General features: G+C 37.3%; 5 protein-coding genes and 2 long non-coding RNA genes across 12 annotated transcripts; 3 read left to right on the forward strand and 4 right to left on the reverse strand.

Moving 5' to 3' along the window:
- Positions 1-431: 431 nt before the first annotated feature.
- LOC130987930 (uncharacterized) lies at positions 432-2,740 on the reverse strand. Of its 2 annotated transcripts, XR_009089880.1 has the most exons (3): positions 2,292-2,677; positions 1,294-1,377; positions 432-692 (listed from the first exon to the last, which is right to left on the reverse strand). It is a non-coding gene; the product is annotated as an uncharacterized LOC130987930 (long non-coding RNA). The 2 variants fall into 2 exon arrangements; XR_009089879.1 differs by lacking the exon at positions 1,294-1,377 and having other exon boundaries at positions 2,292-2,740.
- A 9,262-nt stretch (positions 2,741-12,002) lies between these two features.
- On the reverse strand, positions 12,003-14,311 carry LOC130987931 (uncharacterized). 2 transcript variants are annotated; one of them, XR_009089882.1, is made up of 3 exons: positions 13,863-14,311; positions 12,865-12,948; positions 12,003-12,263 (listed from the first exon to the last, which is right to left on the reverse strand). It is a non-coding gene; the product is annotated as an uncharacterized LOC130987931 (long non-coding RNA). The 2 variants fall into 2 exon arrangements; XR_009089881.1 differs by lacking the exon at positions 12,865-12,948.
- Positions 14,312-22,738: 8,427 nt separating this feature from the next.
- LOC130990054 (uncharacterized) lies at positions 22,739-27,526 on the forward strand. Its single transcript, XM_057914252.1, has 4 exons — positions 22,739-23,553; positions 24,153-24,758; positions 24,873-25,160; positions 26,503-27,526. Exons 1-4 carry the CDS (start codon positions 22,769-22,771, stop codon positions 27,524-27,526), a joined length of 2,703 nt encoding a protein of 900 aa, XP_057770235.1. The 5' UTR covers positions 22,739-22,768.
- A 5,117-nt stretch (positions 27,527-32,643) lies between these two features.
- On the forward strand, positions 32,644-35,610 carry LOC130987932 (uncharacterized). Its single transcript, XM_057911640.1, has 4 exons — positions 32,644-32,987; positions 33,134-33,216; positions 35,141-35,196; positions 35,283-35,610. The coding sequence occupies exons 1-4, from the start codon at positions 32,816-32,818 to the stop codon at positions 35,359-35,361; spliced, it is 390 nt and encodes a 129-aa protein (XP_057767623.1). The 5' UTR covers positions 32,644-32,815; the 3' UTR covers positions 35,362-35,610.
- A 1,162-nt stretch (positions 35,611-36,772) lies between these two features.
- On the forward strand, positions 36,773-49,959 carry LOC130987933 (regulator of nonsense transcripts UPF2-like). Its single transcript, XM_057911641.1, has 17 exons — positions 36,773-36,941; positions 37,235-37,322; positions 39,132-39,334; positions 41,094-41,438; positions 41,943-42,047; positions 42,151-42,278; positions 42,457-42,633; positions 42,718-42,799; positions 43,169-43,456; positions 43,565-43,762; positions 43,862-43,963; positions 44,322-44,573; positions 44,654-44,872; positions 45,102-45,272; positions 46,199-46,384; positions 47,806-48,267; positions 49,050-49,959. The coding sequence occupies exons 1-17, from the start codon at positions 36,870-36,872 to the stop codon at positions 49,545-49,547; spliced, it is 3,576 nt and encodes a 1,191-aa protein (XP_057767624.1). The 5' UTR covers positions 36,773-36,869; the 3' UTR covers positions 49,548-49,959.
- Positions 49,960-50,759: 800 nt separating this feature from the next.
- On the reverse strand, positions 50,760-53,429 carry LOC130987934 (uncharacterized). Its single transcript, XM_057911642.1, has 4 exons — positions 53,059-53,429; positions 51,878-52,023; positions 51,198-51,316; positions 50,760-51,124 (listed from the first exon to the last, which is right to left on the reverse strand). Exons 1-4 carry the CDS (start codon positions 53,271-53,273, stop codon positions 51,023-51,025), a joined length of 582 nt encoding a protein of 193 aa, XP_057767625.1. The 5' UTR covers positions 53,274-53,429; the 3' UTR covers positions 50,760-51,022.
- A 1,314-nt stretch (positions 53,430-54,743) lies between these two features.
- LOC130987935 (putative late blight resistance protein homolog R1B-12) lies at positions 54,744-59,997 on the reverse strand. Of its 4 annotated transcripts, none has more exons than XM_057911644.1 (3): positions 57,058-59,997; positions 56,720-56,749; positions 54,744-54,997 (listed from the first exon to the last, which is right to left on the reverse strand). In XM_057911644.1, exons 1-2 carry the CDS (start codon positions 59,790-59,792, stop codon positions 56,737-56,739), a joined length of 2,748 nt encoding a protein of 915 aa, XP_057767627.1. In that variant the 5' UTR covers positions 59,793-59,997; the 3' UTR covers positions 54,744-54,997; positions 56,720-56,736. The 4 variants fall into 4 exon arrangements, with proteins under 4 accessions (XP_057767627.1, XP_057767629.1, XP_057767628.1 ...); XM_057911646.1 differs by lacking the exon at positions 54,744-54,997 and adding an exon at positions 55,529-55,548; XM_057911645.1 differs by lacking the exon at positions 54,744-54,997 and adding an exon at positions 55,529-55,551.
- Positions 59,998-64,329: the final 4,332 nt, after the last annotated feature.

A 64,329-nucleotide genomic window follows, 5' to 3' on the forward strand; every position in this document is an offset into this window, starting at 1 on the left:
GATAACCTTGAAGGATGTGCTGCATGTCCCGGACATCCGCAAGAATCTCATCTCGGGGTCTATACTAGTTAATAAGGGTTTTAGACTTGTATTTAAATCCGAGAAAGTTGTTGTAACCAAGTTTGGAAAGTACCTTGGTAGGGGTTTTCTCACCAATGGGCTTTTCAAGCTTAATGTTCAGCCGGTCAAGCGTGTAACTGGCAAGCCTATCAATGAAAATGCTACTACTTCCTCTTACTTGGTTGAGTGTTGTGATTTATGGCATTGTAGATTAGGACATGTTAATCTAAATGCGATAATGTCACAGCCCGCCCTAACTAAGGATAGTTAAGCCGAGTGATCTACGACTAGGGATGGGGTTAAAGAAGAAGGGGAAGAAAAGGGGCGTCATTTATAGCCGTAACACTTACTCATCTTAATAAAACTCGTCATTTTTATTCATGAATACTCAATTGAAAATAGTCTATGAAAGACAGCATAAAACTTAATTAATAGCATTAATCAAGTTATACATCATATGAAACCATTCTCTTAAGACTCAAAGTATGACATAACATACTATAACATCAACAACATCTTGCAGCGGAAAGTAGCTAGACATATGTATGAAGACATATTCTAGACAGGTTAACTATTTATTAACAACCCTGGAGACTCCGCTCATTGCAGCACCATCATCACATCAGCTCAACCTGCACATTTAGAAAACATATGCAGGGCTAAGTACAAAAGCACTCAGTGGGCACGTATGCCTAGGTATAAAAATACATGCTTCAAAACTGTAAATTGTCATGCCATCATAAACAGTACAGCAAGGGAGTTTTTCGCTAAAAAGGCCCAAGCTTACTAAGTTCATTTGTGATTCTTAAAGTTCGACTGCAGTCTAAGTTCTCTTGTAATCTATCATATCTGGAACTGTGTGCCGGAGAGGTGGCCACCTCTCACGGTCACTTGACCGGCCAACCCGCTAGATGACTCACGGTCACTGGTGTACACTAGCCCTGGCAGGATAGCTATCAACTGCTCAGGACCCGAATTCGATTGCATCATTGGCAAAGCCAAAGCAGATAGATATCATACTAAAATTTAAACATTTTATGGCAAGACAATACTTGAAATAACTTTAACTCAAAGATTTTGTCATGAAATAACTTGCTCAAAGGTAGCATTAAACTCGTTTGATAGATATATAAAACTGAAATTAACAGTTAAATCATCTCATGCATTCATTCGTATAAGAGGCCTACGACAAGCAGGGGATCTCTATATACGTATAGTAAAAGTAATGCCCACCTGATTGCAGTGTTTTGCTACTTAAGACAATGATTCTCTTTCCTTAGCGCGATAGGTTACTCAGACGCTTTTGTTTATTTGAACCTTTGATAACACGAAAACATGTGTTCGAGTGAATAATAGAAAAGATAACAACAAATGCAGTGAATCACTATTCACTCATTTCTCTAACTACCCATATTTCCTTTAACGACTATATCTAACTCATATGCAATCGTTCTTCCTTTATCAAAATATTTCATGTACCTTTGAGGATGTAGGAAATTCCATTTTATATTATTCATTTATTTATCTATTATAAATAAAGAATAATTCTATAAACATAAAACGTTTTCCTTTTCCCCATTTAATAATGCCAATCACCAATATATATATATACACTTCAATAGCTCATTTATAATCTAAAAGTGATATTTTATCAACAATAAAACTTTAAAATCCTTAATAGGAATTATTTTGAATTATTTCCATCTCAACAAAACTGTATAGATTCAACTTCAACTAATAAACTGCTTTTACTCCGAACTCGTATGAAGTCGAATTTTATATCAATAGAAACCTCTTTGAGTCTAGTTTAATTGAAAAAAAAGTATGTTGAAAAACTCCAAGTAGTTTAAGAGATATAGCGATTTTCCCATCGCCTACCAGATTCGGCAGTTTCTGCCAACTGAAAGTCCAGATTTTTGAAAAAAAAGCAAACGTTACCGGAATAACCTCAAATTTTATATGAAGATAGCTAACACATATATATTCATACAATAAAAATTTGAGAGCTAAATATCAACATATGGTTACTGAAATAATTAACCTAATCATCTGCCTCACGACAGTTTCAACAGATACGGGCAGTAGACTTCTCAAATTTTAAAAGGGTGGTAAACGAAGTTCAAATAACATGAAACTTTGTACAAATATTTACCACACTCCCATATATACCCCAGAAATTTCCCATAATATAATAGAAACGGGAATGCATCGAAATAAGGGCGTCAACTTACCCTTGTCCAAGTGAGCACTAATGGAAGTTGTTCGTCGGGGGTTTTCCGGTCGTCGTTCCGCGATGGTGTTTAGCCGCGAAGGTCTACGACTTAGTTTTCCTCGTGCGAGGTAGATCAGGCTACACAACGGTGGTTTCTCGATCCTTTTTCGTCGTAAGGATAGTGAGAAACGAAGGCCGTAAGTTGGCCGGTGGCTAAGTCGGGAATTCGACGTTGGCCGCCGAAGGATATTGCGGCCTTTGGTCAGGAAAATATAGAGAAGGCTTCGGCCTTTCGATTGTTGGGTTTGGTAGCCTGAAGATGGAGGAACGAGTACACGTTCTCGGTTCAGAGCCTAGTGGCCGGTCGGCGAAGAAACAGCCCGGCGAAAGGAGCTCACTTGAGCTCTTTCAAACAGAAAGGAGTATTTTCTGCTTTGGTGTTGTTCTGGGGTTTTGGGGTTTTTGGGTGATTCTAATGCTGCTGCGAAGGGCTCAATTTATAGGCAATGGAGCTGTGGTAGGTGGCAGCATAAGTGGAAATTTGAGCTGCCTCTTTTTGACAAACAATTGCTGATTGTTGCTTTTTGACTAACATGAATATGTTTTTGAATTGGGAGGGGGATATGCTCCTAGCATGACCATATATGAAAATACCATTCCAGAAAACAAAGTGGAACATATTTTATTAGTGTTTGCATTCTCCTTTTTTCTCATGAAGTGGCCTTCAATTTACGTTTAATGCCCCATTTGTTGGTTAATCTAGCCAACCTTTTTTTCTAGAACTTGCTACATTCAATTGTAGCTGATGGGAGTTGTTCTTGCAGGCAGCAGCTGTTGCACACACTCTATTCTGCAAGGTCTCAAACGTGTAGCTAAACCAATAATTTAATTATTGGTTTGATTCATGATTGAATATTAAATCGCAGCTCTGTATCTCTTATACAGACTTTTGCTGAAATAATATTATCTGAATAAAATAGTCACAATAAATAATTAAAAGAATTTTATAACTAATGCACATGTTTAATCTAATATATATTTAAAAGAGCGGGGCATTACATACTACCCCCCCTTAAAATAAATTTCGTCCCGAAATTTGCATACCTGGTATTCTAGCTTGTGATACTAGTCATTCGTTTCATTCATCTCTTTTGTAGCCTTTTCCATCCTGTGATGGTTCCACTACATGACGAGAACAATATTATTGCCTCGTAACACTTGAACCTTGCAATCTAGTCACTAAACTGATTTCTCTTAAGCCCTGAGCTTGGACTATCTCATCTTTCTTAATCACATACTTTCTTAACTGCGAGACGTAATATTCAGTGTATACATCCACAATCCTCCACTAACCATTAGTGCACTATTCCTGACTTTCGTGAATCCTTTCGTTTTTCTTATTCTTGAGGCGAGACACATTTTCTCACCAATATCCATTTTCATTTCGTGCTTTCATAATCCTTTCTTGCAATTCACACTTAACTATTGATGCAACTACACAGCTTGATATTGTCTCCGGATGGTGAACAATTACTAAACCGAATAAGGCAATCACCAATCAGTACTTTATATTTAGTGGTGAAACATCTTATCTCAATTTCCAATTGATAGTACCATCATGATTCTTCACTAATTCGAATCGTCTCTGTTGTCTTACATTGAAATCTCTTTGCTCGAAAAAGCACTTCAAATTCTTGTCAGCTATAAGGACCTCACACTTAACTCCGTAGAGATAGTATCTCCAAATTTCCAACACGTGCACAACCACAACGAGTTCTAAGTCATAAGTCAAGTAATTCAACTTTGGGGCTAATGAGACATAGTGCTCAAGTTCTCTGAAGTTTAAAACAAATACTTGCTTCCTTTGAACATTCCTATTGATGGAGCTTTTGATACTATAGCCGAAACAATCACTCTTCTAGTGTGCGGTTGTTGGCTCTGAGGCTGGGTTAGATCTTAAGTCCTATTCTAAAGTTCTTTTTCTATTCTCGAATTTTCTGTTGTTTTCTTCATTCCATTTTCTTTCCTTCACCACATCTTGAGGTGGTGTATATCCAGATTGTGTCGGAGTCTTCCCATTCTCCCTTGGTAGCAGTGATTCGATGGTGAGAGTCTTGCTCGTTGGTTGTTCCTATGTAATATTTCTTTGGCTTGGTAGGGGAATTGAATATCTCATGACGCCATTCGTTTGCGAACTCCTTCACGCGTTTCTCATAAGTGTCCACCACATTTGGAGCACGTCCTGACATTTTGTTGAAAATCCTATCATACTAGTTATCTGCCCTGGTTCTCCACTTGGGATTCCAGAAGTTGCTTTGTTTCTACCGACTATCGGTCAAAAGATAGGTTGATGCTTAGTGTATCTTTCTATCTGTGAGAATATCACCTTCTAGTACTTCGAGAATTGACAGCAAACTAAGTCATTCTAGTCATTACTGTGCTTATCGTGGTAAAATAAGATCTTATTGTGACAACTACATAGTGCGAGTCTATACATTGGGATGACGCCCTACTCAGGATCAAAATCCTAATTGACAATCACCGAGATCTTAGTTATATGGGCTGACCAGACCCAGCACGATGAATCACTCAGTCAAATGGGAGCTTCGCCCCCAATCATGTCAACTTCTTATCTCTTATAAAGCTCTAAGTCAACTTCTAACTTAAAGCACTTACTAATAAGTACTTCATCATAAGTTACTGATACCATGAAAGTCCATTCTATGTTGTTCTAGCCAAGCTATCACGACTAACATCATAATCATAAGCAACATAAGTTCTTATGTGAAAAACTTAATCTCACCGCTATTGAAATAGCTCAAGTGAATCCTTAGTCTTAAAGCATTGCCTCTATGTTGTAACATCTCTATGTTAAACATTTCTATCTTACCAGTCTTTACTTAAATCGATCAAGCGGTGCTATCACGATTAACATTCTCAAAGCATTCTTGGGTGGTACTCAAACGGTTTGTAAGAGGACCCATTATTCTAATCGTATAGGCAGCTAGCCTAAAACGACAACATAAAGCTTTTTCATTTATTCATACATACATACTTCTGTTTCTTTTGAAACCTTAACATATATGGACATTTAATGTCCCTTTCATGAAAACTTTGCTTATGCCGGAAAGATTCAAGGAATCTAACTCGACCATACATACATACATACATTGATTCGTTAAGGGCTCGGGTTGTCCCAAACACGAAATACATTCATTGAGTCGTTATGGGTTCGGGTAGTCCCAAACACGACAAAAAGCATTCACATAGCATCGTAAACATAAGGCGCACATTTTCTTGAAAAACTTTCATAACATCTGAAATACATATATGTATATTTTTGAAACTATTATCGTACCTTTGTTGCGGCAGTGTGACGGCGAGCTGAGGGTTACTGACATTCTTAGAAGTCTAGAGATACTATTCTAGACTCGACATCAAAAACTTATGATTATCAGAGACATGAAAGGAAACTTATGCTCTATCTCATATTCTATCTCCTTACTCAACTCTATATAAACTCTCCACTCATCTCAAATCCTTAAGTTCAAGGATAGGTTTCAAGAAAATCATGGTTCCAAGTCTCGATTTGTCTCTCATATAAGGCTCGTCTAATCTCATTCAAACACATAGACAACACAATCACCTAAGGCCCATAAGAAAAAAAAAAACACAATCAAACATTATCAAAACATGCTTTGTTTTTACACTGACTCAACTTCAAAATCTAACCTGTTCTGACTCCGACACCTCCTGGACTCGAGACTCATACCAAAAGAAAGGTCTTCGAGTCTAGTTTCATATATAAAAAAAAGTAGAGTCAAAAACTCCAAGTATTGTAGGAGATATGACTGTTTTACTACAGTCTACCATATTCGGCAGTTTTGAGCAATCTAAAACTTGGATTTTTGAAAAATAGTAAACGTTGTCAAACTGGGCTCAACTTTGGTAGATATATAGATAACCCAATAAGGTTAATATCATAAAAATTTTGAAATCTAGATCACACAGGAAGCCACTGAAATGAATGACTCTTTCTCCTGTTCTCTGAAATTCTCGGTAGTAATGTGCAGTTTAGGTTTTGTATTTTATAAAAATTAGTAAACGAAGTCCAAATGACTTGAAATTTTACCGGTGTGCTTAAGACTCATGTAGGGATTTGCTATAAAATTTTCAAAGCTATTAGACATCTAAAAACCATCGATCACAGTAGGTCAGTAGGCCTACGAAATTCACCAAAATCTCATCTCAAACTCTTAAATGCTCAACCCAACATCCTTCAATGAAAACCAATCAAAGCTCATTTTAAACACATATAGCACTTGAAAACATTCAAGCACATTATAATACTCATCATACTCAATCTTGACTCTCTTCTTACATCATAACCTCAAATCTTAAGTAAAACATTTCAACGAACGCATCATTAAAATTCTCTTCTCATTTTCGTGCTCAAAATTACTCAAATACTCAAACATGATCTCATTCATCATATAAATCATTATACACATATAGATTCCCTTTTATCATGTAAACTAAACTCTAATGAAACTTCATGTATCATCATAAAACTCTTAATAAAACATGACAAACTTTCACATAATGGTCATAAAGCAATTAGACCTCATTTTATCAATCATCGACTTCTCAAAATATGAAAACTCAAAAACTCATACAAACTAAACTAAGTCAAAAATTTCTTAGCCAACAAAAGACTTACTCAAACATAATTATACACTAATATCATGCTCAAATACATATATCTTAAGCCAAAATCACTTAAATAACACATAGGCAAAAAGTCCTGATTTTTATTAAAGTAAACTCTTTGAAATTTAATAAACACACATGATACCTTAATCCATTCATAGATCCATCAATCTTAGCCAATTAATCTCACATATAACCCATCAATTTACAAATTAGAGCATAGATACACATATCCCTAATTTTATTAAACTAACTCATATCAAAATCATCAATTGACATCATATACTCAATTTACTCCCTCCTTAGAATAATGTCTACGTTCCACATAGGCATTAAGTGCAAGGTTCTTGTTTTCATCTTTAGTGGTCCTAACTCAAATTCTAATTTAGAAATCATGTGAGAAACTGTAGTAGCTCTTCCTACAGAAGTGATTACTCTCAACTTGGGACTAGCTCGTTTTGGTTCGAGTTTGAAGGTAACATGCTTCAAACACTTAAAGAATGCAAGGCTCCTGTATTAAACAGGATTCTAACTGGTGCATCCAATATCTTGCCCATACTACCTTAAAGTCCTGCCTTAAACCAGCACTTAAAACTCAAACATCTCTTCATCAGTATCCATCTTCTGATGAGCGAACGTGATAGCTCACAGAGTTCTCAATTATACTCTACAATCGATTTCTTTCCTTGAATCAAACTTCGATAATAAGTCTCTCGCTGCTTACTGTACTCCTCGGTACATATTTCTCAAGAGTAGCCTTGAATTGTTCTCAGGTGTAGTTTACCAGTTGCTCGGGTGTTAAAGTCCTCTGACGTGCCTCTCACTAGTGTTATACATCAAGAGAATCTACTAGGATAACTCAAAAGTTGTAAGAGTTCAACCCTAGAATGACATCAAAACAAATTGTTTCAAGAGACTCAAATGAATGACCAGAGGGTAGAATGAAGTAACTACCAGGTCGAACAAAAATGACCTAGAGTAAGAACTCATCTGGCTTTTCAACCGAAAGTTGAAACACATGGGTTTATAAACCCAAAACACGTCTACTGAGATTTGGATCATGCGGACTGGCCAGGTCCAACATAATCACTCCCCAGTCACACGGGATATACTATCCCGAACTTGGAAATTATGTGTCTTCTAAACCCTCATAATACTATACATAACAAAACTTAAGTTGATACCAGCAAGCTAAAAGCTTAAACTCAGGGTCCTATGTTCTAGACTCTTGCTTCGAAAGTTCAATATTTTTCGACTCTCCTCTCATGTTGCGGTGGTGGTGGCGGAGTATTATCCCGCCTATCCTTCACATCACACTCTTGATGATATCTTTGAGGCATTTTTGAAATCACAAAAGGAAAACTCAACTCGACCAACGCTCTAAGCATCCTCGAAACTCAAGTTCAATTTACTAACTCAACTTTAAGGAAACCTTCACGGTCACCTTAACATTCATCTGTAAGGCAATAAGCACTCACGAAATGCTAACAAAAAGACCACTCTGGTCAACCTAATATATCCATCAGTAGAATGCCTCTTTTTAGAGGACTTACATAAAGGGGTTATATAAACCCTACAAAAACCATAGTATCTATCGTAATGTCCCTTCTAAACCGACACCATTAATGGTGCTATGTCTCGGTTTAGACTTCCTACGGTAATTGTTACCAGTTAACTCATCTAGTTGCTACTTTAGCACACTAGGAACATCCATCTATTTAACATCAGTAGGGTACTATATTCGCATGCTTATCTATCAGCATGTCAAAAGCTCAAGTATCAATATCTCCTAAGTAAGTTATATACATCGCAATATAATTGAAACTAATCAAAAACAAGGGTGTACTGCTCATACTCTCAAGATCATCCTTAGCTCTAGCCTACATCGGCTTCTCTTCTCATTCTCATCAACTCTAGCCCTCCTTGGCTACTTCTTATCCTTTCAACCCTAGCCTTCCTTGGCTCTTTCTCATCCTTTCATAGTCTATGAACATGTGTTTGAAAATCTGCTAGGGTATCTCTGTACCACATACTGTACGCCTCGTCCTCGTATCCGATCTTCCCTGAGTTCACAACAGTCCACTTTCGTGCAGTGCCAACAGTCCTGGTCAACCTATAAGGAGAACTTAAAGGTGACTCTAGGAACTAACTCTACTTGGCTCCAGCAACAGAAATAAACAAAACATAACTTAGCAAAACTCCTACTAAGTAGTACTGTTATCTTAAAACTCAAGCTCAAAACATCTAAATTCTCATCTCGTCCCATCTTTACTCAGTAGGGAATCTCTCTAAACAATGATATTAGATCCCTTAATCTAAATCATCGTGACTCAGTAAGACAACTCAACAATTTTCTCTCAAAGCCATCTCCAAAGACTATGGCTCATGATACCTCCTCAAGTACCATTAAGGTTGCGTGAGCAAAACTCGCGTCACAAACAACTCAACATATCGTACAATATCTCATTGCAACATGCTAATAACTCATCATTAATCATGCTATTATACTCAAGCTCATAACTCAAACTCATAACTCAAACCAACAAGTACTTAAAGCAATTGCTAATTCTCTCAAGCTTTAGCTCTAAGTTCTCATTTCATCCTTCTACTTAGAAAAAAAATCTCTCTTAACAATGACATTAGATTCCTTCATCTAAATCATCGTGACTTATCACAATTGCTCAAACAATTCTCATCACAAAACATCTCAAATACATCACATCATAACTCATAATTATGCATCCTCAATCATATAACATCATATGATATAAACGCTCTCATGATTCATCATGTAACGTCAACATATGCTTTTACAACATAATAACTCATTATTAATCATGTTGTCATCCTCAAACTCAAACTATGCACCTTCAAAGTGTAACATCATAACTCATCATATAACCTCAACATCATGCTCTTCAAAATTTAATGTCAAATAAACTTTAAAATTTTACATACCTCGTTGAGTCTGGTGTGATGGTGCGCTGAGCTCACGGTTGTTAATAACTATTAGTCTAGTGACTCATTCTAGACTAAACTCAAGACTTATAATTCAGAGCTTGTAATCCAACAATCGCAAGACGAGATAAGCTTGCAACGTGGGAGTTTTTGAACTTGTAAACTGAACTTAAAACTTTCGTAACTTAAACACCTTTGCTGGAGATGTCGACCGGTCCTGCGAACTCCACCGAGGCTGCCAACGCCGCTGCTGCCGCCGCCTCCGCCGCGGCCGCTGCCGCATCAACCGTGGCACCTGCCGCTGCTGCCTCCACCTTTAGTGGTGGACATTTTGGTGGTCCAACACCGCTGCCTTTCTTGTTTGGTGCTAACCAAATGACTCTTGGAGGAGATAGTTCCGTGCAATGAACGGTTGGCCCAACTCCGTTTGGGTCAACGTTTGGTTCCACTTCGAGTGGTTCCATGGGGTCCATGTTTGGACAGAACGTTGGGGCCTTCAGGACCAACATGATGGGCTATGGCCACATGGCGGGGTCGGTGCCAACACAACCCCCAAGGGCGAATGCAACTGCCGCCAAGCCGCCTAAGTTTTGTGGTTCCGACTACAAAAGTTGGCGTCAAAAGATGTTCTTCTACCTCACGACGTTGGGGTATGCGGGATACTTGACGGACAACGAGCCGCCCACACCGGCGGAGAACAAGACGAGCTTCACCGTTCGTGCAGCCTATGATGCGTGGCATAATGGCGATTTTCTTTGTAAAAATTTCCTTCTAGGTGGTCTAGGGGATAGTTTGTACAAAGTATATGTTGATGTAAAGACCTCCAAAGTGTTGTGGGAGGCACTAGACAAAAAGTATAAGCTAAATGATGCTAGCACTAAGAATACTTGTGTAACCAGGTACATGGAGTACAAGATGGTGGACTCGAGGCCCGTCATCGACCAAGTGCAAGAATTCCAACTCATCTTGCACGACGTACTCGCCGAGGGACATGTGGTCTCCGACTCATTCACCGTGGTGGCGGTGATTGACAAATTGCCCCCAAGTTGGAAGGACTTCAAGACCTACCTCAAACACAAACGAAAGGGGATGACGTTTGAGGACTTGATCGTGAGGCTTCGCATCGAATGCGAGGAAAGGAGGCTCGATAGCAAGGGGAAGGACCAAGTTGAGGCCAAAGCTAACTTGTTGGAGCGTGGTGGCCCATCCAACTCCAACAAACGTGGGCGTCCTAATCCCAAGGACAAAGGCAAAGGCAAAGGCAAAGCTAAAGCTCCTGCCCGCAAGTTCGAAGGTGATTGCTACAACTGTGGCAAACCGAACCACTTGGCGAAAGACTGTCGCAAGCCCAAGAAGAAGAAGGCGAAGCAAGATGCCAACGTTGTCGAGAAGGACTTCGATGATTGGAACGAGGATGACTTAGCGGCGGTGATCACCGAGGAGGTCAACCTCGTTGAGAACCAAGGTGCTTGGTTCATTGACACGGGCGCAACCGTGCACGTGTGCTCCGACAAGAGGCGCTTCTCTACCTACAAAGCTGTTGATGGGAGGAAGCTAAGCATGGGTAACCAAGCGTCGTCGGAAGTTGCCGGAATGGGTGATGTGGTGCTCAAGCTTTCATCCGGCACGGAGATAACCTTGAAGGATGTGCTGCATGTCCCGGACATCCGCAAGAATCTCATCTCGGGGTCTATACTAGTTAATAAGGGTTTTAGACTTGTATTTAAATCCGAGAAAGTTGTTGTAACCAAGTTTGGAAAGTACCTTGGTAGGGGTTTTCTCACCAATGGGCTTTTCAAGCTTAATGTTCAGCCGGTCAAGCGTGTAACTGGCAAGCCTATCAATGAAAATGCTACTACTTCCTCTTACTTGGTTGAGTGTTGTGATTTATGGCATTGTAGATTAGGACATGTTAATCTAAATGCGATAATGTCACAGCCCGCCCTAACTAAGGATAGTTAAGCCGAGTGATCTACGACTAGGGATGGGGTTAAAGAAGAAGGGGAAGAAAAGGGGCGTCATTTATAGCCGTAACACTTACTCATCTTAATAAAACTCGTCATTTTTATTCATGAATACTCAATTGAAAATAGTCTATGAAAGACAGCATAAAACTTAATTAATAGCATTAATCAAGTTATACATCATATGAAACCATTCTCTTAAGACTCAAAGTATGACATAACATACTATAACATCAACAACATCTTGCAGCGGAAAGTAGCTAGACATATGTATGAAGACATATTCTAGACAGGTTAACTATTTATTAACAACCCTGGAGACTCCGCTCATTGCAGCACCATCATCACATCAGCTCAACCTGCACATTTAGAAAACATATGCAGGGCTAAGTACAAAAGCACTCAGTGGGCACGTATGCCTAGGTATAAAAATACATGCTTCAAAACTGTAAATTGTCATGCCATCATAAACAGTACAGCAAGGGAGTTTTTCGCTAAAAAGGCCCAAGCTTACTAAGTTCATTTGTGATTCTTAAAGTTCGACTGCAGTCTAAGTTCTCTTGTAATCTATCATATCTGGAACTGTGTGCCGGAGAGGTGGCCACCTCTCACGGTCACTTGACCGGCCAACCCGCTAGATGACTCACGGTCACTGGTGTACACTAGCCCTGGCAGGATAGCTATCAACTGCTCAGGACCCGAATTCGATTGCATCATTGGCAAAGCCAAAGCAGATAGATATCATACTAAAATTTAAACATTTTATGGCAAGACAATACTTGAAATAACTTTAACTCAAAGATTTTGTCATGAAATAACTTGCTCAAAGGTAGCATTAAACTCGTTTGATAGATATATAAAACTGAAATTAACAGTTAAATCATCTCATGCATTCATTCGTATAAGAGGCCTACGACAAGCAGGGGATCTCTATATACGTATAGTAAAAGTAATGCCCACCTGATTGCAGTGTTTTGCTACTTAAGACAATGATTCTCTTTCCTTAGCGCGATAGGTTACTCAGACGCTTTTGTTTATTTGAACCTTTGATAACACGAAAACATGTGTTCGAGTGAATAATAGAAAAGATAACAACAAATGCAGTGAATCACTATTCACTCATTTCTCTAACTACCCATATTTCCTTTAACGACTATATCTAACTCATATGCAATCGTTCTTCCTTTATCAAAATATTTCATGTACCTTTGAGGATGTAGGAAATTCCATTTTATATTATTCATTTATTTATCTATTATAAATAAAGAATAATTCTATAAACATAAAACGTTTTCCTTTTCCCCATTTAATAATGCCAATCACCAATATATATATATACACTTCAATAGCTCATTTATAATCTAAAAGTGATATTTTATCAACAATAAAACTTTAAAATCCTTAATAGGAATTATTTTGAATTATTTCCATCTCAACAAAACTGTATAGATTCAACTTCAACTAATAAACTGCTTTTACTCCGAACTCGTATGGAGTCGAATTTTATATCAATAGAAACCTCTTTGAGTCTAGTTTTATTGAAAAAAAAGTATGTTGAAAAACTCCAAGTAGTTTAAGAGATATAGCGATTTTCCCATCGCCTACCAGATTCGGCAGTTTCTGCCAACTGAAAGTCCAGATTTTTGAAAAAAAAGCAAACGTTACCGGAATAACCTCAAATTTTATATGAAGATAGCTAACACATATATATTCATACAATAAAAATTTGAGAGCTAAATATCAACATATGGTTACTGAAATAATTAACCTAATCATCTGCCTCACGACAGTTTCAACAGATACGGGCAGTAGACTTCTCAAATTTTAAAAGGGTGGTAAACGAAGTTCAAATAACATGAAACTTTGTACAAATATTTACCACACTCCCATATATACCCCAGAAATTTCCCATAATATAATAGAAACGGGAATGCATCGAAATAAGGGCGTCAACTTACCCTTGTCCAAGTGAGCACTAATGGAAGTTGTTCGTCGGGGGTTTTCCGGTCGTCGTTCCGCGATGGTGTTTAGCCGCGAAGGTCTACGACTTAGTTTTCCTCGTGCGAGGTAGATCAGGCTACACAACGGTGGTTTCTCGATCCTTTTTCGTCGTAAGGATAGTGAGAAACGAAGGCCGTAAGTTGGCCGGTGGCTAAGTCGGGAATTCGACGTTGGCCGCCGAAGGATATTGCGGCCTTTGGTCAGGAAAATATAGAGAAGGCTTCGGCCTTTCGATTGTTGGGTTTGGTAGCCTGAAGATGGAGGAACGAGTACACGTTCTCGGTTCAGAGCCTAGTGGCCGGTCGGCGAAGAAACAGCCCGGCGAAAGGAGCTCACTTGAGCTCTTTCAAACAGAAAGGAGTATTTTCTGCTTTGGTGTTGTTCTGGGGTTTTGGGGTTTTTGGGTGATTCTAATGCTGCTGCGAAGGGCTCAATTTATAGGCAATGGAGCTGTGGTAGGTGGCAGCATAAGTGGAAATTTGAGCTGCCTCTTTTTGACAAACAATTGCTGATTGTTGCTTTTTGACTAACATGAATATGTTTTTGAATTGGGAGGGGGATATGCTCCTAGCATGACCATATATGAAAATACCATTCCAGAAAACAAAGTGGAACATATTTTATTAGTGTTTGCATTCTCCTTTTTTCTCATGAAGTGGCCTTCAATTTACGTTTAATGCCCCATTTGTTGGTTAATCTAGCCAACCTTTTTTTCTAGAACTTGCTACATTCAATTGTAGCTGATGGGAGTTGTTCTTGCAGGCAGCAGCTGTTGCACACACTCTATTCTGCAAGGTCTCAAACGTGTAGCTAAACCAATAATTTAATTATTGGTTTGATTCATGATTGAATATTAAATCGCAGCTCTGTATCTCTTATACAGACTTTTGCTGAAATAATATTATCTGAATAAAATAGTCACAATAAATAATTAAAAGAATTTTATAACTAATGCACATGTTTAATCTAATATATATTTAATAGAGCGGGGCATTACAGATAAAAAGATTAGTAAATATGGATTTACTAAAAATAAACGAGTTTAACACTCAAAACAAATGTCAAATTTGTGTTGAAGCAAAAATGACGAAGTCTCCATTTCACTCTGTGGAAAGGAGCACTAAACCTTTAGAACTAATTCACACCGACGTGTGTGATCTAAAGTTTGTGCAAACTCGAGGTGGTAAGAAGTACTTTATCACTTTTATCGATGATTGCACAAGGTATTGCTATCTTTATCTTCTAAGTAAAGATGAGGCTATTGAAGCTTTCAAGAACTTCAAAACAGAAGCCGAAAATCAACTTGGTAGTCGAATTAAGATGGTTCAAAGTGATAGAGGAGGAGAATATGTTGCTCCGTTTAAGGAATTGTGCAACGCTAGTGGTATAATACATCAAACAACTGCTCCATATTCACCTCAATCTAATGGTGTTGTTGAACGCAAGAATCGAACTCTTAAGGAGATGATGAATGCCATGTTGATTGGTTCTGGATTACCCCAGAACATGTGGGGGGAGGCTGTTCTATCAGCCAACTATATCCTCAATAAAATACCACTCAAGGGAAGGGACGTCACTCCCTATGAGTTGTGGAAAGGCAGAAAGCCCTCATACAAATACCTTAAAGTGTGGGGGTGTTTAGCCAAGGTGCAAGTGCCTCCACCCAAACAAGTCACAATCGGTCCTAAAACAATTGATTGTATCTTTATTGGGTATGCACTAAACAGCAATGCACATCGCTTTTTGGTTCACAAGTCAGACATTCCAACAATGACTGTAGGAATGACGATGGAATCAAATAACGCTGTTTACTTTGAGAATATCTTTCCTTGTAAAGACAAGGGAAAAGAAGAAGCTAGTACAAGCAATGATACTAGAGAAGAAGCTACTAGTTCTGAACCTGTTGAGACTGTGCCCGAATCGCGAAAGCGATCAGGCCCTGACCTTGAAGGGTCAGAACCAAGACGTAGTAAACGAGGCAGGATAGCCAAGGACTTTGGTCCAGAATATATCGCCTTCATGCTAGATGAAGAACCTTCATCTATCAAAGTGGCATTCTCTAGACCAGACGGACTACTCTGGAGGGAAGCTGTCCAGAGTGAAATTGATTCAATCATGCAAAACCATACTTGGGTGTTGATTGATTTACCTGAAGGTTGTAAACCCTTAGGATGTAAATGGATCCTAAAAAGGAAATATAAAGCTGATGGATCAATAGACAAGTATAAGGCGCGCTTAGTCGTTAAAGGATTTAAGCAGCGTGAGGGGTACGATTTTTTCGATACCTATTCACCAGTGACGAGGATTACATCTATTCGAGTGCTTCTCGCGATTGCTACTCTGCACAATCTTGAAATTCATCAAATGGATGTTAAAACTGCGTTCTTAAACGGTGATCTAGAAGAAGAAGTCTATATGGAGCAACCTGAAGGGTTTGTAGTACCTGGACAAGAGAAAAAAGTATGCAAACTAGTAAAGTCTCTTTATGGACTAAAACAAGCGCAGCTGCAATGGCACTTGAAATTTGACAATATCATGTTGTCAAATGGCTTCAAAATCAACGAATGTGACAAATGTGTCTACATCAAGAGCACTAGTAATGGGTACGTTATGGTGTGTCTCTATGTAGACGACATGTTGATTATGGGAAGCAACAATCGTATCATTGTTGATACAAAGAACATGTTAAAAAGGAATTTTGACATGAAAGACATGGGGTTAGCTGACGTGATCCTTGGAATGAAAATTCGCAGGACCACCGATGGAATAACTTTGACACAATCTCATTACATTGAGAAAGTGCTCAAAAGGTTTAATGCGTTTGACAAATCGCCTGTAAAAACTCCATTGGAACTCAACGTTCACATGAAGAAGAATATGGGTGAACCTGTTGCACAGGAAGAATATGCAAGGATCATTGGGTGCCTTATGTATATTACAAACTGCACTCGACCTGATCTTGCATGCCCAGTGAACAAATTGAGTCGCTATACAAGCAATCCAAGTAAAGAACATTGGAAAGCACTTGAGAGAGTTTTGAGATACTTAAAGTATACTCTAAATTTTGGAATACACTACACGAGATACCCCCCGGTACTTGAAGGGTACTGTGATGCTAACTGGATATCCGACGCGAAAGACTCGTTATCAACGAGTGGCTACGTGTTCACTATAGGGGGAGGAGCAATCTCGTGGAGGTCTACAAAACAGACATGTATTGCTAGATCCACCATGGAATCAGAATTCATCGCTTTAGACAAAGCAGGTGAAGAAGCCGAATGGCTACGAAACTTTTTGGAAGATATTCCATGTTGGTCAAAACCCGTGCCGCCCGTCATGATAAACTGCGACAACCAAGCAGCTATTGGGAGGGCGAAAAGTGGGTTGTACAACGGTAAGTCTCGACACATATGTCGACGACATAACACCGTAAGACATTTGATCGAAAGTGGAGTTATCTCAATTGACTATATAAAGTCAATAGATAATCTGGCCGATCCGCTCACTAAAGCTTTGAATCGAGATCAAATGTATAAATTGCTAGAGGGAATGGGTGTAAAATCCACAAAATAAGGATGATTATAGAGGTAACCCAACCATGATGACTGGAGATCCCAAGAACGTGGTTCAATGGGAAAACTAAGCTATAAGATTCCAAGTAGAACACTCAACTACTTGCATTCCCTAGAGAGCAACTGAGTGTTGAAACCTGCTTAGTGGTAAGGTTAAGTCCTTGACTTTTAATGATTCCTAAACACCTCAGGGAGGTTGAGTATAGCAGGATACTCGGAAAAAAATCACCTATATAAGTGAGATGTGGGGGCCGCATCGACCTAACACTTACGAATCCAAAGAGCTGTCTAAGGCCCGCAAAGGACAAAAACGTGAGAACGAAATGAGGTTGAGGCGTCAGTGTGTTAATACTGTTGTCTCGGTATACACGAAGGAGAAATGGTTCAAAGACATCAAGTTCTACCAATTCACCAGTATATCCGATGGTATTAACTAAGGATGGTTCAAGGCCGCAAACCACCTATTCTAATGCACTAAGGTCTCTTGAGAACAGAGCTTGTGTCTGCATTTGCATTTGGCTATTTCCACTCATGTGGGGGATTGTTGGAAATTGGTTGTGAGTAACCAATGTTTGATAATTTTTCGAGTACCGAAAATATTTAATTTAGCATAATTAAATGGGATAGGATCGATCTACGTTCCGAGTAGATGATCGTAGTATATTTATTTACTCAAAACCGATTTCCGGTGAGTGAGAAATAATTGTTTAAAGTTGGGTACTTGAAACATTGAGCTGTGGGAAAAGATAAGCATTAAATAAGATTTAATGCTTATCCCACATCGGAATGTGGATAACATTTATTACAGTATAAAAGCTATTACATCACAGGATGTAATAAAACTGTGTGCACACGTGACGGGTTGCACAGCCCACACGCGCGTGACGCCGCCGCCGCCCGCCCGGCCCGGCCCCGGCCCCGTCGCCCGACGCCCGGAGCCCGGCCCCGGCCCAGGCCCCGTCGCCCGTCGCCCGTCGCCAGTCCCCGGCCCCGGCCCCGGTCCCGGTCCCGGCCCGTCCCCGTTCCCGTCACCCGACGCGCGGCCGTGGACTTGGATCTTGGCAATTGGTCTTTGGGTGGTCTTTGGGCTGGCCTTTGGGCCTACCCTAGGCCCACACCGATTCTTATCTTTTTGGACCAACGAAAATTTGGGACGAGGGCCTACGCGCATGCACACGAGGACCTTTGGTCTCCCAGGAAGCTTCCCACGTAACTGCTGCTGTCGGAGGAGCTGTTACATCTGTAACTGCTGCCGGAGGAGTCATGGCAGATTCAAACAGCAGGGCTGTTACTGCTGTAACCCCCGACACCATTTGAATACCATCAATGGTATTAATCCCGTAGGCTCCCCCATTGATGTGGACTGTGCCTATATATAGGACAGCCTCCATGCATCATCCAACATCTGAAATTCATGACAAGCAACATCACTCTGATACTCTGCATACTGCATCTGTTGAGTTCTGTTCTCGCCTCGTTTCAGTTCGCCGGAGCTCGTTGGTCTGCGGTGCTGCTACCTACGAGACGAAGCCGTTTCATCTTTGGGGACGACACGCCAAACCGAGAGCACTACCGGGGCGTATCTCGTCTTGCGGACAGAGGACTCTCCTCGACTCGGCTGTCTTTCCTGGTTTATTAGATTGTAATTTCAATACAGTTTTTCCCTTGTATTCTCATCTCCTACATTTCTGTGTTACATTGTACTACGCCCGCGAGCTTGTAATCCAACAAAAACAACCACTCAAACTAAACGGCCCATATTTCTTGGTTGGCTTACGTAGATAATTTTGGGAAGACACCATTGTTTGAGGCGATCAAGAAGGGCCACGGTAGCGCGGCGTCTCTGCTGGAAGAAGCCGGCGCGGCGGCACACGTGGAGAGCCCCGGGATATGTCTGTGCGAGGCCGTTGCTAGAAATGAGTTGGATTTTGTGACAAGGCTTTTGGCAAATGGAATGAATCCCAACTCAAAGAATTATAATCTTCAGACACCTCTGCATGTGGCTGCTGCAGAGGGCTTGTTTGAAGTGTCTGTTTTGCTCTTGCAAAATGGGGGCAGCGTCTTCGCAAGGGACAGATGGGGTAGGACTCCATTAGAGGAGGCTCGAGTAGGAGGAGATCATAAACTAGTTCAGTTGTTGGAAGATGCGAAGCGTCGTCATCAGATGTCGGATTTTTCGGGTTAAGGGGTTTGACAGAATGGAGGATTATTGCAAATCAGATCCTCCGTCTCATAATTTAGTGTGTACTACCGTATACCCACTCTTAATTTATTATAATTTATAATTATTTTTCTTCAATTTTAATTTATTATGCTTTAATATAATATAAAGATAATTTTTTTTTAGTATAAAGATAATTAATAAGGGTTAATTAATATTTTATATTTATTTGAATTAATAATAGATTGTCTGGGTTAATCAATTCAAAGTTAGAATATAGTATATATTTTTTTAAAATTTTAATTTTTTGCGATAAATATTAATTAGAGTTCATAATATAATAATAAAAATAACTATAAAATAGAGAGATTATGAGTGGTATACGGTGATACACACTAAATTGTGGTATAGAGGATATCTCATCCGAAATTATTGGAGAATGGAGGGAAAGTTGTATTTAGCAATTAATTATTGTCCAGTAACTTAATTTTAGCGAAAGTGGGCTAATCTAGCGCAAATGGAATCCTCTGTCCCACAATATAGAGGGTGTTTGGTTGATTTATAAGTTCCTAGAAAATAAGTTCATCTACACTACCTTATTTTCTCATTATCTTATAAGCGTAGCACTCATTTTACAAAAATAATTCAACTATGATTTTTTATTTTCATCATATATCATTCTAATTTCATCTATTTTCGATTTGCTCTCTCTAACTAAACATTCTCTCTAGCTTATAAGCTTAATTATCCAAACACTTTAATAACCTATGAGCTTTGCAGAAACTATATCTTACAAGCTCTTAAAACATCTTATAAGCTCCAAGAGCTCCAAGAGCTTATAAGCTCTTTAATCTAAGCTTAGTCAAACACCCTCATAGTGTGACACACAGTATACAACTATTAATCTCTCTATTTTATAACTGTTTGCTATAAAAATAAAAAAATATTATATTATGAACTCTAATTAATATTTATCACTACAAAATAAATTTGAAAAAGTATATATCCTAATTTTGAATTAATCAACCCAAATAATTCATAATTAATTCAAATAAATATAAAAAAACACAATTATAAACCCTAATTGGATGAGTGAACCCTTGTTAATTATCTTTTTATTATATTAAAACATAATAAATTAAATTTGAAGGAAAAATAATTAAAAATCATAACAAATCAACACTGGCATATAGTGGGATAAACTAAATTATGGGACAGAGGAGAGGATCCCATTTGAATCCGACAAGGCTAGTTTGGGAATAGCTCAATCGTCTTAAATTTCACTTTTCTTTGTATTTTTTTAAAGAATTTCACCACTTTTTCATTCTTCATTTTCATTCCTTTTTTTTTTTATTTCAATAAAGAAAATATTATCACTATTTGGAGTGATAAAATTCTCTTTAGAAATGTGAAATTCTCTTTTATAGAAATGTGATAAAATTTTGACGTCGAATCATTTCAAGTTATAAATTATAAGTATGAATTTAAAAAATAAATTAATAATTTATTTTAATAAAATAGCATTCGACATTTTATTGAAGAAAGTTTTAAAAGATAAATAAAATTGTAGTAATAATAGAAAACGAAGGAAAAATATGAGGAATTTAAATGGAGATTTTGTATCCTTCTTTTTCTCATAATAAATTTTTAATCAAAGAAAACACATACTTTTATTTTTTGAAATTAAAAGAGGTATTTGAATATAATCAATTATGTAATCCGCACGCAGGCGTGACCTCACCATCAACCAAACGGTGGGAAAATATCACCGCACACAGGCGAGAAACGCCCTGCGTGTGGGACTTCAACACCAAACAATACAACACTGCACGTAGGTAGGAATACACCACTTAATGTGGAAAAATATCACTGCACACAAACGAGATTAAACTCAAGACCTCTCACAAAAGGGAGTGTTTGAGTGTCTCAGCTTTGCCACTAGAGCAAGGCCTCATTGGCAAACAAAACACATCAACTTTAAAATCTTTATTAAAATTACTCATTTTTTTTCTCATTTTGCAAACTCACTCTTTTTTTGGCGTGACGACATGGCATAAATACATTATAAGGGCGTGTTTGATTTTGCTTATAGGTTAAGCCCATTTAATCTAACCCAAGTAAATAATAAGCCAAGATGGCCAGTTAAGCTTTCTTAATTATGGCGTTTAAAATCTTTTATGTGATCCAGCATACCGAATCGGCGCGTTTGAAAACACATGGTCAGCCCATGTAAAAGCAGGTGAAATGATGTTAATAACCTCCAATTTTTAGCTTAATTCCATCCGTCAATTGAATAAGGTGGGTAATTTGGGAAAATGAATTTTTAGAATTAATTAGTGTAGCCGCTCTGATAAATAAACTCATGCATACCCTCTCATCCAGATACATGGTGGAACAATAATTTTGAGGCCGGGCCCAACGTCAATGACGGGCTTCTGGTGAAACTGGCCTTAAATTTCAAACGCTAGTTTAAGGATTACACAGGCTATAAACAAGCCTTAACAATAAAATCAAACACGGCCTAAAGTTCTATATTAAACAATTTTTAATTTTATTTTATTTAAATATTTTATAGTGCAATTTTTTCGCATTTATTTTCTTCTTTTAAACTGAAAAGGAAGCTTGAAGTTGAAGCCCAACCTTAATGTCATACTTTGTTTTTAACCAAAGTATATATAAGACAGAGATGAGATCAAAGTATCATCATAATGCTAAAACTTTTTTAGCTTTTCTCATAGTACATCAAAATAAAAATCTAAATAATTTATAATATCCAAAGTATAATTAATGCATGCTTTTCTTTGCTTATGAAGGCTTCTACTTTAAAGCTTCCACGGAATCGAAATATTTTTTTTGTTACCAAAACTTAGTATGTGTGGATCACAAGATATCGATGAGAATTCTTCAATTTTAGGAAAGTTACTATTAGAATAGAATTTTATAAGTCGCTTGCAGAAGAAAAGTAGCTAGCCCATGATTCTTCCTTCCCATTTTTCTTTTTCTCATTCCTATTGTGTAATAAAAAACAAAATGTATTGAGGGAAAATACACATTCAATGCCCTCTATATATAATATAGTATTGTCCTTTCGAGAGTGCAGTTAGTGATAATTAAGAAGAGAAGAAAAAGAATGTCGAGAGAGAAAGAAGGAGAAATGGAGAAGGAGAGTATTCCTCATATATTTCATCAACACCCGCTGAGTTTGATCCCCAACCGGGCCGCGGAAACTGATAATTCTTGGAGCACTTGGTGTTATGGTTGTTGGAGATACTTTTTACCAGGAGAGGCAGCCTATGGATGCAGCCAAAAGTGTGGATTTCCTTGGGCATTACACAAAGAATGCATGGAAATGCCGAGAGAGATCCGCCATCCTCTCCACCCTTCACATTCACTCACACTACAAAACTCTTTACATGGCGCTACCGCCAGATCATGTGCAGTTTGTGATGAGTCTGTGTACGGGCTGTGGTATAAATGTAGTGGGGGATGTAAGTGGTGGATCCACTTGGGATGCACAGGGGATTTTGAAGCGGCAGTAGTTGATGATTCAACAATGAAGCACCCAAGCCACCCTCAACATCAACTAATCAAGAATACAAGATCGTGCTCCTTCCCCTGCGATGCTTGTGGTGCCACTCACAAAGGGAACGCCTACATCTGCACCCTTTGCAACTACTGGATACACGAGAGCTGCGCACTCTTGCCGGTGTCTGCGCACTTCCCTCATCATCGCCCCGACCACTCTCTCTCACTTGCTTTTAATCTGCCATATGAGTACATCAAATATGAATTTGTGTGTGCTATATGCAGCGAAACTTTGCCAATGAGACGTTGGGTCTATCATTGCCAGCTTTGCAGATATGTTGTCCATATCAACTGCGCCACCAACACATCCTCCCTCTCACTTTCGAATTCGTAATATTTCTTACCTCATTTTTTCTTTTGCACGCATAATTTCTTTTACCTCAAAATCACATGCAGATTTTCTTACTCGCTTTGCTTTCAAAATCACATGCAGATTTAAGAATTTGCATGATATTGTTTTCGGTAACTAATGTATAAGATCTTCATATATAGTTTACAATAAAATGTTTAACACCTTTAATTAATTCGCCAAAAAATGATTTTTTTTGTCTTGTGTTAGAAGTAATAATTAATACATAATTATGTGTTATGATTAATATTATGATTAATCATAACTTTGGGTCGGGACTGTTTGACTGATCTGGAAGTGTAGAGACGAGAGCAGGTTTGAGGGTAGGGTATGGGATGCTAAGAAACTTGTTTTGGAGATTAAGGGTAGACTTTGGAGTTGGAACAAGATATACCAAATTGCTGATCATGTGAATGTTCCCTTCTCTTCTTGGTGTTCTTGCGAACACAAACTTTCGATTTTGTATGTTTTAGGTATCTCTGGTACCTAAGGTTTTTTTTCCTTTGTGTTAATTAATAAAGTATTTTTACTAATAAAAAAAAATATATTATGATTAATAGTATGATTAATATTGTTGCAGATCTAATAATGAAAATTTAGTTGATGATGTGAAAGACATTACCAAGGGTCCAATAGATGACATATATGAGGAGATTGTCAGATCATTCGTTAAAAGAGAGAGAGGCCAAATTTCCATCCCTCATGATCATGACAATCAGAAGACGTGTGACAAATACAGGTTCCCCAATCACCCTCATCTACTAAGTTTTACTATATTTTCATCTTCACCGCCCTGCTCCTCATCTCATCATCACAACCAAAAAGAAGAAGACGACGATGATGACGATGACGATGATGATGATAGCATTCCAATATCAGGACTAATATGTGATGGGTGCACATTGCCCATACATAAAAAGAAGCAAACAGATGATGATGATGATGATGAGTACGAGAATGGTTATATGAGTTGTGATGAATGCAAATACTTTCTCCACTTGTCCTGCTTTAACTTACCACCACACCTCCCATCTCTTCCACTCCACCCCATCCAAAATCACAATCTTACACTTCGAAATGCTGGCAAACTAACAGATTGGGCATTCTGCAGGGTTTGTGAGGGTTATACGAATGGGCTCTTTTATGAGTGTACCCAGTCCGAGTGCTACTTCACTATAGACATCAAGTGTGCTTCTTTGCCCAACACCATAAAACACGCAGCTCACCCACAACATAATCATCTCAAGCTAGTTACATACAATATTGGGTCTAGTTTTTGTGTTAATTGTTATACGTTCAGTTATAAACAGGGATTATTATACAAATGCAACAGTTGCAGAATCTGCGTGTGTTGTGAATGCATGTTGCTACCATCACGCAATAAACATAGATTGGAGAAACACTACTTGTGGTTGACATATGATGCGTATATTAACCGTCCTGGTGAGTTCTACTGCAGCAACTGCGAAGACCAAATGAATCCTAATAGCTGGATGTATCATTGTCGAGACTGCGATCAATCCTTTCATCCTAAATGCATTCCTGCTACGTCGGGTGAGTATAGAAACATCAAGTATGTGATGCAGCAGTATGTGATTCCCACTCTTCATCACCCTCACCACCCTCTTAGATTTCAAATCATAACCAAGAAAAAGCGTTGCGACCTATGTCACAGTGATAGTTATGATAAGCCAGGATTTCAATGTACGTCATGCTACTTTGTCATATGTATGCTCTGCAGTGAAACTCACAAGGATGCCTTTAAGCCAATCTGATACACAACATTCACATCCACCTCAATCTCTCATTTTAAGTGATGACTAGTATGTATGTTATGTATTTAATTACTCTAGCTTGTAAGTCAATACTAAATAAAAGTGTTATAAATCTTGCTACTTATAAAAGTTCAATAGCTTTTGCATGTGTTTTACTAATATTTTCACACATCCTTTTTAACTTGGTACTAACACGCGCGATTGCACATTTCATTTCTGTTCCTCACTTTTTCTTTTGCAAACTTTTTTTGTATGTTGTGAACCTCAAATTTATAAAATCGTTTTTATAAGATTTCCATCTTTATAAAAAAAACATCAAATTGCGCTAGTCTCCCCGTTTGGTGTTTCATAGCACAAGCAAGACTTATAGTTAGAAATGTTAAATTAATTAGTATGGAGTCAACGAATTAATTAATCCAAAAAAAATACCAAAAGAATGTTTAGAATTGAAAAAACTTAGTTCGAAAAAACTTCAACTCGATCGACTCAAACTAAAATTTACGGGCAAAGTGGTATCAATAACAAAATCTGACTATACATTGTCAACAAAATAACTTTGTTTTTCGCCTCCCATTTTAAATTAGGGCAAATAGCACCAAAATCCCTATACTTTCCCCGAATTCGCATTTTTTCCCTGACTTTAAAAATTCGCGTTAGAATCCTTGACCGGTGATTAAGTTCGCAATTTTCCCTTAATTAATTTTCCGGCGACTAACTCCAATGACGTGTCACTGATGTGGCATAATTTTGCTGAGTCATTAAACTAAAATTGCTTAGTCACGTAATATAGCAAAAACGTCGTCGTTTGGCTACAGAATTATTTAACCCTACCAAATCAATTTGTAAAAAGTGAAACTAAGAAGGTAAAAAAACGAAGAGTCACTCACACTGTGTCATCTTCATCGGCTTCTGAGGAAGAAGGAAAGTCCGATATCTCCATTTTCAAGCGTTCCAACTGATTGCATCATCATCGGCGATGGCTAATCCGTAAGTGTGCTTCCTTATAGATGTTATTTTGAGTTTAATTTTTTTGGAAAAAACGAAGGGAAGCTCTGAAATGCATGTATGTGGAGAACCTTTGTAAAGTTAAGTTTTGCAATGCATGTTGTCAAAGTTATGTTGATGATTGATTCTTTATTGTTTTGCTTGTTACAGTGATACTTTTACCTTGTTTGTGCGTCATGGGGGTGGGTTTGAACCAGTTTATGGTGCAGATCACTATGTTGGGGGTGTGATTGAGATTAGGTCTCGTCTTGATCCTGACTTATTTGGATATTTTGACTTAACTGAAATCGTAGAACAAATAGGGTACACGAAATGGGCTGATATTTGGTGGAGAATACCTGAAACTAGTACCTATAAGACTATAAATGCAGACAGGCAGGTTATGGAACTTTTAGGTCATCTAGAGTCTGACCAACGGGTACTAACTGTCTATGTTGAGGGAGGGGAGATGGGAAACAATGATGATGCTATTGATTTAGGTCAGGACAATAAAATGGGGGATGTTGATGGGCAGGCTGATGCTTTAGGTGTTGAAGGGCAGGGTATTGAGGTGCAGGCTGCTGATTTAGTTGTTGAAGGGCAGGGTGTTGAGGGGCAGGGGGTTGAAGGGATAGAGGGTGGAGATGGGGAGGGTCCTCTAGATGATATGAGTGAAGATGATGATGACTATACCCCTTCTATTGATTCAGCATTGGATGGTTTAGCAGAGGATGAGCTAGTGAGTGATGATGAGGAATATGTCCAGTCAAGAAGGAACTTAGCAAACAAGCCCAATGTTTTTGAGCTCATTGATGACAATGTTAGGACAGAACAAGATTTGGTAGGTGAAGTAAATGTAGAATCTGAATATGATGCTAGTGAAGGGGATGTTGACTCATCTGAAACTGATGAGGAGGGAGTTGTTGTTAGAGGTAAACCAAAGAAGCTACTTTATAACCCTAAGTGTAACCACAAGGACTTAGATCTCTGTCTAGGCCTTAGATTTCAAGATGGCTGGCAATGCAGAGAGGCCATTCAGGCTTGGGCAATTGAGAATCACAAGCATGTCCATTTCAAGAGGGTGTCAGGGGAGTTTTGTGAGGCATTTTGTAAGAAAGGGTGTCCTTGGAGGATTTATGCAAGTAGAGTCAGTGGGGATGGATCTTTCAAGATCAGGTGGAGGGGTATGTTGTGAAACCCCCTGCCATTAGGAAGATGCCAGGAAGGCCCAAGTTGAAGAGAAAGAGGGCAGCACATGAAGTGGATCCAGTCAACCCTAACAAGCTCAGAAGGCATGGCCAAAAAATCACTTGCAAGAACTGTGGTCAAGTTGGCCATAACTCGAGAGGATGCAAAAACAAGACAGTAGTTAAAGTTCCAAAAGATAAGGTAATGTGCTTCAATATTCTAATATGATATGTATGATATGCTTAAATGTTTGATATTTTAAGATAATGATATGTATGTAGGGAAAGCCCGGAAGGCCAAGAACAAGAAGCAACCCCAATGAAGCTGGTACTTCAAACACTGATGACAGGGAGGAAACTTCTCAATCAGGAGGTAGAGGGAGGGGAAGAGGGAGAGGGGCTGCTGAAACAGGAGGAAGGGGGACTGCTGAAACAGGGAGTAGATGGATGGGAAGAGGGAGAGGGGCTGCTGAAGCAGGAGGGAGGGGGAGTGCTGAAACAGGGGGGAGGGGGGCTGCTGAAACAGCAGGTAGAGGGAGGGAAAGGGGGAGAGGCCGTGGCAGGGGGGAAATACTATAGCAGGGACTATTGCAAGGGAGAGAAACATAGCCAAAAAAAGGGTTGGTTGCTATGTGGCCGGCTCGGGAAACATCTATTACAGGGTAAGATGTTTAAAATTTGTAAATGCACATTACTGAGCTATCTCTATACTAACTTCTGCTTATCTTTATGATCAATGAAGCAGTCACCACAACAAAGTGTGGTGACTCATGTGAAGAGGGCAGCATCTTCTTCAAGCAAAGTGAGTTCATCTACAACACAAGTCCCCCAAACTCAGGAGAGCACCGCTGGACCAAGCTAGATGGCTCTACTCTGAAGAAGTTTTTGTCTACATCTTATGGATGGATTTTTTTTGTTAATATCAGTTCAGCAAACTTTGTGCAAACTACTTAAACCCTTATTTTTTTGTTAAGCAACTTCAGGGATTTGGAATGGTGGTTAATATAAAGGTTGATGGATGTTTTTGCAGATCAGTTTCTTGTCTTTTACATATCTGTATGGTTGAATGGTTGTCTTTTGCATTTTAGTTGTTTACCCATTTCAGTTGGATATAAAGCTAGACTTTAGTATTCTTCATAACAAGAAAGAAGTGAGCCATAAAATGGTGCTCAAATGGTACTCTCATTTGTCCAAAAGAAACAACATTGAAAATGCCAAGTACAATACACTTCATTTGAAAGCTATGAACACAACAAAGAAAACAATAACCATAAACAACAATCTACACATGTGTTTCATCTGCATTGCCATTTTCTTGAGCTCAACTTGAAGTTCTTTGATCATGGCCAACTCCTCAGTTTCATCTTCTGCAACAATCGCCTCATTTTCTGGTAATTCGTTCCTCATTCTAAGATTCAAGGTATTGAAGGCTTGCTTATAGTATGGAGATAGCTCGGGATCAATCCAAGTCCACAATCCACAATCACCAGACTACATAAACAATTCAACACAATCATTCCACCATTTCCGTGACACCAAAACAAGAATTGAACATCGAGAACTTACCGGAGCCATAGGGCATGTACAAAATCGGCGCTCCGGATTCTTTTTAGTGTGGGAGACGTACATTGAAGCTGGGAGTCCATGGCCGCACATAACTCGGCCCTCGTTGCTGACGTTCCGCCGGGAAGATGACGAGAAAGACATGGATTTGGCTGAAGAAGAACTCATGAATAAGAACCCTAATTATTGTACCAAATAAATTTTCCCCTAAATTTCTATGTGGGATTGACATTTAAAACCCGAAAATAGGCAAAACGACGACGTTTTACATTACTAACTAAAACTACGTCGCTTAATACGCCGGAATTTAAGCCTACGTGGATTTCCGGACTCCATGTCATCATTTCTATATATCGCCGGTCATTTTTTAGGGAGAAACGCGAACGAGATTAAAAGTCAAGGATTCTATCGCGAATTTTTAAAGTCAGGGGAAATATGCGAATTTGGGGAAAGTATGGGGATTTTGGTGCTATTTGCCCTTTAGATTATATAAATTATTTCTTGTGACATTGATAATATTAAACTCCTGATTTATAATAATTTCCATCAAAGTCAGTTATGGAGAAATATGTTAGCAACTTTATTTTGTGGCAAAAACTCAGAGACCAATACAATAATTAACGATCGATATATGATCATAATTGATAGAAAACCAAAGAAAAACAAATCAAGCTAAATATACACCTTACGCAGTTACACATATTTCCCACCATTTACCTAATTTCTGGTGCAAATTTATTCGGCTATATATGTATATATTTTAACTTCTAAAGCTCACATCACCTCTGCCCTTTCAATTTCTGCAAAAAAAGAAAATAGCATAACAACTAAATTCAGAGGGGAAAAAAGACATTAACTTCTAAAGTAATATAAAAATCTCTCCTCTGACTCTGAGCCATTGCCCTAAAGGTAAATTTTTCTTTGATCTACACAAAAATGCATCACATATATTGGAGATTTATGAGGCTAAATATCTTAATTTAATTAATGAAACCAAAGTATATATTGGCTTGATGAATAGTGTGGCAGATTGTTGATGAAATGGATCATATCGATGAAGAAACTAAGCATGTCGACGAAGAAGAAAGTGGTGAGATGATTGTTGCAGGCCTCAATCTTGTTTTGATCATGTCTTTCCTATCATTGTCTGCGGAAGATCGTTCAAATTTCGACCAAATCCCAGAAATCAAAACGTCGGATTTTGATCATAAATATAAGCATGGCGTGTCCGAATCGAGCTTTCCGGCAAGAAGGCAGCGAGTGAACCGGTTTCCGGCCATCGAGAGGGAAACGACGTCGTCTAGGGTTCATACCAAGATAAGGGACTCCAGGTTAATTATATTATCATTTAAATGCTACAACTAATATTATACCAAATATGGGTTATTAGCCTGTAAATACACGAACTTTTTATATTTTCTGAAATTTAACATAACTTTTATTTTTAGCCCATAAATACACAAACTTAGTATTTTTTTTGATTTTTGACATCGACATGAAAAAACTCTACTTATTGTTGAAGTGGAGGCTGGAATACATGACGTGGACTACGAAATATGCACTAGAATAGAGTAATTTGATTCATTATTTTGATTAGAGAGTGAATGACATGGTATACCGGTCTTCACGTTAATAGTAAATTAGAATTTTTTATCGTCGATGTCAAAAATCAGAAAAAATGCTAAGTTCGTGTATTTGTGGGCTAAAAATAAAAGTCATATTAAATTTCAGAAAATATAAAAAGTTCGTGTATTTACAGGCTAATAACCCTACCAAATATATATCATTACCTGCATGCACGCATCGACGTGCATGTAAAAATTGATAGAATAATATACACATTTTTTCTTTTTCTTTTTTCCTCTTACATTCAAATTCTGGCATTTTATTATCATAAAATCTATATAGGGTGGTTTGATGGGTCAAAACTCATTAGATGAGCAAAGTATATTAAATGACATTTCATAAACTCTTAATCATAATTTAAAAAAATTATGTCTTTCAATTAAACATGGGTAAGAAAATGACCGGCGGATTTGGCACGATGGCGTGTCTAAGACTGCACATTGATTTGTTCGTAGATTTATTGATTGTTTCTGTTACATAAATTTGTTCGTAAATCTAATAGCTGTTAAATATATGGACCGTAAATATAATGATCATATGATCTATCTATATGTTATCTCGTATCTTATAATAAGGTGAATTCTCACTCTATCTACCAGTATAATTATAATCATCGATAAATGCTGTAATTGATGGAGTACCTCAACTATATATTTCTTCTTAATTATTTCTTCATTTCGACTATTTGATCTCAGGCATTGTAGAAGATTCTGAATTTTCAAGAACGAAGCATGCATTGTATTCTTTGAGGCAAGCTAGATAGGATAAGAGAAGAGATCAAACTTTTTGTAGTTGGATAAATCATTGTTGACACAAAGAAATAGGAAATGATTGTCCTAAATTGGATTTGAAGGACTTGTAAACTTTTATTATATTAATGGATTCATAAATGTCATAAAAAAAAAAAACTTTATAACTATTAGTAGTTTTATCGGAGCAATTTGAAATTGATCGGAAAAATCACACTCTTAAACAAACACACATTCAATTTTTTGCACGAATCTTCCAACCAATTTTCGTCCAGATAAGAATATTCGAAAATACAAGTATCATTAAAAAGATTTCGTGATTTCATAACTTATCAACCATGCCTTCAATTCAAGAATTGAATTTTAGACGAAAGTGTTGGGATGAAATTTTTGAGTGTATATTAGTATATACATTGCCTAATTTGAAGTGGATTTTCAAATTGGTGAAGGGCTTTGAAAGCCTAAAGTGTAAGACTATTATAACACCAATCTTTAAAAAGATATGCAAATGTGAATCTCAACAAACGTTTGAGAATTTTTGGTACCTTAATACCTAACATTGGGCCGCACAAACTAAAAGCATAATTTTTCGGCCCGGCCCAGATGGATTTGAAATCATGTCGGGCCTAAAATATATGGCCCAATAAAATTCCAGTCCAATAAAATTCCAGTCTGAATAGCCTATAATCGATAAAGTTGACCCAAAAATGACCTGGGACCTTATAGGACTTATCCGAAAACAATGTATTCGCCTGATTATATGAAAATTTTCTCGTTATTTTATTTTTCAATTTCATTATTTTGCTTCTAAACATTAACATAACAATTTTTTTTTCTAAAGATTTGTGAAATGTATTTTGATTCAATATTCGAAAGTTACTTATACTTATCATTTTACTTTTCTATGTTTTAGATGTAAAATTTAGAAAATAAAGTATTATGTAAATCAATGTTGAAATATCACTTATTCATATATATATTTGTTTATTACAAATATAGAATAGATAAAAGAAATATATTAGTTAAAAAAATTACTCTGTATAATTTTTTTTCAATAGGGATATAGCTCGAAACAGAAAGTTTAGGGTTAAAATTACGAATTTTTAACCCTAAATTTGTTTAATCCAAATACTATAACCCGTGACACGAAAGAATTGACCCGAAATTCGGTGAGTTGGCCCGATTAAAATATCTACTTATTTGTACAGTTTTACCAGCCAGTGAAGTGCGAACCTTGTGCAGCCTTGTCGGTTAAGCACAAACCGAAGACTAAAAGGGTCACCAATCAGGAACCATAGAAATCATCGAAATTGGAAAACGATCAACAAAAAAGACAAGTTCAGCAGCTAAAACCGAAGAATGGCGCTGCAATGGATGATTCTGGCGTACGTCGTGGCGGCGGAGGCAGCGGTTGCGGTTATCCTGACTTTGCCGACGCCCAAAGTGATTCAGTCGCGAATCTCATCACTTGTATCGCGTATTGTACAGCCCTCGCTGTTTATCATACCCTTCTCCGCCTTTCAGCTCCTAGGTACTCAATTTCTTCTCCTTTTGGCGGTGGAATTGCCGATTTGCGTTTATATTTGGGTTTGATTTTTGCAATTACATAGGGTTTTTTAGGGGTTTATGCTTTTTTTTTTTTTTTTTCTAATTTTTTTTTGTTTGAATTGATGTTAGATATATATTGGAAGAGTGAGCATCGGCTGAAATGTATTGGCGAGACCTGCACTGCCGCTGAGAGGAGCCGTCACGAAAGAGCGGTAATTAGATTTTTTTTAATATATATAAGTAGTAAATTTGTTATAAAAATTACAATTACTTTGTTCTTGGGAAATAAAGTATGCTTGTTATTAAATAGACATTGAGGCATAATTGTTCTTTGCTTCAATTATAATTGTTGTTGTTGTTAATCCAGCTGAAATCAAAGCCTCATCATGGTTGTACCACAGTATCATAATGTATCGAGAAAATATAGTAGACAAGACATATATTAGTTGAATTGCATAAATTGAGGCTGTGTGTTGTTTAATAAAATAAGTTGAAGTAAAAAATGGATGTCAGATGAGCTCTTATAGAATTCTTTTTATTTGTACCTTGTGGACCTTGAGTTAATGAAGTATCTGTTGTTCATGAATCCCTTTTCTGACTGTATGTCTGATTTTAATGAATCATATTAAGTGATTGAAGTGGCTGTGAGAGATACTGGAGTAGGGGTGGACATTGAAACATGGTATTCTTACAGATTAATCTATGTATGAAGCTGATAGTGAACGGTAGCAGCAGATTCAAGTGTATTATTGTTGGAAATACAAACATATTGTGTGGTGGATGGTTGCTCAGAGCAGGCTGAATAAGTCCTATTTCACAGCTGATAGTTATTTCTTAAATCTATAATAACTCAGAAGAGTGTTAGAGTGTCCTAAATCTGTAAGATTCGTGTGATTTAGAATAATTTTGTTTATCACCACTTGCTATTTGCTTGATTTCTATACCCTTCGCTCTATCAAATCAAGAGATGCACTCATGTGCGCTCCGACCCAGCCCGGGTCCCAACCTGAAACCCTACCCAAATTTGACTCATTTAATTTTTTATGTATGAACTGTCATTTTTATTCATCGACACTATCACTTTTATAAAGAACAACTATCACTTTTAATCATAAAAGTTGTTACTTTTATTATTTGGAACACTGTTACTTTTATTTATAGGATTTTTAGTTTTAAGCATAAGAAGTGTTATTTTTATTTGGAATACCAGATTACTATTATTCATAAGAGCTCACTTTTATTCATAACCACGGTCACTTTTATATAATGGGTCATGACTCATGAGTTAGGATTTGGGTCAAGGTTTGGGTCAGGCCCGGGTTGGGTTCCGATCGGGTCGGTCAACCACATGGGTCATAGTTGGATTGGGTCCGGTGCGGCCCGACCCGCGCGCACTGTGAGGCCTAGCACACTGGAGTGTTTGTCTGAAATCAATTGCAAAATTATGTCTTTCTTTTTATGCTTCAAAACTTTCTTTCATATGCTTCATTTATTTCTTGGGAGTTGTGATATATATATAGACACACACACACACACACACATTGAAATGGAATAGTTGTCATCAATCTCAGACTTAGATATTTACGAACAGGCTGTTATAATATTTCAATGAAAAATCCTATGCATGCAGCTTTACTGTTCTCCCATTCACTTGCTTGCTGCCCTGCTACCCCTACTTATCTTGAAACGGGGAAAATAAAAACTATGTTCCCATATGCATTCTATCTATAATCAGATTGTAATGGATCCTAAAAATGATGAAGCACAATGTAATCCAACATCATGGTGCCAGTGTATCTCATCTAAACTTTCTCCTATTTTATGTTTCTTATTCCATTCCATTTCTTCTGAAGCTCTTGATGTATAACCTATTCTTACTGGTCGTGTTAATCACTTCTGTCTCTTTTCAGTACAACTTGTGTATCTATATGCTTAATGTGTGTTCCCTATAAATTAAACTTTGGTGTCACACTTGGCTCATGATAATAAATCATGATGGCATCAACTATTTATAGCCTTTCAGGGAGAGTTCTATCACACAATCATTTAAATTTTGAATCCATTTACACTGTTTGTGCCCATGTTTTGGCTCTAGCAATTCACTCTGTTGATTATGTTGTCAATGTTGAGATGCAGTTCTTCAAGGCTCAGAGGAACGTGATCTTGTGTTTAGCTGCATGCTTTCTGTACTGGTAAAACAACTTATGCATACGCTTCTGATTTTCATCAAGTTTTTGATTCCGTAAACTTACGTGGAGGCTTCCAAATACTCTTGCAGGTGCATCTACCGCATCTGCAGTTATCACAAGGAGATCCAACGCATGGAGGAAGTGGAGAAGAGAGCCAAAGAGGAGTAGAGCAAAACGGTAGTTATGCTGATACAAAACTTTTTTTGTGATAAATCTTGTTTTCTCTGTTCATGTGCTTCTTGTAGCTCCTTGAGTTGTTGTCTCTGCTCGGAACTTGTTGTCGTTGGCTCGTATTCGTATATGTAATATCATACCATAACTAGTTTGCTCATGAAAAATTGTCCCTTGTTGCTACTGAGTAATAGAATTTGTCTACACGATACAGATGATAAATAAACTTCACGTTTGTATTTTGCAGATGGCGTTTTTGCTCCCCAGTTTCAGAAGTTTAGTGTATTTTGATAAATAAACTTCACGTAGATTTTGTTTACTTTTGTGGATAACTGCTGATTACTACTAGGGGCCATTGTGGAAAATAGTCAGTTTTGTTTTGTTTAGCAAATTTTAATACGCAATTATTAAAATATGAATTTATAGCTATATTTCGTGTATATGGAAAGTTTGCCCTTAATAAAAATATATTATAAATAAAAAATTCAGCCCTAATTCGAACTTAGATTTTTGTATGTACTTTGTAAAATTCATTATGCTAGTAACAATTTATTTGCTGTTAAAATAAAAATAAAAGTACATTGCTCATATGGACTAATGAATGTGACTATGATTTCTCTATATATAGGTGTACTTTATTTTATCTTTTAGCTTTTTATACTTATTAGTATAAATTATAGAGGATGATTTTGATTTTTTTTAGATACAAAAAGATAGTATGATTTACAAACTAATGTAGTATAAAAAAAATTCAAAACATTCGCCCAATAATCGAATTAGCTTAAATCAGATTATATATTCAAATAAAATGAAACTACAGACTTAAGTTGAGATCAGAAACCTCTTCACTAGAAGTTAAAAAAAAAAAAAAAAAAAAAAAAACCTCTTCACTAAAAAGAGTGTTTTATATGAATATGACTATATGAATGAACAATATTCGACAGGAACATATTCCTCGAAAGAAAATCAATTTCCCCACGGAAAAATCACGATGAGGAAGAAAGGGGAAAAAAGAAAAAGAGTAAAAAGGTTGAGAACTTCAATCAATTTGGAATTTGGCTAAATAAACTTGTACACATAGGGTATTTCTGAATTTTTATTTTTATTTTTATTTTTTTGGTCTTTCTAAATTTAAATCTCTTTATAGTAAATTGTTAAAAGTATTTGTATAAAGTGAGACCATTTATTCAAACAATAACAAAAAACCCGTATTTATAGTATTTGTATAAAATTGGTTAATAAAGTTTAATAACATGATATCAATATTTTATTCTTACAAAAATATGAGTAGACGACGACGAAGAGAAACAGTTTTTATTCGCGGCCAAACACCGTCTTAGTCAAATCCAATTTAGATAGTGCCAAACAGCACCTAATGTTTAAAATTAATTAATTAGTAATAAAAATAAGCATAAACTCCAATCGCTCACAATCTTCCAACCCCAACCCCACCCCACCCCGACGTCGATCTCTTCCACACCCGCCGCAGCTTCTCTCTCTAACAAATGGAACACGCTGAAGATATTGCCGGAGAACAACCAGAGAAACATGATGACGAGCGAAGACACGATGACGAGGTCACAATTTTCATTCCAGTTCTGCGTTGAATTCCCCCATTTATTTTAATTACTCAAAGTAGATGCTTTTGTCCCTTATCTGTTAAAATTAAACCCTTTCTGTGATTTATATGCCAAGTGAGAGCTTACTCTAACAATGACAGTGTTTGTTTGCGGAGTTTAGTTTTTTCCTTTTTTTCATGGTTGGTGAAGATTGAGTATATTTTGTTGCTTGTTTCAAAGATGACGATGTCTTTTTGTATGGAGTATAGTTTATAATTTTAAGAGTTTACTGATAGAATTATTTGTTGCAGGAAGCCGTTGCCCGGCTTGAGGAATTTAAGAAGTCAGTTGAAGCGAAAATGGCTTTGCGTCAAAGTAATTTGAATCCTGAGAGGCCTGGTTGGTACCCTCACTGAAAGAAATTGAGTTGAATTCACAGTTTCTACATTCTACATGCTTAACTTCCCCTATTGAATATTCACCTGGGATTTCTCAAATGCAAAACAAGTTTATTCACTGTTGAATATGCCACGAGATTACAGATAGTAGAAGGCTAGCTTGTTTAATTTTTTTTTGGAAAGACATTAAGGGTGCATTTACTTTGGTTGTAAAATTTTCATTGGAAAATGATGGAATAAGAAAAGATGAGAAAATATTAACTTTTTCTCTTTTTTTTTTAATCATATGTTTACTAGAGATGAAAAGATGAGAAAATGTTGGAAAATATTTTTACACCCCTACCTTAGGACAATATTATCCAACATTGAAGAAAAAATGAGTGAAAAGGAGCTGCCCGAGAAAATATTTCACCCTGCCCGAAGAAAATTTTTCATCATACTCCCTTCGTCCCATTGATAATGGATCATTATTGTTCGGCACGATTATTAAGAAGAAGAGTAATTGAAGGATAAAAGTGATAGAAAGTGGTGGAGCCCACAACTTTTTATGAGAGAAGGTGGTTTTCTTTTTTGGAACATGCCGTTATCAATGGGATAGACCAAAAAAGAAAGTGAGCCATTATCAATTGGACGAAGGGAGTGGTAAGCATATGAAAATAGTAGAAAATGGGTGAAAATATACTTTTTCTCTCCTTTTTCATTACAGTAAACCCAGCACCCTAAGTGAATAAGGTTTCTTGGGGCTCTGATGAACTGCCACTATATATGGCTATAGTTCGTGCTTCTGGACATAGTAGCTTGTGGTAGAGATCTTGGTGGTCTCAATTTCGTAGATGCTCCTTCCACAGTCTGATTGATGCTTGAGATACTGAGATTTTGTTATCCAGCTTAGCAGTCATAACATATCTGTATCAAATTCAGAGATGTAATATGAATTAGTTATATTATTACTGTATGACCACAGCTACTATAATGAGCAAATATATACCTATAAAGAGAACCGCTTCCGTGAGAGGCTCATTTACTGATTCAGGTGAATTGGAGCACTCTTAATGTACAACTAAGCATGTTGAAGTGAAAGAACTGGGTAGTCTATTGTTTGTTTTCCTCTAAGATAAATCCTTGGTTATACTGGGATGTTATACTTAGTTAGGTTCACATTTTGGTAGTTTTTCATTCTACTTCTGCACTGACTTTCAAGTGCTGGATTGTGCTTCAAGTGGTGATGCTGAGAAAGGGCTATTCATGTAATACCATCTATCCCTAGCACTTTTCACTTAGCCAAGATATGAAAAGAGATTTCGCCAATTGAGTATATATGACTGTCTTCTACAATTGTCTTTAGTATTCTTATTCCCTCTCCGTTTATCCTTCTTGTTCTTGTATGGATGATGCATTGCTCAAGTATCCTGTCAAATGAAACATGGAAAAAGAGAGAGAATGTAGAATTTGAGTTAGGTTACATGTGGCCGCGTACTCTTTTCCTTCAGAAGATGAATTATTATTTCCAAATTTTGTTTCCAGCTGCTCTCTTGATTTGTTTATTGCCACTGCCATAAAATCTAGTATAGCCTTATCTGTACAACGATTAAGTATGTTGAAACTTTCATTGGCTTTTGCTTGCCATGACTCATGTGCTACTCTGAAGTCTTGATGGTTCGATGAGCCTTTATACTCGATTAGAACTTTTGGAGCATTGAGCTTTCTTGCACAATACAAAAAATTGCTTACACGTTTCAAGTCCTACTGGGGATTTTTTTGTTTAAATCTATCTGGCTAGCTGCTGATATTAGCTATTTGTTGGATCCAGACACTGGCTTTCTCAGGACACTAGACTCTAGTATCAAGCGCAATACAGCAGTGATTAAAAAATTAAAGCAAATCAATGATGAGCAGCGAGAAGGTCTAATGGATGAATTGCGCGGTGTGAATTTAAGCAAATTTGTCAGTGAAGCCGTAGCTGCGATCTGTGATGCAAAGCTTAAATCTGCTGATATACAGTCTGCTGTACAGGTAGTTATTCATTTAGCTCTTTCGTCTTGCATTCTACTGTTGTGAAGTTAATACTGTCTCTTGAATTAAGTTACTAAAAGATTATGTCATCTGCTCCTGAATTCATTTACTAAAAGATTATGACATGTGCTCCTGAATTCTATATGTCTGAGTCGTCACAATGATACCACAGTGGCTCCTTATAGACAATAGTAATTACTAGTTATTAAACTTGCAACACTCGTACCAAGTCTAGGCTGCTTTGTGGTGGATTTTTTCAGTTTCTCTTTTACTTATCAAAGTTGAGATTTGAACCTAAATTGCGACTAGTCCACTCTGTCCACATTGGTGCATTATGAGTCAGATTATAGTGTTATTCTATTATACATGCTGGACTTTGTTAGTAGCACACAGAACAGGGAATACTTGTTAGGCCACTAGGGGTGAACATAAGTAGGGCTGAGCATAAACCGGACCGAACCGAAAAAACCGACCGAACCGACTATTTTTGGTTCGGTTCGGTTTTTGCATTTTTGGATCGGTTTTCGGTTCGGTTCGAAAAAGTGAAAACCGATCATTTTTCGGTTCGGTTTCGGTTTCCCAGCCATGGTTCGGTTGGGAACCGAACCGAACCGATTTATATATATTTTTTATTAAATATATTATATAATATATAAATATAAATAGGGTTGTGCAAAGTGAAACCCTAACAATTCAAACATTGAATCTGCGCCGCACGTAACTTCTTCTCGCTTCACTCTTCTTCCCCCCCAACCTCTCCCCTCGGCCGGCGACTGCTCAGCGACCAGCAGCAGGCCGGCGCTCGGCGACGCAGCAGCAGGCCGGCGCTCGGCGACGCAGCAGCAGCAGCACAGCCCGCGCGACGCAGCAGGCAGCAGCAGCACAGCCAGCGCGACGCAGCAGCAGCACAGCCCGCGCGACGCAGCAGCAGCACAGCCCGCGCGACGCAGCAGCGCCTGTGCGACGCACCCTTCTCCTCCGGTTCTTCCCTCCTCCTGACGGTGGCGACCACCTCATCCCGTTTTAGTGATTTTTTACTGCTATTTTCGAAAATACAGAACAATTTTTAGTGGATTTGGTGATATTTTACAGTTTTTTTCGAAAATAAAGATAAAAGAATGGTTCGGTTCGGTTACCGACCGAAACCGATCGGTTTCAACCGGTTCGGTTTTGGTCGGTTTTTAAACTTTGGACGGTTCGGTTCGGTCCATCCTCTGGCAAGGTCGGTTCGGTTTCGGTTTTGTAAAAATGGGTCGGTTCGGTTCGGTTATGAACCGATGCTCAGCCCTAAACATAAGCTCTTAGAGCCTTGGAGGCGCACCACTTCAATGTGGCCTGCCTTGGCTTTTAGGCATGTGCAGATGCACCAGGTGCAAGGCTTGCCATTTAACTTCATCTAGGTTTCACTCTTCTACTTAGATTGATGAAGATAATGAAACATGCTTTATGAATTATAGTTTATTTAGCAGGACTAATAAGTCCGTTGTATTGGTTTCATGTTTAGTTAACACATTTCTTTTTAGTTTCTCATACCATGAATTCCTAAATGAATTGTACTGTAATTAATTTTATCCAAGATTTGGAAAATATTGAGAAGAACAATGGTTTCAAATGAACTCTAATGGTTAAAAAGAACACTACTGTAACATCTGTGGAATTTCACTTTGTGACTTCTATATCAGCTCTTTTCATCGTTTACATTTCTTTTGTTTGGTCCTGTCTGGCACCTATAGATCTAACAAGAATCTTCTTGCATCAGATTTGTTCTTTGCTCCATCAGAGGTATAAAGAATTTGCTCCTAGTCTTGTTCAAGGCCTCTTAAAAGTTTTTGTGCCGGGAAAATCTGTTGAGGATCCCGATGCAGACAAAAATTCAAGAGCCATGAAGAAACGGAGTACCTTGAAGCTTCTTTTGGAGCTTTACTTTGTTGGGGTTGTAGAAGATACTGGTATATTTGTGAACATCATTAAGGATCTTACTAGCCCAGAGCATTTAAAGGATCGTGATGCAACACAGACAAATTTGTCCCTTCTTGCTAGTTTTGCCCGACAAGGAAGGTTTCTTCTTGGATTTCCATTAACTGAGCAAGATATTCTTGAAGAGGTACATCTTTTACATTTGTTATTGGTTTCCTTCTAGTTTTAATTTTACATTTCTTGGTTTAACATATTCTGTTACTATTTTAACTAAACTAATTATAAACGATTATTAACGCTTCACCTGGATATTTGTTCATTACCTTTAATCTGAGACTAACATGTACTGTACAGTTAAGTACTTGCATGATATATAAAGATGAATAATTTTACAGTATGGCCTTTTACTGGATTGCACTTTATTTCATGGTTCCAAATTCGAAATGTAGCCCATCCTTTTAACGCAAGTGCAATTGTATCTCACTAGCCAGAGAAGTTGTAGATGTGCAAACCATCTCTGGTCAAGTCACTCATTGACAAATATTGTGAACTATGATGGATCTGGATGATTCCTCTATTACTTTTTGACTGCGTATAGTTACATGCATGAATTTGGTAGTGAGTGTCTGTGCCTAGGATTTATAATTCTAAAGTTATATTTATTTATCGTGCTGGTGTCCATGACTTACAGCTTCTCAAGGGACTTAATATTACAGCCGATCAGAAAAAATTCTTCCGGAAGGCTTTCCAGACTTACTATGATGCTGCTGTGGAACTTCTTCTATCTGAACATGCTGTAAGGACTTCGGAGTTGAGTTTTTGGTGTTAGATTACTGTTCTATTTATTAGTTTCTGGATTTATCCCTAAGTGTCTGATCTATTTAATTCCTGAATGGTAGTCACTTCGCCAAATGGAGCATGAAAATGCCAAGATTTTGAATGCCAAAGGTGAATTGAGTGAGGAAAATGCCACTTCATATGAAAAGCTGCGAAAATCATATGACCATCTAAGCCGTGGTGTCTCATCGTGAGTTAACTGTCACTTCTCCCTCCTAGACTTGCATATTTTATGTTATATCTGTAGGGATTCTCATTTATTTGCCCCTGCCATTCTTTTTTGGCACCTCTATCTGTGCTTCTTTAGTGTTTTTGCTTTTTATTTTGCCTGTGGTTGTGGTGAAATGTTACAATGATTTCTTGTGTAGTCTAGCAGAAGCACTTGATATGCAACCTCCTGTGATGCCAGAGGATAGTCATACTACCAGAGTCACATCAGGGGAGGATGCATCATCTCCTGTAGCCAGCAAAGATTCTCCCACTCTTGAAGCTCTGTGGGATGATGATGATACTAGAGCCTTCTACGAGTGCCTTCCAGATCTTAGGTGGCTGATTTATAAATTGATTCTAGTGTTTGTCCTTAAATGAAATAATTGGAGCTAAATTTGTCGACTGGTTTTCCTGATTAGAGCTTTTGTTCCTGCGGTGTTGCTTGGAGAGGCTGAATCGAAGTCGAATGAACAATCTTCAAAGACCCAAGACCAGTCAGCTGTAATTACTTTACCCTACTTTTCTCCAATATTAGCTGCATACTTGTATGTAGTTAGGAATATCACATAAATGCTCAATCACTAGAAGTCCTTTTCTAATATTCTCCTTTTTCTAATTTTCCTTTTCAATTCAATGGCTCACATAAATGTTCTTACACTAGAAGTCCTTTTCTAATTTTCTCCTTTTTATTTCAATGGCATATGAACAATTTAAGTGCAAATCATATTGTATGTTCCTACAACATTCCTAGGGTCCTATAAGATTCAGAGGGTTTACCTATTTTTTCAGTGCTTGTTATTCTTTAGAATATAGTGCTTCGATGTTGTCAAGAATTATGGTTGTCTATTCACATAGTAATTGTCTTTGAAGGACACGGCTCCGGAGTCAGATAAAGGTCAAGTTGTTATGCAAGAAAATCCTGAGGTTTCTGCTGATTCTACAATTGTACAAGAGGATAAAGAGGGTAAAGACAATGATAAAGAAGAAAAGGACAAGGAGAAAGCCAAAGACTCTGACAAAGAGAAAGGTAAGGAGAAGGATGCTGGAAGAGGAGAAATCGAAAAGGATAAAACCAAAGGTCTTGATGGAACTAACCTCGAAGCTTTGCTACATAGACTTCCAAGCTGTGTTAGCCGTGATCTGATTGACCAGCTCACAGTAAATTTCCTATTCCCGCTGGAGCATTTTTCTATTTTTCTCGGTTATCTTTACAAATATATAGATGTTAGGATGGATCTCTAACCAGAATTCATTCTAATTTTCTAGGTTGAGTTTTGCTATCTTAACTCGAAGTCTACTAGGAAAAAGCTTGTGAGAGTATTGTTCAATGTTCCAAGAACATCTCTAGAGTTGTTGGCTTACTACTCACGGATGGTTGCTACACTGTCTACTTGTATGAGAGATGTATCATCGATGCTCTTACAGTTGTTGGAGGAAGAGTTCAATACTTTAATTAATAAGAAGGTGATCTAAAGTCTAAACAGATTCACATGTATTTAGTTTGAACTCACATTGTATTCTTGCCAGGCATACAATTTATCTCCTACTCTTGTCATATTGCAGGATCAAATGAATATTGAAACAAAAATCAGGAATATACGATTTATTGGAGAACTTTGCAAGTTTAAAATTGCTCCTGCCAGCTTGGTTTTTAGCTGTCTAAAGGTACGGAAAATTACATTGTGTCTATATAATGTACATGCGAAATAATTTTCTGCATTCCTTTCTAGTAAGCTTGTATTGGTGTATGAGGAGCTTATTCATATCAGAAGTTATTTTATGTCTGGTTGGTGGCTGTGCTGTCTTCTATCCCACCATTTGGGTCACAAGAGACCTTTTGTTTTCTAAAATTTGCTAGACGTGGTGCATGAAACTATTGGCTTTTGGCATATCCCACTGATTTTGCTGCTTGTTTCATTACTATAAGTTGAACACTACAAAATTCCAGTTATATTGGCACCAGAGTTATGTCAGGTTGAGACTGTTTTCCCATTTTACAAGAGTCAGTTTTCTCTTGTTTCAGGCTTGTTTAGATGATTTCACGCACCATAATATAGATGTCGCTTGCAATCTCCTTGAGACATGTGGTCGCTTTCTCTACCGGTCCCCTGAGACCACTGTTCGCATGTCAAACATGCTAGAGATACTGATGCGCTTAAAAAATGTTAAGAATTTGGATCCCCGTCAAAGCACCTTGGTGGAAAATGCTTATTACTTGTGTAAACCACCAGAAAGATCTGCACGGGTCTCCAAAGTTCGTCCTCCTTTACATCAGGTAGTTTTTCTCTCCATTGCTGTTATAATATGCTGATATTGGAGAAATGGTTTTAACCTTGTAACTGTTGTATTCCACAGTATATTAGGAAACTACTTTTCTCAGATCTTGATAAGTCCTCCATTGAGCATGTTCTACGACAGCTGCGCAAGCTACCTTGGAGTGAATGTGAGGAGTATCTTTTGAAGTGTTTTCTGAAGGTTCACAAAGGGAAATACGGTCAGATTCATTTGATTGCATCACTTACTGCTGGTCTGAGTCGCTATCATGATGAATTTGCAGTTGCCGTTGTTGATGAGGTTAGTCCCCTGATGTCTGAACTAACCAAATATGTGGCTGTTTTTTTATCTTTATATTTAGGTTTGCTATTATTAACAAATCAACTAATTAGAAAAACATTGATTGAGGTGCCATCCACCATGTTGCTTTGATCTGTTACAGTCTGGATGTGCATTCATAAATTTGATTTTTTAGATTTTTCACAATCTTACTATAGATTATCTAACATAAAATTCTGTCTCTCTTCAGGTTTTGGAGGAAATTAGAGTGGGTTTAGAGTTAAATGAATATGGAATGGAGCAACAACGGATTGCATACATGCGTTTCTTGGGGGAACTGTATAACTATGAACTTGTTGACTCATCTGTCATCTTTGATACGCTCTATCTGATTCTTTCTTTTGGACATGGGACAACAGAGGTAAGGAGTTGTTATGTTGACTATGACGTAGGCTGTTTCTGTGATTTGCTTTTTTGATAAATGAAGAAGCTTTGACGATACTGAAATAATTTTTGTTTGAATATATTTTCTGCTGATCGTTTTATGAGAAATTCTATCATATTATATACGTCCTTCTCTTACTGTTGTATTCAATTATTGCTTCTTATTAACCTTAATTCTTTTTTCTTTCAAAATCAACCTTAAAAATTTATAATAGTGTAGATCATCTATTTTTTAAAGAGATCAAATATAGTGATGTTTTGCACTTTTTTAAGTGGTCTATTATACGAGCTTCATTTGTTAAAAAATGTCAATCTATTATTATGATATATTGCAGAATCGGAAGTTTATCTAGTATACATCTATCTTAGTCCCTCTAATTGTGAAGCATCATGTTAGTCCTTCAAATTTCGAAATGGCATAGTTGTTTGTTAATTTTCTCCTGATGAGGGGTATATGTTTCTTTTATGTAAAGGAACATTTATCATGATGTAATCTGTTGAGGATGTATACACCATGTTATGTAATTTATTCTATTGTGTGACATCGAAAAGGGTCCTGAATTTAATAGCTTATCATACATATGAAACCAGATTCTGTTTTTTTGTGCCAAGAAACTAGTATGCTTATTTGTATAACATATTAAATATATTTTTTGGTATATTATATGTTCAGAAAAATGGATACTGTTTCACTATAGAGACCACGTGTCAGTGTGATGTTCTGAGCTATTTATCTCTACCTGATAAGAAATTTTTCATGCTAGATCACTGGATTTGGAATCCATGTTGAATAGGATTTTCCTTGCAGCTATTGATACCTTGAATTGTCTATTGCCACTATATTGCTACAATACTTCAAATTTTGAGCAGCATTGAGTGATTTGCTTTATTTCATGAAACTAGCAAGATACATTGGATCCTCCAGAGGACTGTTTTCGTATCAGAATGGTCATCACACTTCTTGAGACATGTGGGCATTATTTTGATAGAGGTTCATCAAAAAGGAAGCTTGATCGGTTCTTGATACACTTCCAGAGGTATATTCTGAGCAAAGGTGTCCTTCCCCTGGATGTTGAATTTGATCTGCAGGTCAGTTTCTACCTTGTGTTATTTCTTGGTATGTTCTGGACTGGACTATTATCTTACCTAAATTGCATTTTTTATCATTTCAAATAAATGAACCTAGGATTCAAAACCAAATTCAAAACCTAATAATGAATAACTTCTCTGGACATGGTTATCCAATAAATTCGGATTTGGGTAGGATTGGCCAAATTGTAGGATACAAGTCATTTCAAATTTTGAGATTATCCTTTATTCCTTTAAGTCAGTCGCTGTTTCTCCTCCAAGAATAAAGTAAAGGAGATTGAGGAGACTTTTGGTTTGAGTGATAAGGCATGACTGGTAAAATAAACTAACTTAATCAAATGTTTGGTTTGCATGATTCGGCCCGTGATTGATAACTCGGCGGCATGCAATCTAATCATTCAATTGGATGATTATTTATCATCTCAAAGTTGGGTTGATTATTTAATCATCCTCCAATCCTATTCTATCCCATCCCATCAATCTTATCTATCTCGTCCCACCAAACTAAACACCCATTTCATAAGCTCTCTTGAATTCATGTCTTTGATGCTTTTCTACAAGCTTTCATTAGTGGTTCGGCCATGCTGCGCTCTGTGAATCTGGTAGTTGCTCATATGTTATAAGGTATTCAGATAAGATAATCAGCAGATCAGATATCTGGAATCCTTTCTTGAATGATATTGAGCTACATTGGAATAATCAACTTAGAATGCAATGGAATACATGGCACTGATGAAATAACCAAGAAGAAAAAATACTGGTGAGGCTGCAGCGGTGGAGGGGAGGTTGTCGCGGCTGAGATGGGAGAAAACAGAGAGTGGCGGTGAGGGAGGGCCGGAGGGGTGAGAGGTGGAGAGATGGTTTTGAAAAAAAAATGTTGACTCTGTCCGTGCCCCAAACATCTTCCTAAGGGAGGGTGGCACAGGTTTTAATAAAAGTTAGTTGTGTATTTGATGAGTGGAAAATGGGTCCCACAAAAAGTGAAAATTGTAAGAGTAATAGTGAATGCAATTATTTCCAAAAGTAGGTTAGGAAGATGTTTTGGGGACGGCCCAAAATAGAAAGAGAGGAAGATATTTGAGGGACGGATGGAGTATTTTTTATTATTTTACAAATTAGTTTGTAATATGTGTAATTTTATTTTATTTTATAATTCCACATCAGTTTCCTGCGATACACGTCAACCTCGGATGGCTGGAATTTTGACTCGCGCTATAAACTAAACAATTAATATAATAAGTACAGGCTATATTTGTAATATTTGTAAATTCGGGCTAAAAAGTGAACGTTAGATTAAAGCTTGGGCTATATTTTAATAAAATCCCTTTTATCTTTTCCATCATTACTGCTGTATCCTGCAACTTGAGGTGCCTCACTTATGACTTCCTTCAGCTGATCTTACAAATACAATTACTTTTCAGGATTTATTTGTTGAATTGAGGCCAAAGATGATCCGTTTTTCATCAGTTGAGGAGGTTAATGCTGCTCTATTTGATCTCGAAGAGCTTGAGCGCAGAGTTTCAACAGAGAAAGCTCACAGCGAGAAGTACTCAGACTCGGAAAAAACTCCCCGTAGGACGAGTTCTGGTACTCTATCTGTCAATGGGCAAAGTCCTGGTAATGGCACAGAGGAAAATGGTGAATTGCACGAAGATGATGTTGGGGAGACGGATAGTGATTCTGGAAGTGGCACCATTGATAACATTGATCGTGATGATGAAGAAACTGACCAAGATGAGGTTGGTGAAAGTGAAGATGAATACGATGATGGACGCGATCCTGCTTCAGATGAAGACGACGAGGTTCGTGTTAGGCAGAAGGTGGCCAAGGTAGACCCTCTGGAGGTGGCTGATTTTGACCGGGAACTGCGGGCTCTAATGCAGGTACGATTTTTGAATTTAATTTCCATTTGTGTTAACTTGTGTTGGATATAGGGGTGAGCATTCGGTTATTCGGTCACCGAACCGAACCGAATAACAAAAACCAAATTAAAACCGAATTATATAATTAATATCCAAATCCGAACCGAACATGCTTAAAACCGAACAAAACCGAACCGAAATATTTCGGTTCGGTTTCGGTTAAAACCAAATAACCGAAATAAATACACAATATATTTTTTTAAGTTTAAATAACTAATTAACATTCAATATACAAGATTCGAAATCCTTAAAAAATAATAATCCAAAATTTCAAAACATCTTAACCAAAGATTAAGAGTATAAATTAAGAGTAATTATTGAAAAGTTTATTTTTTTTAAATTGACCGAGATTTAGAGTAATTATTGACTATTTTATATAGTAGTAATAATAATCATTTTAATTTTTAAATAATATATATAAATTATTAAATTAATTATTATTTCGGTTCGGTTTTCGGTTAACCAAATATTTTTTCATAAAAACCATAACCGAACCGAAAAATTGAAAATTTCAAAATTCAAAACCAAACCCGAACCGAAAACCAAATTAACCGAACCAAATTAGTATTTCGGTTAGGTTTGGTTCGGATTTTCGGATTTAACCGGATTTTGCTCACTCCTAGACTTGGATATATAAAAAACCATGTATTCCTGCCCTGTCAAAGTTGGTAACACCGTGAAAATAGGTTGATGGCTAAAATCTCAAATTAATGCGACTAAAGTAAATTGTTGAATGGATGCAGGAAAGTTTGGATTCAAGAAAGCTAGAGCTGCGCTCGCGGCCAACAATAAATATGATGATACCCATGAATTTGTTCGAAGGCCCCGTCAAGGAACACCATGGAAGAGGAACTGAAGGTGAAAGCGGTGACGAGACAACAGATGAAGGGACTGGTGGAAGCAAGGAAGTCCAGGTGAAGGTGCTTGTGAAGCGCGGTAACAAGCAACAGACAAAGCAGATGTACATCCCTCGCGACTGCTCTCTCGTGCAGAGCACAAAGCAAAAAGAAGCAGCCGAGCTAGAAGAGAAACAAGACATAAAGCGTCTCGTCCTAGAATACAACGATAGAGAAGAGGAGGAACTGAACGGAGGTATGCAGCCACTAAACTCATCTCATAGTGGAGGTAGAGTGTCAAACAGGGGCCATTCATGGGATGGGCAGCATAGGTCTGGAGGAGGGCCGCGTCATCGGCATATATACCATTCCGGTGCCGGTGTTTACTATGGCAGAAGAAGATAATTTCTTCCACAATCGTTGCAAGAGAGCACAAGTTGCCCAAGCAACGGAGCTGCGCCAGCCATTTTAATCGGCCTTCACAAGTGAAACGATAGCAAGATTATCCAAGTCAGCGTTCCGTCGGCCCTATTTATTCGGAAGAAGTTCTCGTAAATCTTTCGCAGAGTTATAAAGTCGACGCTCTTACCGTTGAGAGGTAATGGAATGTGAAAAGCAGCGTCACTTACAGAAAAAGACCTGAGGTGGTGTTAATATGGTGTGTAAAGATCAATGTGCTGGCTGTTACCCTCAGTTCAGCAGTTGTATCGAGATATCTTTAGTTGGGTTTGTTTTGAGGAAATGTAGCTTGTAATATGTTATACCTAAATTGCCCTTTGTCGAAATGGTTTCTTTGCATATATATTTCGATTGTCGATATTTCGATTTTTGTTTTCACTTTGCGGCATTTACTTTATGGGCTCGTTTGAAATGTGGTATGATCGTATGGATAATGTTCAATATCTTTATTAATTTAGATATGAATATTATACTCCCTCCGTTCCACTTTAATAGGCTCATTTTTCTTTTTGAAATGTTCCATTCTAATAGGCTCATTTTTCTTTTTTAGTAAAAAAAATATATTTAATTGGTGTGGACCACCACTTTACTACCACTTTCCTACTAAAAAGTAAGTTTTTATTAATCTCCGTGCCTAAAAGAAGTGAGCCTATTAGAGTGGGACGGAGGGAGTATTTGACAAAATATATAAAAAGAATGTTATGCTATTACATCTTTCAAGTGTGATACAGAATTAAAAAAGAATATGTATAGTAAATAACAAGCTATTAAATTACAAGGAGCTTTGATTTTTAAAGCAAATAATATAATAATATGTTAACACACCATAAAAGATTATGTTTGTAAAGTACTTACTTTATATTTTAATTAGTTCTGATTACTATTTATCCATAATTAAAATTGAGTCACCGCTAATGTGGCATATTATATGTACACGGGACATTAATGTGGCAAAAGATTGAAATTTAAATAAAAATGAACCATCACAAAAGATTTTCACAGTAAAAACTCTAAAATTATGAATCATAAAACCCAAAATTGGGGGTACTCTGATCCCTATCCTAAAATCAAAATTAATTAAAAGTGTAATAATTTACAGATATAATCTTTTTGTGATGTGAACACTTCGTGAGGTATCTTTTTTTGTTGGAGCAATGATAAGGAATAAGCAGTTACTTAAGTGGATTAAAATTTCAATTAGTTTCATTTCAATCTTGCTCGCTCCTAGAAAAATTGTATACATACTGTAGGTCACTGGTACCTTGTGATTACCCGATTAGAAAGCATAATTTTAGCACAGGAGATTCAAATAAATTCTCAAGTGAGAAATCTTGATCTCGAGATGATATCTCAAAGCTTGCCTTCGGCTTGGTTACTTCGTTCGTAGCCAGATCTCCCTGTTAGTATCAGTCGAAACATGATCAGTAGTACGAGATGCTGTAGACGAGCTTCCGGTGGTTTTGTCTCTCAAAGTTTATGATAAGATCGTCAACACATTCCTCCCAGTTTTCAGCAGCCTCGATCTGCATATGATTGCATATAACAGTAAGCAGCTAAAACTACTGTGTTCAATCTCTGGATAGCAAACATGTGTACCTCTTGACATAATTGTAGCGCAAGCCGGCCACCAATTGCTGCCTCTTCGTGGTTATCTTTTACTTCTAAGTTGATAACTAAAACGGGCTTCAAAAGCACCTGCTTCCGATTATGTAGATCTGCCACATGCACACAGACATTGAGCTGATCGATTATGAAGATACTATTTTTGAATATATGAATGAAAGTAACCACATCTAGAACTAGTGATATACTGGTATGATCAATGATGTCAAGTTACACATGGCATGCTAACTGTTTAACTGCCCACTTCTAGGACTATATGTTTCCTTTGTTTCCATCATGAACGCAGTGCGAAAGAATAGATATATATTGCCAGAGGCCTCAAATCACCACATCTAACTAAATACGGAAATTCACTGCAAAGCAGCATATATAAACATAATAAGCTTTGAAATAAGTGTGCTATTTCATGACCTGAAACACAATTATATATTACACAATTCATTAGCATATTCAGTTCAAGTATCCACTAACATATCTAAAATATTTAAGCCCTACAAGGATATCTCTTGTTTTCGCATGAATTTTAATTGGGGAGTGATATTCGCATCCAGAAGAAAGCTTTAAACTTTCACACAGGAAAATAGAAAAACCATCCATAAAATAAATTTCATTATCATAGGGGAAAAGGTGGTAGTCTGCTTTGACTTACAAACCTTCAAGAACCATATCAAAAACTTTTTCTTCGAATGTAAGTACCACATCAAATGTACCATCTGCAGCATTTTCTTGCCAACGCTGAGGGGCAGTTTTTACAGATAAGTTCCTCTTGAGCATTGGTAGTATTCCGTTTCGCCGATATCTGTACAGTTTGAAACATTTGAGGCTGAAATACTGAAATATAAGGACAAAACATTTAAGCTAACATGAGCATGTATATATGTTCATTTGTTCATTGTCATATTGGTGAGATATTAAGCATCAAGGTTTGCAACATCTGATCCGAAATAAATTGCTTGACCCACTGCATGTACCAATATCCAAAACTACATTTACCCACATAAGTTGCCAAAGAGACAATATCACAAAAGTCCCTTTTTCACAGTAAGCATACAAAATAGAGGGAAGAAAAATATGGGAACCGATGGGGAAAAAGGGTATAAAACAGAAGGTTACAACTTGAGGTCTTTATATGGGGTTCTGAAATTGTTGACACATGCAAAGGATTGAATTCACTAGTTCATGTTTTCTTGTTTGCAAACTGCGAGAATGCCATCATCATGAAACGCAATACTGATTTCCATCAATTAAAAATGCAAATATTCTTATACTTCTCAACTTAAATCGTCTTCACCTCTTTAGAGCAAAACTTGCTTCCACAATTGACTATAACCGTGGCTGAAGGCTATGGAATGTTTCCTAGCAACATGTGTTTAATCTCTAATACAACTTGAAACGAACCAAACACTAGCGCTGTCTCCACCGTCGTCTAACTTCATTTACATTCCAATCGCGTATTTCTTCTGTTTGCTAATATCCTATCACTCATCCTAAGATTTTCCAGAGACACCTCACAAGCCAGCTAGACTAAAATCTGAGCTCTTCAATAAACCAAGCTACCTCAACACACCTACTGATCCTACTCACAAGCTAACAAGAATATCAGTTAAAGATTTCAATGATGAACTAAAACCCTATCTCATATAATTTGCAGATATTGCAGCTAATCCCCACACAAAGTGCAGTCACCAGTGAACTCACACAAACCAAAAATTCTTCTCTTTCAAATACCTTATTTGAAAGAGAGATGGAGCTAATCCCAAAACTAATATCACAAAATGACCTAATTCACAGTAAGCATACAAACATAAAATGGAAGAAAAGAAAGAAGGGTTACAGTTCGGGGTCTTTGCGGCGGAGGTCGTCGAACATTTGCTTGTAGGGGGTGCCGAAATCGTAGACGTTGGGTTCTCTAAGGGAGGGTCCAGGCAGCTTAACGTGCTGCCCAGTTCCGTAGGAAGCCACGTCGAAGCCTTCTCTCTTGAGCAGCGCGTGCGCCTCCATGCTCCTGTTCTGATTCGAAGAGCACACCATTGCGTGCCGCAGCTTCATCTCCGCCCTATCAATTTTCCGATCGATCACTCAATTCATTGATTTCTTCTTCTATCTCACATTTTGCAGTGACTGTAAATACAGTGATTGTAGAAGATGATGTTTCCTTACCCGAGAAGGCCCGGCCCTAAATAATGACTTCAGCTCGGCCCATTCTTGCTTTAAAATAAAATCATGCATTAGTCTCCCAATTCTTTTATCTTATTTGGTATTTTAGTCTATCCCCAAAATCTTTATTTATTTTTATTTTTAATAAAATTACTCCACGTAATCTTACGAAAATAAGACATTTATTCTATTTTAATTACTTTAGCACTACAACAAAACTGAGATCTTTATTTCATTCACCACACATTTAACTAGTTTATTAAAATACGTATCATTTTCACATGGATCAAAAATTGAGGGACGAAGTAAGTGATAACTAGTGTGTAGCCAATCTAATTTCAACAATAAATCACTTTACGTTGTACTTCTTCTGTCCCACTCCAAATGTCTCATTTTTTATTTTGGGTTGTCTCACTCCAAATGTCTCATTTCCTTTTTTGACAATACACTCTCTTTATATACTTAATATTTAAACAATTTTCGCCAACTCACTTTATTTACTTTATACACATTTCTTAATCTCCGTGCTCAAAAGAAAGGAGACATTTGGAATGAGACAGAGTAAGTAGAAACGATGAATTTAATTTCATACTCACTCCATACCTTAAAATTAGAGTGAAAATTTATTTTGGGCATATGCTCAATTTTCTTTTATAAAAGTGGGCATTTTTAATTAGAAGTTATAACTATGATATTTTTATCCATTAACACTTAAAATTATGTCTTTATTTTCTTTTTAGTACGTCCCTCCAAATATACGTTTTTTATTTTTATTTTTAAACACCATCTCAAACATAATTAAATAATTTTTCTCTTATTCAAGGATCAATTTCTCCACTATCAATACTTTTAATGTAAGATCTTTTCTTCACTATCAACAATTTTCTCAAATATTTTTATTAAAACTCGCTTCAAAAGATTTCAGGCATAAATATGGAGACAGAAGGAGTATTTGGTAAAGTTTAGTCGTTGGTTGTCGACTCGTAGATCGTTTCTTGGGTTAAGCTGCTTATTTTGTAGTTAATTTTTTTTTTTGAATAAATTACATAATTAAATAAAAAAAATATAAAGACCGCGCGGCAGAGGACTCTAGGACTATATTTTACTTGTGTTGCTTGATTTTTTTACCTCGTTTGATGTTTCCAAGTTATATATAGATATTTCTTTTTTTCTCTCTTTTTGTACAATTCTAAGAAGTTGTATGCTGCATAGTGGTGATTATAATCAAACTAAGATACGCTAGATGTGAAGATAATTTGGGTATATTTTGTTGATGGTTTTGGGTACATGATTGTGAATAGGCATGGATTAGAAGAGTGATCGGTGACTAGCAATATACATGCATTTGTCCATATACTTGGATAAGAAAATGCCACTTAATTTTATTTTGACATTAATATTATGTAATCTGTAATTTAGTTTTAATTATGACAATCCTTCGCACTCCCAATTCTCCAGCATCGACTACGCTCACAAGGTGTTCGACCAAATCCCCCAACCAAATCTCTATTCTTGGAACGCCACCCGCTCTCAGCCCCTCAACTGTCTCTCTAGTTCGTGCAGGGGAAGGAGCCGCGCCGACTAAAGGTTCTGGTGATGCCTCACGAAACAGCTTTCTAATGGAAGGCGACACAAATTTTAATGAAAGTTAGTTACGTGTTTAATGAGTAGAGTTGGAGTCCCACCATTTAGAAAGAATTGTGATAGTGACTAACGAACCAATTAAAATGAAAAGTGATGGGTTCATTCGTGGCAACTGGTATAATATGTGAGAATTGTAAAAGTAATGATTAGTGGAATTATTTTCAAAAATAGACTAGGAAAAATGTTTTGGAGAGAGACGAAAAAGAAAATAAAAGAAGATATTTCAGGGATGGAAAGCTGCCCTCTAAGAGCCAAGAGGGATACATCTTTTCTTTTGTATAAAACTTGTTCATATACATTCAGAATCAAGTGAAAATGTAGAGAGCAGTTAATATTAGATGTTTCTCAAGAAGCAGAGCAAAAATTGGACCCTCACCTATCACCTCCATGATATCCTCAGGCAACAAGAATATTGAACATCCAAGCTTTCTTGCAACACTAATAATATAGGTCTCATTTAGCTTCTTCTCCTCAGAGAATAACAAAATATCAAATTCCCTTAAAATAATTCAGAAACTGCAACCTACTAGATAATCAAACAAAGGATAAGCAAAAGTAGATCATGTCAAGTAGAGAATGCATACAACCCCTAATGCGCAGACGAAAAGACGAAAAAATGTTTACTTGCTGGCAACCTACAATAACAATGGTAAAGACACATTCCCATTTCAATGGAATCAATTGCTTCTTTATGGTAAGCATGTAAACAAATCGCACTTACAGATATCTTACTGATAGATGCATCTATTAACATAATATAATACTCCCTCCGTCCCATTAGACTTGGCACACTTGCCTTTTTTGTTTATCCCACTAGAATTGACACTTTCCTAAAATAGTATGTGGTCCCTACTTTCTCTACTCACATAAAATAAGTGGACCCTACCTACTTTACACTCTTAACCCTTTATTCTTAATCTCCGTGCCCAACTCAAAAGTGCCAAGTCTAGTGGGACGGAGGGAGTATCTTTTTCATTGTAAATTGGGAATCAAGAAACAAATTCAAGCCCTGAAAGAAAATACAATCATTAGTCTCATGATATGGTGTTCGATTAGGTAGACTCGGTCCGGTACTTAATCACGAGACATGTAACATAGAATTAGTCTTGCCTTATGAGTCTTGGCCGCCCCATATGACAAAATTAATATCGGGCCACTTCAATCTTGAATAATATAGCAAACCAATTTCATCTTTAAATAACGGAATGCAAGAGTAGCAACTAACAATGCAGCCATTAACATCTACAGAACAGTAAAATACTTCAAAATTTTATTACTCACATCTCAAAAGTAATTAATCAAAAAGATTATACTCAATGTTTGGCAGTAACAATTATACGAAATCTTTTCTCATGCACGGAGCATCACATCCAACAACCAAACTCACGAAACCTATAAAACACTTTGCACTCTACTGTATATTATTTCAGCATATTGTTATTGTTACTTAATCCTAACCTAATGATAACATGTGATACCAAAACAAAATGAAAACTATGCATAACACAAAAAGATATCACATATTAATCAAGATCTCAAACGCAACCAATTGCAGTTTTCATTCCTTACATAATCAATTCAGCTTAAAATCTTCAGTAGAATCCAAAAGAAGTCACAACTCTTAAATTAGGTAACAACCCAAGAAAACAACTGCTGAAGTTATAAACACTGGGATAAAGAAAATGTTGTCTCACCTTTTCCGGCTCTGTTATCAAAGCTCATGCCTGCAAATTGATAGATAAATAGGGCGTGAGCATACATAAATATAGAAAGGATAATCAAGCAGTCATCTTGTGTAACAGTGTAAGTGTGTCCAAGTTGTAGCAGCAACCCACAATGAACCTCCCAGCTTTTTTTAATCACTTGTGAAATTCTACTAACTAATGGAGTAGTAAGAAAAACAGAGGTAGCAACATTGAACACTGTTACCAGAACAAAATATTTTACAACATAAATATTTAAATCAAGTCTATTATGAGAGTAATTAGAATTTGAAATATGACATTAATTGATTGTCAGTTGCAAGACTAACCATGGAAACTTGACAGTAGTGGGTTTCTCGTTGTCAAAAGAAAAGGAGGCAGTAACATCAATGCGAGTATGTGATCTCAATTGTAATTGCCTGGCACAAGTCAAAGCTACAGGATTGCAGTTCACCAATTCAATTGCTCCGTGCCAAATTTCAGATGGCCAGTTAATCTCTTCTATTTTGTAGCAATGTTTCATGCTTAGGCAGGTAAGTTTAGGGAAGCTTCCAGATCTTGGTTTCCATTGCACCAAATCACTGTCTTCGATTAGAAGAAACCTAAGTTTCAAAAAACTTTCCTCTTGCGCTTCCCACTTTGAACCCCGAAAGGCGTAGCCTCGCAATTTGAGCACTTCAAGAAATGGCAAAAAGCCAATTACATCCATGTATTCCCAAGAAAGACCCATGCCACTCAGATGTAACTTTTCCAATCCACGTGGCAACATCATCAATGAACTAGGAAACGCATGATCGTATTTAAACACTGGATTTATGATACTATATTTCAGTGTCTTCAAACTTCCAAGTGTCGAAATACAGCCAAAGCAACTTAAAAGGTCATTATGGTCATCATAAGGCGTCAACTCAATTTGAACTCCTAATTTCCTTATACAAGGAAAATTTTGAGAGAGTTCCAAGATAGTAGAGATGCCGGCATTCACACCTACAAGAGTTGAGAGCTTTTGCCAAGAAGCATAATAACATGGAGCAACAAGGCTCTTTCCCAATATCTCAATATGCTCTAACTCTTGCATATCCCATATTTCTATTGGTATATATGATGGAGCTCTACGAATTCTAATAATGTTATGCGGATGAATAATCAAAACTCGAAGGTTGAAAAGTTTGGATATAGTTGTAGGGAGTTCACCATTACAAGTTAGAGCAAGGTACTTTAGTAGAACTAGTGTAAGAATTTCTTTTGGGAAAGTGTACAAACGAAGTTTAAGAGCATCTAGTTTCGCAAGCAACTTGAAATTGTCACCTACTGGGATGGGGTATTGGTGGTATGGACCAAGAAAAAGGAGAGAACGTGTAGAGGATGCACAATTCAGTCTCAAGGAGTTGCAAAATTCTTTGATGCCAAATAAGAGGTTATTTTCAAGACACAAGCAACGCTGACCTTTTACACCATCTTCTAAGCCTTCAACAAGCTTATTCAAAACATGATAAAACTTGTTCCTCCGAGCCTCTCGTCTACACACATACCGCCACGAAGAATGAAGGAAGCAAGTTTTAAAGTTGCGATAACAGTACTCCAACCTAAATTTATAAACACTCCTTCCCTTGTATAAAGCAAGATTCCTACGAGTACAAAGCTCTTCCAAATATTCCCAGACAGAATTCTCCAGATTTGTGTTGTGACACCAGCCCTCAGTAGCCAACATATTCATGATCCTGGATATGGGAATGTCATAATCTGGAGGGAAGACTCCCATATACAGAAAAACCATTTTAAGATATTGAGGTAAGTAGTCGTAACTTGGGAAAAGTACCTTTGATATCTCATTATATGCATCATTGAAGACTGAATTTCGCATATATGCTACATCGTCCCAATATATGGGGTCTGCATTTTGCTCTTTCGATAGGATGTCAGCCACTGTGACTATCATAAGAGGAAGACCTTCACAGTTCTTGGCGATTTTAGTAACGGCTTTGTCTAATTGAAAAGGACAAATCTTTTCACCAAACACCTTCTCGCATAGTAGCTCCTTACTTTCTTCCTCATTCAGAAACCGCACCAATATTACAGAACGATTCTTTGAGAAAGTTATGTTTCGATCTCTAGTAGTAACCAAGAGATGAATTGATCCATCAAGTATATTAGGTAAGAAAATTAACAAGGAATCCAAAATCTGTCTCTCCCATACATCATCGAGCACAATGAGGCATCTCTTGCCCTGCAATCTTTTTTTCAAGTATGGACCTAATTCGTCATCTACTTGTGTGATTCCAAACATTTGAGCTAGTATGCCTTGTAAGACTTGATCCAATTGAGATTTTCTGCCTACCGTGACCCATGCGCGATGATCAAAATGGCTCGTGATCTCTGGATCTTCAAAAACTGCCTCAGCAAGAGCCGTCTTCCCAACGCCTGCAGTTCCAACGAGTGTGATGTAATTGTTCCTGCCATGATGAATGTACATAATATCCACTTTGATTTGTTGGATTTGATCCGATAATCCAATCATCTTGGACTTGGTCCTAGTTATTGAGAATTCGTCGTCGTCTTCAGGCATATTGTCTACTTCATAAACGTATTCCTCCTTCATATCCTTGAGCCTCTGGATGAAGGATGGAACATCGTGTTGTAGGAATTGCAGATCAATGGAGAATCTTGGCATGTAGGATTTTCTTCCTTTGTGTTTGGCATAGTGCAGCAGTCTTTTAGGATTGAAATAGTCCAGCGCTTCGAATTTGCATACTCTGTCTTTCATTTCTTCATATAATTGGTCTGCACGAATTTGTGAATGAATCTGTTGGTAGACAAGGGATTCCAATAAGTCTTCGAATTCCAATAGTATCTCTTTGATTCTTCCATCCAAAGCATTCACCTCCTTTCTGCTCTTGCTCGTCCTTGTGCTGTCCAATCGTTCCAGCATTTCTTGCAAGGGCTGCAACTCCTTGTAGGCCAATTTTATGATATCTCGAGAGTGGGGAACAAGCCTAAAATGAGAAGAATGGAGAATATAATCAATTGTATTCCTCAGAGATTTCACTGCACCGTATGCCGTCATTCCTCTCTGGTTGTGTTGCGACGGCGGCGGCGGCGGGAATGTGGAGTGTCAGTGTGTTTCTTCAAGATCTGAAAGTCGTGCACTACCGTCTCAGACTACGTTTATTCTTGACTCAAACAACCGATCATCGTATAAGACAAACGACACAACAGATAAAATAAATTTGTTTGAACAACCGATTGTCGGAAAAAATGTGTAGACCAGCCATTAGATAACCTTCTTTAATCTTTATCAAATGAAAACATGTCACTTGGCCTTTCGCTATTAAAAATGGAAAAGTCTATGCTACGCAGTGTGCACCTACGCACTACCGTTGGGATCATGACAAGTGGATATTTGTAGTTGGCTACTTTTCTTTAACTCTAAACAAACCCCTTTAAAAAAAAATATATTGCATAAAAACCTCACTTACTTTACACAAAGGTTCAGAAAACTCTTTTACAACTATAAATTTCATGCATACCCAGTGACGTAGCCAGGATTTTGTTTCAGGGGGGCCCAATTTATAATAATTTTAAAATAATATATATATATATATATATATATATATATATATATATATATATATTAAAAATAAAATTATTTTTTTATCAATATATTTTATGTACAATGCATCGTTTAAAATTAATAGCTAGGCATTGCTATATTATAACATATAGTATTTTTTTTACATTTAGTATTTTAAAATTATCTATATAAAAACTTCATTGTAATATTTAAAATAAATCTCTTTCGATGTAGACTCAAAAATATCTCTTTCAATTTGAGGTACTAAGATTAATCAAAATATGTCCTAAAAACTTACATAACAAAATTTAGGATTATTAATAATAATTAATAACTTGATATCTGAAAATAAAAGTAATAATTGGATTCATTCACTAACGCGCTACTCCACATAACTAAAGAAATACTAAATCCTCATTAATAATGTAAATACGAATAACATATATACAAAAAAGAAATGAAAACTAATTAACTAGCATATGGTTTGAGCTAATAACTGATATGAACTAGGATTAATTACTTAAATATATTAGCAATAATACCTAATATTAAATGGAATTTTATTAAGGAAAACTATAATATCTAATAATACATAATAAAATCAAGTTATAATTAAAAAAATATTATTAATAAAGAAACTAAAACAAACAATCCATAACATAATTTAAAAAGTAAAATAAACTTGGAAAGTAAATTGCAAGGTGATTATAAAAAAAAGATACATTTACAATTCAAAATTTACTATTTTCTTTATAATCGTTCATTATAGATAATTCAAAATTCAAATTTACTCTTTCAATAAAAAATAATAACAAACAATATAAAATAACATCAACCTAAATTAAAAAAATATTGTGAATTTATGATTGTTTTAAGGAAAAAAATAGAATTTTTTTTAGAATTAAAACTACATATATTTAACTAAAAATATAAATATTACTATAGTACTATACTAGTAATTATTTTGAAATTTCCAGTGGGGCCCAGTGCCCCCACTGCCCCCCCTCCCTCGGTCACTGTGCATACCGCGCTTTACTAAAATGGTATTAGAGCAGGTTTTATTGAGGAATGATATTATATTTAATTTATTTTATAATTAACCGAAATGGGGAGGAGACTCCATTAAAAATTCATGGATCCGGACAAGTGTCCGAGATGTATTATATACAGGAATTCTCTTCAAAAATTGGAGAGAGAAACTACTCGTCTATTAGACGACCTCAACTGGAACAATCGAGCCCTCGTAACGAATATTTGTCGAGGAGAAGACGGAGAAATTATTAGTGATATCATCACAAGTATTCAGTTCTATCAAGAACGACTGGTAGGAATCGTTGAGACCAGATCGGCGATTGAGAGAGCAAGAGACGGCGCCCATCAGTCACACGAATAATGGAGCCGAAGGACAAGGCGAGAGTAGCTTTTCCAAGCTACCAACAAATCGAGCCAAACTCTTCCGACAATGTCAACTTGCGGGAGATTCAAAGAACGGTGGAATATTATGGCAACAAGCTATATGATCTACCGATGGAGATGAGCCAGATATCACTCAAACAAGAGGAAATCTTAAAACTCTCGTATGATATTCCGAAGAAGGTGGAGGATATTGAAAGACGAAAACCATGTTCCGAAAAAAATCGGAATACATGGTCCAAAGACCCAACCTATCCGCTACCACTTAATGCAGCGCCCAAGGAACTGCAGCCAGAGGACATAATTCGAATCGTAAAGGGAAAAATCATGAATAACCCTGATCAAATCGGATTAGAGGATCTACAGAAGTTAGCTGAATCATTTGCTAACCTAAATATGGTTGATCTAAAGATGAACCATGGAGGCGAGGTGCCCAAAGCAGAGCACCCACAAGAAGAATCGTCCAAAAAAGGTGAGGCTCGTGAATAATCGAGTCATTATCAATGAACCAGAAGACACTGGCCCAAGATGCAGGACATGAGTCATATGATGTCCAGTTGTATGCTGTCGTGATTAGCGTTTGGCTCGTCTGGACTTATCATAGCTTTGTCTCCATGGATGTTCTTCTCTTCGGAACTGAACTGGTTTCAGTTTCTGACTGATGTTTTTGCTCTTCCCCCTGGACAGCGCGGTTCGCGGAGAAAAAATCAAGGCGTTGCGGGCATGCTTGAGCCATTTTTCGCGCTCGTGGCGTTCTCCCGTGCGGAACGGGATTCTATTTTTTTATTTTTATTTTTTAGCCTTTTTTTTGTTTTTTCATAATATCATTTTTTATTATTGTGAATTCTTCTTTATTTTTTATTTTTTTAATATTCAGCTCAAATATATTTAGTTAAAATTATTTTTTTATTATATTTATGAATATGATAGTTGAATTGGTATTGATTTTATATAAATATAACGCCGGAGTGAGGCAGGGAGCATAAAACGTCGGAGGTCGCGAAAGGAAAGAAGAAGAAAGAGTGAAAAGAGACGTAGGGTAGAAGACGAGGGCTTTTATAACTCAAGGCAGTACGAGTACCGGGGATCGAAGGGTCCAATCAGGATTGGACGCGTGGCGAACCCGAAACGGCGAGCAAAACCGAAAGGGCGTTTTTCTGGGCAAAAAGGTAGCGATGTGACAGAGCTGGGACCCGGAACTGGCACGCATTTAATGCGTTCAAACGAGTAGCGGTGACAATTCTACGTCGCAACAAGGGCAGCGCTGACTCAGTGAATACCTGAATAAAAGAGGACGTCGGTTAAACGCGAAGAAGACCCGGTTTAACCCGACTGGGGAAGGGAGTAGCTGATGAGGAGTAAAATATGCATTACCCCAGCTCGGAAAATTCAGCGCTGAGCTCGGAACGGGGAGAATAAGTTAACTCAGGGGCTCCGCGAGAAGACCATGCAATAAAGCTTGCAGGAACGTGACCATATTAATTCTACGACAATATGAGTGCAGCGCTGCGACTGGGGATGGGCTGAAACCAAACTGGCAGGGCTGGAATCAAGTTGGTAGGGCTGATATCGACTGAGCTGAAGATAGGGATGGCAATGGATCCGGGACCCGGTCCAGATCCGCGGATCCAGATCCTTTTTTCCGGATCTGGACCTTGCAAAATTTGGACCCGGCGGATCTGGACCGGATCTGGACCACTCTCTAAAAAACCGGATCCGGATCTGGAGTAGAAGGTATAAAACCCAGATCCGGTCCAGATCCGGATCTGGACCCGGTAATATTATAGATATAATATTTTTATTTTTTTAATTTTATCCAACCCTATACATATCTAACTTTTACAATTCAATTTCAAAATCAAAACCCTACTTCATCTAATCATCTCACGGTCTCACTCTCACCTCACCTGCGCCGCTCACCTATCCTCCACGCCACCCGCGCCGCTCGCCTATCCTCCGGCCGGCGGCAGTGCACCTCCGAATCAGCCCCTCCGGCCTTCCCCACCTGAGAGCGGCAGCGTGAGCAGCAGGCAACGCCAATCCATCTACGGCTGCTCCATCTCCGTCCACCTTCGTCCACCTCCGGTCTCGGCCTTTCCCCCACCCGAAATCTGTGGACTTGAGCGGAGGCTCTGCTGCAGAGCAGGTTCTCGGCGTGAGCAGAGCAGCGCAAGGCAACGCCAATCCATCTCCGGCCGCTCCTCTCCGGCCGCTGCTCGTCCTCTCCGACCGCTCCTCTCCGGCCGCTGCTCATCCTCTCATCAGGTAAACCTTCATTCAGCTTTACTTTTGTTGTCTATTCAAATTTGTGTATCAATTCTTGTATATCACTAGATGATAAGTTGATGATGCATTTGTATTTAAGAATAATATCTGGAACATGTGATGTGGAGTTGTTGTTGCCTAGTGATGTTTTGTTAGCTAATCTTTATTTAGCAATTGGTGGCATATGCTGTGCTCTTGATTTTGATGAGATGATTCTGCTACTTGTGTTGTGGTTAATGCAATGTTATGTTATGGTTTATGATGTGCATTATATATTTGAGTTGTGTTTATCAGTAAGTATATTTTGTGGAAAGAACAATAACAATATTATTGAGCTAATTATGTGTGTAAC

This window comes from Salvia miltiorrhiza, chromosome 6 (genome assembly GCF_028751815.1).
Source record: "Salvia miltiorrhiza cultivar Shanhuang (shh) chromosome 6, IMPLAD_Smil_shh, whole genome shotgun sequence".
In the NCBI taxonomy this organism is placed as follows: Eukaryota; Viridiplantae; Streptophyta; class Magnoliopsida; order Lamiales; family Lamiaceae; genus Salvia; species Salvia miltiorrhiza.

What these genes read in the sequence shown, in the direction of transcription:
- LOC130987932 (XM_057911640.1), top strand. Translation starts at nt 32,816, where the DNA reads ATGGCGCTGCAATGGATGATTCTGGCGTACGTCGTGGCGGCGGAGGCA. An exon ending in CTCCGCCTTTCAGCTCCTAG is followed by an intron (nt 32,988 to 33,133) that starts GTACTCAATTTC and finishes AATTGATGTTAG; the next exon opens with ATATATATTGGAAGAGTGAG. An exon ending in GGAGCCGTCACGAAAGAGCG is followed by an intron (nt 33,217 to 35,140) that starts GTAATTAGATTT and finishes GTTGAGATGCAG; the next exon opens with TTCTTCAAGGCTCAGAGGAA.
- LOC130987934 (XM_057911642.1), bottom strand. Translation starts at nt 53,273, where the DNA reads ATGAAGCTGCGGCACGCAATGGTGTGCTCTTCGAATCAGAACAGGAGC. An exon ending in TTTTGATATGGTTCTTGAAG is followed by an intron (nt 51,317 to 51,877) that starts GTTTGTAAGTCA and finishes TGCATGTGGCAG; the next exon opens with ATCTACATAATCGGAAGCAG. An exon ending in CGCTACAATTATGTCAAGAG is followed by an intron (nt 51,125 to 51,197) that starts GTACACATGTTT and finishes AATCATATGCAG; the next exon opens with ATCGAGGCTGCTGAAAACTG.
- LOC130987933 (XM_057911641.1), top strand. Translation starts at nt 36,870, where the DNA reads ATGGAACACGCTGAAGATATTGCCGGAGAACAACCAGAGAAACATGAT. An exon ending in ATATACAGTCTGCTGTACAG is followed by an intron (nt 39,335 to 41,093) that starts GTAGTTATTCAT and finishes TTCTTGCATCAG; the next exon opens with ATTTGTTCTTTGCTCCATCA. An exon ending in CTAAGCCGTGGTGTCTCATC is followed by an intron (nt 42,279 to 42,456) that starts GTGAGTTAACTG and finishes TTTCTTGTGTAG; the next exon opens with TCTAGCAGAAGCACTTGATA.
- LOC130990054 (XM_057914252.1), top strand. Translation starts at nt 22,769, where the DNA reads ATGTCGAGAGAGAAAGAAGGAGAAATGGAGAAGGAGAGTATTCCTCAT. An exon ending in TCCCTCTCACTTTCGAATTC is followed by an intron (nt 23,554 to 24,152) that starts GTAATATTTCTT and finishes ATATTGTTGCAG; the next exon opens with ATCTAATAATGAAAATTTAG. An exon ending in TACTTCACTATAGACATCAA is followed by an intron (nt 24,759 to 24,872) that starts GTGTGCTTCTTT and finishes TTATACGTTCAG; the next exon opens with TTATAAACAGGGATTATTAT.
- LOC130987935 (XM_057911644.1), bottom strand. Translation starts at nt 59,792, where the DNA reads ATGACGGCATACGGTGCAGTGAAATCTCTGAGGAATACAATTGATTAT.